This window comes from Chenopodium album, chromosome 14 (assembly GCF_948465745.1).
Source record: "Chenopodium album chromosome 14, dcCheAlbu1.1, whole genome shotgun sequence".
Classification (NCBI taxonomy): domain Eukaryota; kingdom Viridiplantae; phylum Streptophyta; class Magnoliopsida; order Caryophyllales; family Amaranthaceae; genus Chenopodium; species Chenopodium album.
In genome coordinates, this window is record NC_137847.1 from 53,006,708 (window position 1) to 53,077,985 (window position 71,278).

General features: G+C 34.4%; 7 protein-coding genes and 1 pseudogene across 8 annotated transcripts; 4 read left to right on the top strand and 4 right to left on the bottom strand.

The window, feature by feature from the left end:
* Positions 1-798: 798 nt before the first annotated feature.
* On the bottom strand, positions 799-2,267 carry LOC145579558 (phosphatidylinositol/phosphatidylcholine transfer protein SFH11-like). The gene is made up of 2 exons (XM_081636800.1): positions 1,514-2,267; positions 799-1,361 (listed from the first exon to the last, which is right to left on the bottom strand). Exons 1-2 carry the CDS (start codon positions 1,862-1,864, stop codon positions 909-911), a joined length of 804 nt encoding a protein of 267 aa, XP_081492926.1. The 5' UTR covers positions 1,865-2,267; the 3' UTR covers positions 799-908.
* A 2,020-nt stretch (positions 2,268-4,287) lies between these two features.
* Positions 4,288-7,261, bottom strand: LOC145579559 (peroxidase 42-like). The gene is made up of 4 exons (XM_081636801.1): positions 6,958-7,261; positions 6,087-6,275; positions 5,826-5,991; positions 4,288-4,987 (listed from the first exon to the last, which is right to left on the bottom strand). The coding sequence occupies exons 1-4, from the start codon at positions 7,189-7,191 to the stop codon at positions 4,578-4,580; spliced, it is 999 nt and encodes a 332-aa protein (XP_081492927.1). The 5' UTR covers positions 7,192-7,261; the 3' UTR covers positions 4,288-4,577.
* Positions 7,262-8,949: 1,688 nt separating this feature from the next.
* LOC145579560 (tRNA wybutosine-synthesizing protein 2/3/4-like) lies at positions 8,950-16,386 on the bottom strand. Of its 2 annotated transcripts, XM_081636802.1 has the most exons (9): positions 15,450-16,386; positions 13,820-14,219; positions 12,559-13,722; positions 12,248-12,377; positions 11,767-12,002; positions 10,749-10,884; positions 10,299-10,375; positions 9,368-9,474; positions 8,950-9,238 (listed from the first exon to the last, which is right to left on the bottom strand). In XM_081636802.1, the coding sequence occupies exons 1-9, from the start codon at positions 16,210-16,212 to the stop codon at positions 9,132-9,134; spliced, it is 3,120 nt and encodes a 1,039-aa protein (XP_081492928.1). In that variant the 5' UTR covers positions 16,213-16,386; the 3' UTR covers positions 8,950-9,131. The 2 variants fall into 2 exon arrangements, with proteins under 2 accessions (XP_081492928.1, XP_081492929.1); XM_081636803.1 differs by lacking the exons at positions 8,950-9,238; positions 9,368-9,474; positions 10,299-10,375 and having other exon boundaries at positions 10,752-10,884; positions 11,767-11,829; positions 11,918-12,002.
* Positions 16,387-18,858: 2,472 nt separating this feature from the next.
* On the top strand, positions 18,859-20,358 carry LOC145577548 (ATP synthase gamma chain, chloroplastic pseudogene; annotated as a pseudogene).
* A 2,636-nt stretch (positions 20,359-22,994) lies between these two features.
* LOC145579563 (uncharacterized) lies at positions 22,995-27,115 on the bottom strand. The gene is made up of 5 exons (XM_081636804.1): positions 26,361-27,115; positions 25,707-25,783; positions 24,648-25,507; positions 24,269-24,412; positions 22,995-23,796 (listed from the first exon to the last, which is right to left on the bottom strand). Exons 3-5 carry the CDS (start codon positions 25,191-25,193, stop codon positions 23,500-23,502), a joined length of 987 nt encoding a protein of 328 aa, XP_081492930.1. The 5' UTR covers positions 25,194-25,507; positions 25,707-25,783; positions 26,361-27,115; the 3' UTR covers positions 22,995-23,499.
* Positions 27,116-31,741: 4,626 nt separating this feature from the next.
* LOC145577549 (starch synthase 3, chloroplastic/amyloplastic-like) lies at positions 31,742-46,328 on the top strand. The gene is made up of 16 exons (XM_081635034.1): positions 31,742-32,129; positions 32,912-32,975; positions 33,080-34,801; positions 37,151-37,365; positions 38,322-38,592; positions 39,211-39,386; positions 41,455-41,562; positions 42,345-42,454; positions 43,253-43,358; positions 43,573-43,743; positions 43,928-44,056; positions 44,346-44,528; positions 44,617-44,748; positions 44,852-44,963; positions 45,316-45,439; positions 45,916-46,328. Exons 1-16 carry the CDS (start codon positions 31,992-31,994, stop codon positions 46,046-46,048), a joined length of 3,894 nt encoding a protein of 1,297 aa, XP_081491160.1. The 5' UTR covers positions 31,742-31,991; the 3' UTR covers positions 46,049-46,328.
* A 9,961-nt stretch (positions 46,329-56,289) lies between these two features.
* Positions 56,290-60,193, top strand: LOC145579564 (uncharacterized). Its single transcript, XM_081636805.1, has 3 exons — positions 56,290-56,465; positions 56,676-56,819; positions 58,661-60,193. Exon 3 carries the CDS (start codon positions 58,684-58,686, stop codon positions 59,293-59,295), a length of 612 nt encoding a protein of 203 aa, XP_081492931.1. The 5' UTR covers positions 56,290-56,465; positions 56,676-56,819; positions 58,661-58,683; the 3' UTR covers positions 59,296-60,193.
* A 2,515-nt stretch (positions 60,194-62,708) lies between these two features.
* LOC145577550 (putative beta-1,3-galactosyltransferase 2) lies at positions 62,709-70,873 on the top strand. Its single transcript, XM_081635036.1, has 11 exons — positions 62,709-63,096; positions 66,012-66,096; positions 66,690-66,751; positions 66,874-67,085; positions 67,192-67,255; positions 68,189-68,261; positions 68,352-68,472; positions 69,369-69,456; positions 69,539-69,664; positions 69,879-69,988; positions 70,283-70,873. Exons 1-11 carry the CDS (start codon positions 62,972-62,974, stop codon positions 70,429-70,431), a joined length of 1,215 nt encoding a protein of 404 aa, XP_081491162.1. The 5' UTR covers positions 62,709-62,971; the 3' UTR covers positions 70,432-70,873.
* Positions 70,874-71,278: the final 405 nt, after the last annotated feature.

The following is a 71,278-nucleotide window of genomic DNA, read 5'->3' on the forward strand; positions in this document are numbered from 1 at the left end:
CACAATACCTCCTGTCAAGCCTAATGCAACATTTCAGACTATGCCATCATCAAATCATACGATCTTCAACTCCCTGCAACCTAATATATTTTACAATCAACATCCTTTATGTCCGAATGGTCCGATGTTGTTCCCACCTCGGCCAGCTAATGGAATGGCACCTTTGATGTATTGGCCTATGGTTCAGAATGCATATCCTACTTGTCCTCACCCGGCTTCAACTTATGAATGTCGGTCTATAGATGGAGTATATAGAAGTCATTACATGCCAGTCCATCCATGGCCTTGTTATAGCCAAGGACTAAGAACACGCGTTGATGTTGATTCAAACGAAGCTGTCATTACAGAGTCTGCTAGCAGTACTGAGCATAAGTAAACTCTAGTCAGGGGTTGCATTGTGCAAAGACTTTTCTATGTTGCCGCCTTTACCCACCATTGTCCATTGATATAATGCATTTGCACCCTTTTTTTTTCCTTTTTTATTGGAGGAACAGATAAAGAAAAAGGAAATTTTACTTCTTGATATTAGAAAATGTGGCTCTTATTGGTTCATTTTCTTAAAATGAAAACTTCAGTAGTGAGATTGCTATACATAAACACCAATTGCAACATAATTTTAATAGTAACTTATTTTGGACTATATATAGTACACTTTGTTATGATCAACTGCAAGAAGAATAATAACAGCAACTAAGATATTAGTACTAATTCTAATCTACTATGTATTTTTCCTTGAACAATGTTGTGTATACACAACTATTGTCGTTTATGACATTTTGGTGTCCAGATAACCAATTACACCATATTCTAAACTCACCAGTACTAAGAAATTTTACTGATGATAGAATCAATAGTATTGGGATTAAGGCCTTAACTAGTTAGACAAGCAAGAGTCACCTAAAGGTATTTCAACTCGTCTTCGGCTCTGCAGTGTTTACCAGCTTCAACTGCAGTCCTTTTAATTGTTCTGAAAATCTTTGCAACACCTGTTTAGTCTCTCCAAGTTCTGCTTCCATAGCGCGAAATCTTTTCTCTGCTTCATCTGCTGTGATTTGCAGCTGTTTTATTGTTTCTGACAATGATGCATTGTCTTCTCCTTCCTTTGTGAATTGCTCGCTTTTGTAATCTGGTGTGCTTTGAGCACTCAACAAGGTTTGTTCCACTTTCATTGTATCATCGTAATACTCTTCAATCTTATTAGACTTAAGCAGCTGTAAAATCTCCGGATCATTCCATGGTCCTTTATCGCTTAACATACATCCACCATGATCAGAACACAAGCATTCTCCACCAAGGAAACTTGGCAAGTTACTTGGATCGATAGCCTCAACGAGTTTACTTCTGAAGTTAGTCCCTAAAACCTGCACATATTCTTTTATTAGTCCAGATGCATTGAAAACATGTTTTAGAACTTTTAGTTTTTTGAGCAATAATTTAATTTCCTGTAAAGTAAGCATCATTTTGCTTCTTTACCTATTTGAAAAGCACAATTTTTTTAAAGAGCAAATGACACCTGTATCTTTGCAGCAGTATGTGCATCAAGAAAAGTCTTCAGAGCCTTCCAAAGAGCGCGAAAACCAGACCCTGCATTGACAATGTAAAGGCTGTTCAGAGTATCCGGATAGTAATTGCTGTCAATCTTCTGAAACTCCAAGAACAGATATCTTGCTTGTTTGGAGAAGCTAGAGATTCCAATCCCCTTCACATCTAGAATAGCCGTGGTTGAACCAATTCGCTTCCCTGCAGAAACTGTACAAGCAGGGTACCTCAATCGCGCTGTTTTTTCCTGCTCATACACATGATGCTTCACCAGCCTATCAAGAGTTGTTCTCTGAAGAAGTCCCTCTAGGTCTAACATCCCCATCCTCTCAATATACACTGGCCTCCCACTTCTATCCACGCCGTGATAACCATGAGGATAAAACTTTTGAACATCTTTGTATTCCTCAAACTTAAACTCTTTAGCAATCGCGTCAACCCCAAACTCCTCCCTCCATTTTAGATGATTGAGAAATGATTCTTTGGCTTTCGTGATATCATAGTCTTTTGTGTGCAGAAACCTCAATAAAGTATGATAATCATATGGCTTCCTATCTGCTACAACCTGCCTGTCCTGCTCTTGAAGCAGTGCTTCGCGTTACTGTTGTACAGCTTGATCATCATTAGGATCATGAATATCCTCTATCTCATCACCTTTGTTCCTCCAAACTTTTTTGCCTAAAATTTGTAACACCTTAAAAGACGAAGACATTTTTCTAGGACTACAACTAAAACAACACGACTCATGGACCGCGCTCTTAGAATATCTTTACAATTTCTTAACCATAAGTAACATAATATTTTTTGCCTTACATGGTCCGCATAGAATATTTTGTGTTACCTAAATAGAGTATGTCTTCTTAGATTAACCTACCTACAGATTCCTGAAACCTTTTCCATACAGTCCATATTTGAACCCAAGTGCTCACGCTTTTTAAATATTTCAGGAAATCAGAGAATCTCTGTTGCTGCTAACTAAAGGAACGTATGTTACATGTTACAATAGTTACATGTATCATGCCATTCATGCTGTCATGTGGCCTGATAGTGGTAAACTAGAAGCTGCAAACCGGCACTGTTGTACTAGTGGCCTTAGCCGAATCGGCCCGACTAGCTTAGGCCATAGCTTCTTTCCTGCCCTCATAGGAAGTTTAAACCAATAAGCCAGGCCCGTTTGTCTCTTAAAAATGACTTAATCTTTGTTTCTTTCATAATACGAAGTAATCCCTAAACTTATTACTCGTAACCTTTATATAGCCTTAATTCGAAAGTACTAAATTCTTATATCTATGATAATTCGTGTTCAAACCTTAAATTTTTGGTGGGATATATAAATGTGGGTTATCATTATCAAGTCTCATTTTTAAAAAGTTTTCATCTTTTCATTTTTCACTAATATCAAGGGCAAATTGATCATTAAGGCGCCAAAATTACCTTGAAATTGACTATAAATCAAAGTTGATGTATCTTTGTTAAACAATTTTCAACTGCACAACAGTACTTTGCAAAAGGGAAAAGCTCTACAGTCTACACACAAGTGATACAACGAATAAAACAAAGAGCTTAGGTTCATACATCTACACTTCACATTAACTTGAACAAAAAACATCATCCATAAATTTAAAATTTGAAAATTTGGCTATTTCTAGCATAGAAAACCTTAAGTTTTAAGAACCCTAAAACAAATTTTGAAAAGAGCGGTAACTAGGAATTTTTCAGCTTTAGTTACGTATTTAGAATAAGGCTTTGTTGTTGTTGCTGTAGTAGTTATGTATCTAGCTATCGACCAATTACTCAATTAGGTGGTGTAACAAAGTGCAACCTTATGCTAAGCTATACAGTACTTTCATGAACAAGAAAAGATTCATAGATTAATATAAGTAACCTGCAATTCCATATAACAAATTAGTCCGTTGGAATTAAGGAGTGTTTAATGAATTTATTGTTTAAGCTAAACATCATTTAATCCATTGCCCTCAAAAACGTACAAGATGATTAGTATAATATGGAAACAATATATGAATAATTAGATCCTTACCTACTCTAGTATCATATAGGAATCTTATTCTTAAAATATGTCCCACTATACATATAATATAAGGTTATGCATGTGCTATGATTTTATGGTCCACTATTATAATTTGCTACATTCTACATGTTTCTGAAATTGACTTTTCTATGTAACACTCCCTTTAATTTTTGGGCCATTCCTAGTTGTAATTATACAAATATATGATATTCACATAACACAAGCCACCGACACTAATGATGGATAAGGATTTAAGGAATGTAAATTATTTCTTTTTACCCTACTTGCTGCTTCACTATCAAATACAAGTACACTAATTATTTTTTTTGGACAAGAAGTACAATAATTATTGGCTTAGGTTGTAATCAGTAAAAGAGTTTTTACTGTGCTATTAGACATCTAAATGAGCCGAGTCAAGTTTGAGTATTACTCGATCTATTCATGATTAAAATTATTTAATATACGGAATAGTTAGATTTGAGCTTCTGAAATGATCAAGATCAGTAAAACTTTTAGTTAAATAATCAACCAATTGAACTCTAAATTATTATCTTCAAAATGAAAATAAAAAATATATATATATATATATATTTACTCTTTATTTATCAACATAAGTAATGATGAATTACAATGATATAGAATGATAATGTAATTTGAACTAGTAGATATCACGAGAAATAATTATGTATGACTAGAGTAATACGGTCATATATATGGCATTTAAAAAAAGAAGGGAGATACATTAATTGACAATTCCCTCACATCTTACAAGGAAAACACCACCCTACTAACAGTCTAACATGCATATTGCACTCATTACATGAAACATGAAAGCAAAGAAGCTTACAATATGATGGTATATGCAATCATTGAGATAACTATACCATTATATATAGAGCTAAAATGATAAGAACACCATTTTATTCTATTACTTAATTGTCACATATTAGTAACATTAATTAATCCATGCATAACAAGGATTAATATATTAATTGTTGATGATGTTGATCTAATGAAGCTTGTTTACAACACTGCATTGCTTCCTAATCTCACCCTCAGAGCCAGTAAGTGGGTTATTCTCAGACAAAATGGTTAGGGCCCTTGAAAATTCCTTGAAGAAGTAGTCTTGGTTTTTAGCCATTTTAACCACATATGGTCTAGTCCTCTTGTCTGTGGCTAGTTGATGGTCCACAATGAGTAAACCCTTGCTGTCCAATATGTTCCGGTAGTAGTTGTTGTCGAAAATCATAGGGGTGCCTCGGTCATTTCTCACGTATTGGACCGCCTTTGGGTCTGGGATCGGGTCATAGCATTTCTTTAGCATGTGGGGTACGTGGTCCGGGTTCAAGTTTGGGTCGACTTCCGGGTACAGCCTGTGGACCAGCTTTGTACAATGGGTTCTGCCCACACTATGTGCTCCTGTTGAAGGTTAAATTAAATAATTATTAACTACCAACTTTAGTTGGCTTACTAATTTTTGGTTAAGGTTCACTATCTAAGCATTAATTATTTTTATTAGGGTTTTGGCCCTTGTGGGTCCATAATTACACCTTAATTATCCAAAAGAAAGTACTTAATCAATGGTTGTGATTAAGAAGTTAATTAATCAAAGTAATTAGTAATACTATATTCATTAGACAAATTTGGTAAATAGATTGAAATCTTGGAAGAGAAGGTCAAAAAAAAACTCTGTTGGATGTCACTTACAAGACTCAAAAGTAAAGTTTATTTGAGTGGAATATATATTCAAAAGTAAATTAAAACTTGAGTAAATCAAAGAAGAATATTAAATTGAATTGCTTGAACACTTTGTGATGGTATCTTTGGATAACTGAAAAATGAGATGATGAGATTCATGTGATAAACCCCACATATATAGTTACTTTGCTTTAATTTGTCTATATGCATACTGAAAACTACTTTTGTTTTCAAAATTGGTGAGATTATATTTGAAATACATGTTTCAAGTAATTTGTCATAAATAAAAGAATAGCTACTGATTTAAAATCTGCGTACAAGTAGATCATTTAAAAATTTAATGTTATAACAACCAACTAAACTACGTCTCACTTACATGTGTTCCATTATTATTATTATTATTATTATTATTATTATTATAATGATTCGTGTATGACATAATACATGATCATAAAATTATTTCATGTATGTGAGAACGGTTGTACGTATAAGCATATATTAAGATGTATGTATGTTAGCAAGGACAAGCATGTAAACAAGAAATGATGAATAAAGTTACCTAGCAAAGCAACAACTCCTTTAGAGTCAATTCCAATGGACTTAAACCTATCAAGTACCATACTCATGCTCTCATTGTGGTCTGGGAGATATTGCTCCAATATCTCTGCTCTGCTCCTTCTTCCATCCCTCCTTCCTGTTTTCAAAGGAATGTGGGGTCCTCCTAACTAGAAAAAAAAATATGACATCGATTAATCTTCCTGTTAGACTTGGACACGTACGCCTAATGCGAGTTTTTTTAAAAAAAATTAAGGGTAAGTACCTGAACAATGCCGTCTCTAGCGGATAAAACAAGAATATCAGCACAAGAAACAACGCCGGGACACTCTCTTTCAACAGCCTCCTTGATGGTGTCAAGGTACCTAAAGTTTCTTAACCCAAAGCTCCTGTCCATTTCCTTCTCTGACATCATCCTCCTTGTTGAATCCAGCAGCAATGATGCATCACATGACTACAAACATACATACATACATAGCCTAATTAATACATTTAATTATCTTAATCTCATAAAGTACTTATAATTGTTTAAAGATAAATTATCTTAGATTCTCTCAAGTGCACTTTAAAGCTCAAAAAATAATTAAATTAGTAAAATTCCAATGATTTCTTTTTTGAGTTGTCACATGTTAATACTACACTTCATCTTATGCTCTTTTTAACCTTTTATTATGACCAAATTCTAACATAAATATGGATGCTTTCATATTTTAACTGAAACCTCATAAATTCAACCTTCATGCTTTTTTTTTTACTAGAAAATGTATGGATAAAGTTTAGGTTTTGACTGTTTTCGGATCCATTTTAGATTATGCTCAAAGCCTCAAACTATCAAAAAAAATACGTAAAATGCTTGACAAAATATGATAAATGGAACATATTCAAGTTCTTCAAACTATAGCATTAGCTCTAGTTCGAGTTTCTATCACTAGCTTCAGTTCAAGTTCAGATCTGGTCATCCAGTACGACAATTAAGCTAACCGGCATCCACATTGTTCAAGTCCAAGTTATATACACATACATCACTAGTTAAGTCATCCATATAACAAACTTTTTTTACATATTACAGAATAATGTGAAAGTCAAAGTGTGTCATCTAAAAAAACCGAGGAAGTATAAGTAAGTTAGTTAGTTACCTCAACAGCACAGTCATGGAAGATGTTCCTAAGCCAAGAAAAAGCAGTATTTTTATGGCGTTTGTAAAGAAGCTTGACTTGTTCTTTGATGATATCTTCAGCTTGAGGACAAGTGTCCTTGTAGTAATTCATAACAAGCCCAACAACTTTTTCTTCCTCGTTATTTTCTGCAAATGCTGCTGAGAAAGATAACACAACAACTATGAACATAAACAACAAAGTTTTGAATCCCATTTTTTTTCTCTCTTTTTCTTTAGTTTTTAGTTTTTTTGCCCCACTTTTCTGAATTCTTGTACACCTTTGTTACTCCTTAAATAATGGAACTTGAGTAGTACTATACTACTATGTGAGTGACTATGTGAGCAAGTGATAAGGTATTGTACTAGTGGCCACTTGGCACTAATGTATGCGTTAATTAACACGACTACAAGATTACTTGGTACGTACTTCTTTTGTTTCATATTAGGTGTATTTTGGCTATTCGAAAAATAAACTTTTATCTATAATTGGTCTCAAAATATTTTGATAAATGTTACGAAGTACTTCTTACAATATTATAATACGGTCATGTTAAATTTATTCATTATGTTTATAAATACTAGTATAACTAGGTTTAAAATGTTCATAAGTTCAATTTAATTAACTTCAACTACGCTAACAACTCCTATAAAGACTCTAACAACCTAATATCAACATAAATCACCAAAGTAATCGGTACTTATTTTAAATTAATTACCTAAATAATAGCTGTTATCTAATTATAATTAATGAGCATTTTGCTTCAAAAAAAAAATAGCATTTGAGCGGGAAATCTTTTCATGAAATAGTGCCACGTGTACAACTTTGAAAAAAATGCCATCAACGGTTGCTACTTTAATATTAGTTATAAATTCGTATTTGAGAGAAATTTATGAACAAAGTTCATATTCGAAAATACCTGTATTAATAGATGATGGAACTATATATTAGTATAAAAATTAACTAAGTTATATGGTAATTTTTCCTTTAGAAAAATAGTTTGCTTTTAGCCTTTATTTCATCAATTTCCTGCTGTTGCCATCAGCTTTGGATCCCAGCTTACCAACTTTGAATTTTCTTGTAATTATGTTTTTAATTTATTGGATTATTATAATGTTGCTTGTTTTGGGAGTTATGGATTGATGGACAGATGGATGGATGCATTCATATGAAATTTATACAAATAATAAGTTAGACCCTAGTGAATTGTGAACAATTGTTATTAAAAACAAGTACCCAGAAATGCAGTATATAATTTGTTTAAAAGTTGCCTAAAATACATTTATTTAATCATGCTTGAAAAAACAATGCAATCAGACATATACACCATAAAATTTGGCATGTCACTAAATTTAGCCATTAGTAAATGAGGACAATAACAGAATGCAATCAAATATAATGAGGAATTCAATGCTATAGTCCTTATTCTACTCATAGTGAATAGTGAAATCATTATCCCTAGTGATTCTTTTACTTTAGTTGTATAGTATTCAATTGACTAGACTTAACAAAACTGATCCAACCCGAACAAACTTCTAATTGAATTATCTGATTAATAACTTGAGCCGATATCAACACAACACAACCTAATTTAACCTACATTTAATTGATTTATTATATGAAAAAGAAAAGAATAATCAACTCAATATATTGCCCACGCCTCAACCAAAACCAAACTGAATAATTCTCCTCTAATGACTTGAATCAAAATCACATCCAAACGACTTGTTTTCCACCTTCATGTTTGGACCATTCCATTATCTGCGTCACCTTCTTTTGTTTTTTTTTTTTTTTTAGGTCTATTTTCCTGGGTAGGCCAGCTATATGTCCAAGCAGCAGTATTCAGTCAATTCACAAATCAGAAAATGAAATCAAATTTCAAACATTTGCTATGCAGGTTTTCTTTCCAATCAAATCCAACAAAATATTACCTGAGCTTGAGCTCAACTATGATTTAAGCTACAAAAAAGCAACTAACATTGCAAATATGTCCTTTAAAATGCATAATAGCATGTATCCTTACATGCATTGTAACTCCGTTCTGATTCTATAAGAACCTGTGACTGCGATTAGCAAGTTGGTAGTACAGCAGACTCAGATATGTGTTTGACAATTCCAATGCAGAAAGCTCTAGGTACTAATGACACTGAATTTCTTCATTTTAGAATTTGTTCACATCTTACATCGGCAACAAGATGACGGATATGAGGAGCATACCACTTCACTCTCTCCAAATGCACCACCGACACATTCCAACAGTGACCTATAAGACATATACGTTTTCATTACAGTTTGGCAAGTTGGAGGCTTAAAAATATTTCGACCTCTTTTGGCAGCAATTAATTTGAGAGTTTAAGTAGCATAAAGAAGGGAAAAGAAGAGTACAAGATACCTTCAGATTTAGCAATTTCAGAGATAGAGTCCATGACATGTAGAGTCCACTGACTCTCCTCCGAGTCCTTCACATTCCCATGTATGTGCAGTGTGCCACCCTCACACCTACCATCCAAATCCAAGTCAATCACGTATTAGGATTATGTAAAGAACATCAAGGAAAATCAAAACTAGACATATATAGAATTATAGAGGTACTATCTCCTTCTGTGATTACTTAGTAGCTACTCCCTCGGTCCCTACATAAGAGAGTGCAAACCATATCTTTGTTTTAGACCATCCCAAATACTAGCAAAACTTGCTTATCTAGAAAGTTAATGTTTGAACTATCTCAAATTACCTCTGGGGCTTGTTTGGCGTATCTAAATTTGTAAGATAAGTTTCATCTCAATATTCATGGTAATGCAATCTTAAACCCCAAACATTTGTAATAGTGTTGAAATTTATGAAAGAAAAGAGATGCTTGGGACTTGCTAGTGAGCAGGCATTCACTAGCATAGGAATTTCCTTGCAAGATAAATTATACTCACTGCCATAACTGTCATCTTACCACCTAGGCACCTACTGATGAATAATATCCATTCCCTAAACCAAAAAAAAAAAAAAAAACCAAGTAATGGCATACATTGGAATGGGGAAGTTGTAAAACTTATAAATAGAGTTGGATTATAACTAGTTAATAATGGTGTTTCTAACTCTGTGCTTTTAAAATGAACCCCAGTAAGATGTTGCTTATTATTCAAGCCACTTAGGGTCGGAATCAGATTTTACTTCTACGAAAAAATTAGCATAGAAGTTAAGTGAGATGTCAAAATGCTTGAAATGAACAAGGTGAGACAAGATTGTCATATTCTCTTGTGATGCTGAATGATTACTGATGCGCATGCTGAGTCCAAAAATTAAAAGAATAAGTCATCCAGAGAAATTACCTTAATGCCCTTACAGCAGTAACCCAACTACCCTCGCTGGATGGTAGGAGACCAAGACAGACACGATTAGCAACTCCCTGTAAAATTGGAAGGATGAATAATGAATCAACATCAGCAACAGCTTCAACAAAAAGAAATTACTTTTGAAGTCTCAATTGCCGCAGATATTGGATCCCTACTGATTAGCAAATCACACAACCCCTATATCTCTATTTGTTATCAAAATTTAGCAGCTACCATGAAATGCTATCAGCATCAAAATGTACCATCAGGGACAAGCATAACCAGACTAGAATCATAAGATAGATTATGAAAGGGTTCATAAACACTCAAACAACTAATGAAAATCAATCATCAAAGGGCTCATTAACACTAACATATCACGTGAAAATCTAAACATAGTAGATGTATGAATTACAAAAATAATCAAACAAAGAAATTGGGCTATACTTTAGGAGCTGCAAGATGATTATCTCCTTCGAGTACAATGCAACGATCAGAAACCAAATTGGCTTGAAGATTATGATGAAGAGCCTCAACAGCATAGGGATTCCACTCGCAGGCATAAACCAATGTAGCATTACCTCTGATTAACCAATAGAAGAAAATTATTCAGTATCAATGTATTATAATTTAAAGGTAAAGCACAATTATCATTTTTATAACGTCAAGAGACAAAGCACAAAAATCACTCTTCGAAGAGTTAGAATTCAATGCTAAAACCATGACCAACTTGTATGAACCTTTCAAAAGATCTGGTTCTAAGCCGTATACGACAGAAAAAGATTGCCACTGATTTCAAAGTTCTGATAGTCGCATTTGAAATTTGCCACATTGCAAGCTGTCATGAATCAAAACCCCCATTCTCTTTCACTAAGCTAGGCCCAACAAGGAGGGTAAATTGGGAAGCTCCTAATAATTCTATTAAGGAGAAGTATGACATAGTGAGTTAAGTTAAAGGAAAGAAAATATCAAAGATTGTAATTAAAAGAGGTGAGGACTAGAGAGGCAGTTCATCCAGAAAGTGTGTTTGCATTTTTGCCTTTTGGGATTTGGGAGTGATGCCAGGTCTTCAGGGCAATTGAATTTCTAGGTGGATGTAATCAAAACCCACTAAAAATTTCTCAATCTTACTTCTTGGTCTTCACTGATTAGCAAATTTCCAGTTTATTACACATTAGTATCTTTTTTTTTCAGTAACACTCTTCTCATTACTAACACAATATTGTCAGTCTATTGATCAAGACCAACCCTACAATCTCATGACACAAAATATAGATTTGTCAAAGAAATTGTATACATACACTTACAGTCCACAGGGGACTGGGGAAGCACAGAACTGATTCAAGCATATTTTAGACAAGGCTTTATCCTGTTAGAATAAAAATCAATAGCTCCAATCTCAGAAGAATTCTCATAAAAGAAGACATGTTGTACACATGTGTCAAGTTAGGAAATCCAAGAATACCTTACAAGAAAAGGCAATGTAAAATATCCAATTCCCGCAAAAAGATCCACAATAACTTCGCCTCTGCAATCCATACGGGACATGCGAAGTTTCTCAGAAAGATTTCCCCAGGAGAACATGCATTTTGTGGTATCAAAACAATATGCTATACCATTTTCGCGATGTTCAACCCAACCATTATCCCCAATGAGGATCTCTAGACGACTGTCCCGTGTTCCGGTTGAAGCAACACGACCCTGTAACAAAATGTATGAGCATTGACTTACAGCACGAAACAAGTAACAGGGAGAGATGACATTACCACAGTGGTACAGCAGTACAGTACTGCAGTGGCATAATAAAACATTTTTGTCGGTAACTTCCACTGTATGTGACCTAAGGCAGATTCTAATTACAATTTGTCTAATCAAATTTTTGTATCAGGAAACTCTTGGCAACTTTAATGTAAACACAACTCATGGTTATAAATTACATAGTGTACCTGGCGAGCAAGACGACGAGCACCAAGAGTTTGAGCAACAGCAGACCAAAGCTCACTACCTATTGTGTCCCATGCAGGATCTCTGAAGGAAGTGATAGGAAGTACAACAATGTCACCAAGCCGCTCCCACCTACAGAAAAGGTACACCTAATTTCAGTTAAGATCATGCAAACAAAGACATGTCAACATATAAAGTTATGTTCATCCAAGCACTATCCTTGATGAACTATTTCCATTATAGCTGCCTAGATAAAGATTTCTCTGGAATATGGAAACTTAACACAACAACAACAAAAAAGTTGAAGAGAAACCTGGTTGGTAGCTGCTCCAACAGCTCTTCAGATAGGGCTTTCTGCTTCAGTAGCAAAGCCACAGCTTCCTTCATTGCTTCCAAGGGAGATATAGAGGCTTTCTTCATTGCAACTACCTCATCAACATGCTTAGTGGCACCACAAGCCAATAGACAATCCAAGGCAGTAGCACAGGAATCAAGAATATTCTTTGACGTATTAAGGTCACCTAATCCTTCAGCTATCCCTCTTTTTTGGGATAGCTCATCAGAGAATATAGCGCTAAACCTTACAGTAACAGGGAAATATATGCAAGATCCATCTTCATGGGAATACACCTTTCGACTAAGGTCTAGCCAACCAAATTTCTTAAGTACGTCCTTTCCCAATTTAGCATACCTTTTTTGCAGTTTCAGAACCCAATACGAAGTCTTAGTTGCATGTCCAACATCACTACAAGGTGCTTTGTCCACATTCAAGTTAGTACCCAAATCAGATGATTGTACACATCCATTATGATGAAGTGAACCAAAATTATTGTTTGTTCTCTCAACGGAATCTTCATACCGGGGTGTGCTCTGTTTCTCTTTAGACACAGTTGCATCGTTGAAATTTAACAATGATAGCAAGTTGATCATTGATGGCTCACTGAATTTCGTACCGAATGCATAACAGGATGCTCCACCACCTATCATAATCAGATCATCATTGACAACATTGGCAGTATTTCGAACAAACAATTGCTTGTTTATGGAATTCAAGATCACCTGCTTCCATGAGAAAGACTTTAGGTCAAGCAAGGACAACTCTTCGCAATGCTGTCTGACAGGACAACCCCCAACAATTCCCAAATAATCTTTATACACAAACATTGAGTGCGAAAACCTTGGATAAGGACTTTTTCCAACTGTTTTTACTTTTGCCCATTGACTATCCTGGATATCAAAACTATAAAAGTCCCCCAATGCTCTCCCACCATTGTATCCACCAAACAGAAACAATTTATTGCCATAAGCAACCAATGAATGTGAATGCCGAGCACAGGGAAATTCTCCACTTGCTCGTACCTCCTTCCATTTCAATGTATCCACATCCAACACAACTAAGGAAGAATACAATGTGTTGTTATTAAGTCCACCGAATATGTAAATATTTGAACCTACAACAGCAGCTGCATGACGATGCCTGCACAAAAAATTACATTATTAGCTAATCTGTCATATGAAAAATGTCCTTTAAAAGCAAAATCTACTACAGGACTATCAGTAGTTGGTATCATCACCTTGGAGCAAACACATCGCCAGTGTTGCCTACCAATTTCCATTCAGCTTTCATGATATCGAAGATCCATAACTCATCCAGGATATTGGTAGGATCAGCTCTGCCTCCAATAACAATCATTGAACCTCCAACTAATGAAGATGTATGACCCATACGTGGAGAGGGAGAGCCCTTAACATCTAGCACAGACAATCTGCCTGAAGACAAATCCAGCAATAAACAGTCACTTCTGCGTGCATGCCTACCTATGCCTCCAAAACCACCATATATCAGAATCTCTTTGCTATCAGCATTACAGATTGTACAAGAAGAATGACCCCATAGGAACAGCCTCTCTATGCTTTCTCCGACAATTTTAATGGGTAAAATGGCTAGACTGGAACCAGAACTTCCCAGTGGCCCTGCCAATGATTCAAAAATTTCAGACTAGCTCTCTTAGGGGAGAAATAGATATCCTGCAACCATCAATAGTTGATTGTCATAATAACACTCAGAAGTCAGACCAACAAAATTACAGATAAAAATGCAACAAGAGGGATATGATTTGGACCAACACTATTACAGTTTCTGTCTTACATTCGTTTACTTTCTGGTGATGAGAATGATATTAAGTAGGATCACTTTCCAGTATAGAGTGTCTTGAATATGGATAGGAGGTAGGACTGTTTTCTAATACATCTTAAAAAATGGACCAAAAAGCAACAATGTATATTCATTCCCTCAATTCAAAAAAGTCCAATTCCACCTGCCTTAACTGAAAAGATTTAGGTTCTATTGCCGTATTCTAGGGATATAATTTTCAAATTTGACTATTTGAGTACAACTGTTATTACCATTCACCCATGATTTATTCCTTGTACCATTCACCTATGAATTATTTCCTTGTATCACACAAATTGACAGAGTATTCAACTAGGAAACACTAGACATTTGCATAAATTTCACCTAATTCACAAATTCTTTTGATCTTAAGTATAGAAAGAAAAGTTCTACAGCAAATCTATTCTGTGCAATAGGAAAAAAGCATTCAAAATAAAGCCTTGTTTTTTATATCAGGGTAAAAATAATAGTTTGCCGTCATAGAGATACAATACAAATTCTTCCATTGAGCTCAAGATGTCCCTAAAAGAAATTTGATTGGCTTTTAGTTTTGTCAAAGGTGAAAGTTGGACAATCAACACCCTCCCACAAACCCAAGGTGCTTTACAAGAAGGAAATTCCTCATGCTCACTTCTTCTCCTCCTCCTCATTCACTTATAACAAGGAAGGTCACCCATACATAGTAGTCGAGGATCATCTGCAAACTCCGTTCTACACTTGCAACTTTGTAAGATATTAGATTATTAGAGTTCATAGCAGTATAGCCTAAAGTTTTCCATATCAAATTTCATAACTTTGCTACTACTACTGGCAAACACAACCAAATATAACAATATACGTGAATAACATGAACAAACCCCATGAACAAAACATTAGCATTGTGCCCACTTATGAAATCTAACCTACAAAATGAGCATTCTAATCAACATAATATCATTCAAACAAGTAAATCACATGAAACAAAACACAATTCACACACATTAAATCAGCCTCCAAACTAAAACTAAAAAGCACAATTAACACAAAATTACCAGAATATTTCTCCAAATTAGTCCCTTCTTGATTGACACCAACCCATTTCTCCTCTTCCCAAATTGCACCATCATCAGCACCACCACTCAACCCCACAAACCCGTCCCCGACCTCGGCTTCGGCTTCCTGCCCCACAAACCCATTCTTCCTTAAACCCTCCAAAAACCCTTGAGTCCTCTTCCAATTAGCACCCATCTTATCATTAGCAATCCCCACAAGATACCTCAAATACTCAGGAGACACCATAATCCTCCCTTTACACCCCAAAGGAACCTCTAACCTAATTGAACATCGAATTGCAACAATCACCCTCTTACTACTCACACTAGTAATCCCAGATTCCCTAAACCCACAAGATATAGCCAATGCCACCAAGAACTGACCCGCACCCACGTCCTTACACTCCACCGCAATGATCAGAGGCTCGAACCGGAACACCAACTCGGACTGAGTCGACTCGGGCGAGTAAACTGGCTCAGTGGCGGCGGTTGTGGTGGGAGGGAAGATGAGGTTGAGGATCGAAGTGGGGTCAACTGGGTCGTGGGAGATGAAGGCCCAGGTGCCGCCTTTGGGCTTGTTCGGGAGGTGAGAGAAAATGGAGATGCGGCCGGAGCAAGAGGAGGTGGTGTAGTATGAAGGGTGGTTGTTAATGGTGTTGAGAAGGGGGATGATTGGTGCGTCGATTGTTCCTTTTGGAGATTTGTCTAGCTCTGTTGATGATATTGCCGCCATTGTTGCAGCTTTCCTCTTCTCAAACTCCATTTTTTTTCACTCTCTTGCTCGCTCGCAGACCAAAACAATCGATAGATGAACTCACTAGTCACTACTGGCTAATTGGCTATAGTGTAAAAGGGGGCAAATGGCCAAATGGGTTGTTTAGATTGAGAACATATTTGGTAAATGGCTTTTGGCTATACTAATAATACCGATGGATTGTGTTTCGATTTGGGGTTGGGTTTCTGTTCGGCCATTTTGGTAAAGGTTTTATGTTGTCTATAATAGAATTGTTCCAATTAATTTGGTTTTAAGGTGTTTGGATCTTTTCAGGTTAGGGTCATCGATAGAAAATTTGATGTGGCTTAGGACTTCGATTAAGACGATCGTTTGTAATTAAGAGAAATTCTCAAACATAAATAGGATGGTGAACTATAAGTATAAAGGATAAGTATACTCAATTGCTCGATCATATCCAGATTATATTGAACAAGTATTCTCAAAAGTGATTTGTGGGATATGTTGAGCGCGTAAGTAGTTAATATTATTAGACTAACAATAGTCCGTTCTCAAACAATACTCTTTGTATATGTAATTGTAAATATCATTGCAACTATTAACCATCATGCACAAAGATAGGATAAGGAGAAAGATCAACATAGGATCAGTCCAAGCTTGTTTTCTAGCTTCTACACTCCTATGACTTGTAGCTATTTTTCAAAAGATTTGACATTAGTCGTTATCGTTTGAGTAAGAAAAAAAAAATTATACAAATAAAAAGGTAAGAGTTAAATATTTATTTCCTCTTTCCGTCTCTTATTTATTTTTTTTTACTTCATTTTCAAAATTCATACCAAACATCCCCTAAATACTTGCTTAAGCTTCTAATGCATTTCCGTTTGCTTATATTTGTAAAACAATTAATGAACGGGCCTACAATAATTGCTCCTTGAAAACTTAAAAGTACTCTTAGTTTTAGAATGGCCCATTGTTGATGTAAGCCCAATTTGTTAACAATTTATGATGAATAGCAAGATCATATTTTTCCCTATCAAAGAGGCAAAATCAATAAGTAGCAACATATCCCTCCAAATGAAAACGAATGAATGAAGCACTGGCTTATGGACGCATATTCCCTTCGTTAAATTCCTAGAGTGGGGACAATTGAGTACATAATACTCCAATACTCCATATATTCGTTATATGTTGTCCAAAATGCTCAATACCACACATACACATTTCACAAATTGTGACTTGTGAATTGTTAGTCTATATATGACCTTCTATATTATGATTAGCCAATTGTTGCACTTATGACGAGTTTATAATTTACTTCCTCAATTCTTTTTTACTTGACCAGTTTCTTTTATCATGTTTGTCAATACAAAACTTTAACAACCAATAGCTTTAATTTTCCATAAGTAATTTTTATAAAAATTACATATTATGATAGTATGTATTGAAAAGAATCTAACAAGATTCCACATGAATATGTTGTAACTTGTATATAATTCACAAAAGATGATTAAAGGAAGGATGATGAAGGAAGGATGATGAATAGTGTAAAAATCAAAACGGGTCAAGTAATAAAGAACGGAGGAAGTATATCATTAGATATTTGTATTACAATTTAACATAATCTCATTTACCGTATTTTTGATTTTTTTTTTTTTTTATCGATAAGGTACACAGGAAGATCTCCCACCCTATCACGAAAATGGGGGGATGAGGAGTCGAACCCCCAACCACTTGGGGGAGTGATGGAGGTACTAACCATCCCTCCATCCTTATTGATTATTCTTAATATTGTACATCTCTTTTAAGTATTTTGCAAATATACAAAATAATTATCAAGGCTTATGCCTTGTTTTGTTCGCCTTATTTATACTTATTCAATTTTTTTAAAAAAAAAAAAAATCGTATTAAATAAGTTCAAGAAAAATAAGTTTTAATTAGTTCAAATAAGTCCTATCATGTAACTTTAGATTGATTTAAACAAGTAAAAATAAGGTGAATAGAACTCACCCTTAAAAGCTACGTATAATTTTAATGGTATAGGACAAACAATTAAACATTACTCTGTTATTATTACTTGTAGTAGCTTTACAAGGAGATTCCATATGAGCTAACCTTTTTTTTTTTTTTTTTTTTAACTTGTATATGATAGACTTGACCTTTAACCCCTACACAATAAAATACATATATTTAGTCAGCTTCTCAACATGTTTAAGTTAGTAGGCTAGATAAATTGAGAGAATAAGGGAAAATAATAGCTAGAATCCTTCTCCAAATTGTATTTAGTGGTGATTAAGGGTCTGTTCTCATTGAGTGAACTAAACTGAACTGAAATGAACTGAATATTTTATAAGAGAAGAAAATTAGGAGCTGAACTGAACTGAACTGAACTTATTAGAATTGAACTGAACAGAAATGAACTGAAAATAATCGTATGAAAACAGACCCTAAATGTCCAATTTCATGGTTAGCAGGTGATCTCCGATCCTTTCAACTAAACCAACCTTAGTTTGGTATTGAACCTAGCTCTTATTCAATTATGAAGTAGTACCCCAAAAAAAAAAAAAAAAAAAAAAAAAAAAAAATCCAAGTTTACCTCCAAAATTCAACGGTTGAAATCTCCCTCCTTATCCACACCCCAACAAAAACCTCATCCAATCCTTCATTCCTTCCTCCCCTCCACCTCTCATTCCCTTCCTTTCTTCCACATCACACCCTCTCTCTCTTAGATAAGATTTCTCAACCTTTTCTTCTTCTCCTTACTCCATTGTTAGCTTAGATTTGATACATCAAACCTCAAAAAATCCAAAAAAATAAAATAAAAAATAATCACACCAAACAATGGCTTGTTCTCTTTCCTTTAGCTCCTCAGTGAGCAGCTTCCACCTCTCCACCACCACTCAATCCACCCAAGCACCACCCCCTTCCAACGCATCGATTCCCAACACCTGCCCTATCCAATGCAGCAACCTCCGCGAGCTTCGCGACCGCATTGGATCCGTCAAAAACACCCAAAAGATCACCGAAGCAATGAAGCTCGTCGCGGCCGCTAAGGTCCGTCGAGCTCAGGAAGCCGTCGTTAACGGACGTCCCTTCTCCGAGACCCTCGTCGAGGTCTTGTACAACATAAACGAGCAGCTTCAAACCGATGACATCGACGTGCCTCTCACGAGGGTCCGCCCTGTAAAGAAGGTAGCTCTAGTGGTAGTCACTGGAGACCGTGGCCTCTGCGGGGGGTTCAACAACATGTTGCTTAAAAAAGCCGAGGCTCGTATCGCCGAGCTTAAAGATTTAGGTGTTGATTATACCATCATCAGTGTTGGTAAAAAGGGAAATACGTACTTCGTTCGAAGACCGAACATACCAGTTGATAGGTACTTCGACGGGAGTAATCTGCCTACTGCTAAAGAAGCACAGGCAATAGCAGATGACGTGTTTTCGCTTTTTATAAGCGAGGAAGTTGATAAGGTTGAGATGTTATATACAAAGTTCGTATCGTTGGTGAAATCTGATCCTGTAATCCACACTCTATTGCCGCTATCTCCTAAGGGAGAGATCTGCGACATTAATGGAAAATGTGTTGATGCTGCGGAAGACGAGATGTTTCGTCTGACGACGAAAGAGGGGAAACTGACAGTAGAAATGGATATGGTGAAGACAGAAACTCTATCGTTTTCGCCGATTCTAGAGTTTGAGCAGGATCCTGCACAAATATTGGATGCTTTGCTGCCGTTGTATCTTAACAGTCAGATTCTGAGGGCGCTGCAGGAGTCGCTTGCTAGCGAGCTCGCCGCGAGGATGACTGCAATGAGTAATGCATCTGATAATGCTAGTGATTTGAAAAAATCGTTGTCTGTTGTTTATAATAGAGTGCGTCAGGCTAAGATTACTGGCGAGATCTTGGAGATTGTTGCTGGTGCTAATGCTTTGGCTTGAGTTGGTTGTTTTACAATATGGTCTGTTTTTTTTGTTCTTATTTTTGGAAACAATTATGGCTATTATTGTTGGTATAATTACTATAAATATGGATACTCGTATTAATATTATGTATTTATGTTTTGGTGATGATTCTAATGAACAGAGGGTATCAAGTGCAGAGGAGATTAATTAGATCATATTGATTTGTAATTACGTTTCATAATTTATATAGTAACAAATTTCACAAACTTTGTGATAACACATTATTGAGAGCTAGTTCTTTTTATAGTTGTAACCTTGTTTTTGAAACGTGTTTGCCATACGATTTGCTTGATTGATATATATTGATGCTCTTGATCGAGGAATGACCAATAGTTTCCGATTACACTACATAATCGGTTGGGATTTGGCCATTTCAGGAATGAAATTGGATTGTACTAGTGATTGAAAGGTACTCAAAGTAGATTGTGCATTTGTGCCTACTTATAAGAGTCATAACTACTCGAAGTAGATTGTGCCTAATTATAAGAGTCATAACTAAACAATTACTCTGTAAATAAATACTAGTTATATTGAATACTTGACACAAATTAGCATGTTTTATTACATATGTTGCATTAGAATGATTGTTAAGTTCAATTACAAGCTTAAAATGTTAAATCTTGATCACTATAAGAATAGCAAGTGCTTATTCCACCAAGAAGCTGAAATTGTACTATAAGGATTTTAAGGCAAGATCAATAAGGGGGTGTTTGGTAAATGGGAATTGAGGGTGGGAATGGGAATTTTAATCCCAAATAAAACAAAATCTCTTGTTTGTTAGATGGAATTGGGATTAAAAAAGGGAATGAGATTGGGAATAAATAAGGGTGAATTCCCACCATTTTATTACCTAGGGAAAGTAGGTAATAAATGAGTGGGAATGAGAATAAGTGCAAAATGACATTTTTGCCATTAATGAAAAAAATGGAGGAGAAAGACTAGTAAGGATAATTTTGTATTTTTGTTATTTATTCCTCATCTATTCCCATTCACTACCCAAACAAAGTATTGTCATATTTTTCTATATTCCCAACAATCAATTCCCAATCCCATTCCTACATTCCAAACGCCCCGTAAAGTTAACTCGCAAGCCTTTGTGCAACAAAATCATACTTATTTGATCCCCTCTCTTAAGTAACTAATTGTTAAATCGCAGCTAGAGGATGAACAAAAACAAATCCGGCTTCCTCAAGATCAAATAGAGTTAAGACAAGACTAAAGATTTAAGATTGAACAAATGTAATACAAGATCGGATTGATGAGATCGTGGAAGTGAGCTTTGAATTGATCTTTAGCTTGTTCAAGCTAGCAAAACTAGACATCAAACACACATTGAGGTCATTGACATGTACACCTTACAAGTTTTGCAACTTGTAAACCATAGCTAATGATCAACTGATCAGGCATCAAGCTCATACCAAGACGAATGAACAAATCATTGAAGCGGGAACATTAAACCCAATGAAACCAAGATCTAACCAAGTCAATTAACCATCACAACCCAAAGTGTAACTATTAAAAGCTTATTAAAGTCTATTGATAATTACATCTATTATAACCCTAACAATCGGATCACAAGTTACAAAACATTAGATGAACAATAATTTCCACAATCCAATTTCGCCGCCAAAATTGAAATCACCCAATTCTTTACCAATCAATCAGTCAAAAATCAATGCAAGCAAAACAATTAACACCACTTCATTATCATTAATTAATTCATTATTATTAATCAACTCAAAATCAAACAGTATAACAATTATGTATCAAGATTCTACAAAATTAATTGCAATTGTAACATTATTCAACTCAACAATTAACACTTTTTTTTTCTCTTTGTTACATAATTTAACACTTCCCGTTATACAATCAACTCAACAAAAAAAAGAAAAATGGAAAAATTGTTAGGATGGAGAAGGGGTGAAAATTGGGGCAACAGCGGCGAGCTTTTTACGGGCGAGGCAGCGAGAGCGGCGTGGAGAGAGAGGGAAGAAAGGAATCCCAATTTCCAATTCAATCGAACCATTTGGGTTCGGGTTCGGGTTGGAGGTAGAATTAGTGAGGAGGAGGAGAGAGAAGCAGATCTGAGAGCGTCTAATGGTGGTAAGTTTAGTATATCTCATCTGGGCTAGCGCTCCTGGTCTTAGATATCTGTTATACCACAATGACGATGACGACAACGATGATAAAGGGGATGATGGGGAGGAAGAGGATGGTCTCATTTTGATGGAGGGTAGTGAGGGGGGTTTAGAGAGAGAAAGAAGGGTGGAAATTGGAGGAGAGAGAAAGATGGGGCGGGTGAGATTTGGAGGAGAGAGTGAATGGAAGAAAGGAGGGTTTAAAGAAGAGGGATGGAGATTCGGTAGGCGGGAAAATGGTTTGAGGGGAAGATAAAGGCGGGATTAGGGTTTCAACTTTTTTGAACTAACGACCAATCCTTCTTATGGTTTTTACATTTTTTACGTAAGTAATGATCAAATTTTATACAAGTACTTCGTATAAGTAATTTAATACAGTAGTAAAGAACTATGGATACTTAGGGTCTGTTCACATACAATTATTTTCAGTTCACCTCTTAATTTCCTTCTTTTATAAAATATTCAGTTCAACTCAATTCAATCAATGAGAACAAGCCCTTAATGGCGACAAACTTTTTAAATGGTTGTGTTACGGTGTAAATTAGAGTGGTATTTAATGGTATCATACATAATGAAAAGTTGTGCAATGATAACAGGTAAAAAAAAAGGCATTATAATGATTACCGTACCAAGCAGAATATAATTTTTTTTTTAAAAAAAATAAATAAATAATAAAAAAAAAAAAATAGGGTGATACGATGCTAAAAAGCTCATATATCAATCCAAGTTAACAATGCATATACTACCTTATTAAATATCTCAAATTACACATAAAAATCAAACAAATAATACCCTACCTAAATATTAATGGTTCATAGATTATTAAATACATGGCCAATAGATATGAATACTTGTGAAATGCTAAATACCGACGTCCAAATTTATCGCCACCGCCATCATTTCGAGCAAACTGACAGACAGAGTTGTGATTGATGGACTAATGTTAGAGAATGAAAATGGGGAAAAAAGTTAGTAAGGGCAAGATTGTCAGTTTGCTTGAAATGACGGCGGTGGCGATAAATTTGGACGGCGGTATTTAACACCCCCTACAGTAATACACACATATATACTCCCTCCATATCTTATCTTCTATACTTCGTATTTTCTTATTCAGGAGGAAGTATTTAGTACATCATAAACGTGATGTTTAACCATGGAACCCCAAGTGAGGGTAAATGCCATGCCCGAACTGGAGAAGGGCTAAATTTTACTAGCAATATTCCTAGTAGTGGTTTAGCCTATTTAAAGTAAACTTTACCCCTTGGGGCACTATTTTTTTATATTGTGCAACTCGATCTTCCTCATTTGAATATGAACATCGTTCAGGGCTCAGCACAACGATCACATCTTTAAGCATGATAGAATTCTCAACCACATAAGTAGCAATCTCAAGGTCTATTGAACATCCAACTGATCCAAATTTATGATCAAGCTCGAGTGTCTTCAAGCTTTTGAGGGGCTGCACCCTACGCTTCTTTAACGGTCGAATATTGTTACATACACACATCAATCTTATAAACTGCAACATGCATATATAGGAAACAATGTCAATACCAGCTCCACCTATAATCTTAAGCTTCAACTCGCAGCAAAAGGGTAAACTAGAACATAATCTTCACCTCATTAATGATTCGTTTTAAACAGTTCAATAACTAATTGTACTTCATTAGTAAGTTTGTTCAAGCTCAAAAAAAGAAAAAAAAAATCCATAATATATAAAAAGAAAATAAAAATAACAACTTACAATGACAATCCTCTCTTAAGCGGCTAAGCTCAGAGAATAATTTAAAAGCTAGCTCATTCAAGTTTAATTCGTGATCATTCTTATCAAGCTCACAGTTGGCTTTAAAAATAAGAAAAATTAGCTAACTCTTACCAAGCCAAATACCATCAATCAGCTTCTAATGTTACTTTAAGATATTACTTCATTTGCCTAAGTTACTTCATATTTCAATTTGCAATAGATCATTAGAGAGAGAACAGAATGATACCTTTAAAGTCAATCTTTCTAGTAATGGAGATGCCTCCATCAAGTCTGCACACCCAAAGAGGCTTTGTATACAAACACCCGTGATATTGATTTCCAGATGCTTGAGGTTTGTCAAGGCAGGTGGTTTATTGATCCCTAAATTTAACTATAATTGGAAAACATCAGCAATTTTCCCAATCAAACACACATTCATTGAAAAAGTAAGGCCCTATTCTCAGTAAAAATAAGCTCAATTCAGTAGTAATAAGTTCAATCCTATTGAAATTTGTTAAGGTTTCAGCAAAAAATAAATTAAATTCAGTAAAAATAAGTTCAATATAGTAATAAGTTCAATTAATGCATCAATAATAATGATAATATATCACGGGAATTGTTAATACCTTTTTACGAGCATGCCACATTTGCACACTCCAGCTCAGATACTCCAACTGCGAGGAGTACTTTGAAAGGGAGTCCAAAGCATAAGACACAACGTCTTGGTCAGATGCACTCGTACCAACCGACAACCTTGAGAGTAAAGATGCATTTTCAATGTGTAGCTTGATAGGGTTGCCATGATGTGCAAATGACAGCAGTTTTGGGGCCGAAATATGAATGCTTCTCAAACGGGGACAGCAGGATACCTCAAATTGTTTTAGCCGTAAAGGTAAACCTAAAGCTCTTACACATCTCAAAGATGTTGAACGCTGTATGCACAAAGTCTCAAGGAGTATGCAAGAACTAAAAAGGAGATCCGTCTCTTTAGTAGTTATGTTGACATATGTGAGAGACAAAGAACGCAAGCAAGAGGTGGTGGTTGAATTATTAGAAGGCAAATGCCATCGAGGAAGCGAATTCATTACTGTTCCACGTAGGGGTGTTGAGAAGTCTAGTTCAAGCCTTTTCACTTGTTTTGCTAAGGCAAAAGCCAGCCACTTATTATTCATATCACATTTACACCCTTTGTTCAAATCAAAAGCCACCCTCAAATTATCTACGGATGGCCGAGATGACCTTCCAAAACACTATTCACCCGCCTCAAAAAACTTGATCTTTCATGGGGAATCGATTCATATTCTTCAAACATCATCTTCATCGCATCGAAATCTTTAAAGATCAAGACAGGGAGACGTCGCCACAAGTAATTCCATCTACGAGAAAGAACACAAGTTCTTGCGGCTCCTTCTATGGTCAAGAAGGACATGATAATAGACACAAGTTCATCTGGTAATCGACTAAATGGATCGTTTGATTCATAACGCTGCCAGTGAACAAATTAATTAAACACCATTCATATGTAGCAAATGATAAATGGAAGGAGCGGATTCATTAATTCAGTCCCAAATTTAGCAAGATTAGATTGATCAGATCAGATAATGTTCAAAGGAAACTTGAATTCTATTTCACTATGAAGAATCGGAGAACAAAAGCTAAAAAATTAAAAACCTTTGAAATTATACCTGATGCTTGCAAGATTGAAGGGTAGGCCAAGTCTTTTTCACTACCATGCTTACAAGAGTAAATCTCTTCAGTATCCCTGCCAAAGAGAATATTGTTACTTATCTTCATCAAATTAGCAGCAAAGCTTACTAAACAACAGTCAATTTAATAGCAGCACAAACAAATATTGGAAAAAATTTTACAATTACAGATAATAACCCATATTATCAAAAGCCAAAGATAGAGCACTAGCTAACCAAATACAAGCTAATATTATCAAAGGTAGGAACTTTAGCAGATAATTCGACAATATAAGATCAAACATGAACCCTAATCACACAAATACAAACTAATTGGGTATTTAAAGCCAGAAAGGTGGAACTTTGTCAAAGAATTAATAATGTTAGATCAAATATAAATCCTAATTACACAAATACAAACACTAATTAGCTCTGTAATTACCGAAACAGAGGATAATTGGCTATTAGGCCCGTCCCTGAGGCAGGGCAGGAGGGAAAAGAGCTCTGATTTCATAGTTAAATCCTAACATTAAAGTGTTGTGCAATACATCAGCAACCAAATTTGATTCATAATTATAGGGATACTTGATTCAATTATCGATCTCATAATTTTAGGGATATTTAATATGATGATAACAAATACAAACAACTTACCTCAGAAGCTGCTTCAATGGGGGATACAAGAACTAGATTCACGCCAACTGCGCTTCAATGGAGAACGTTGAGTGCGCTTCAATGGATATCTGACTAATCTGAGAGAGAGCAATTCTATATTTCTATGGATCCCTATGACCCGTCACAGTTATTAAAGGATAGATCCGTCTAATAAATAGATGGGTTGAGTCTTTATACGATCGTCCAATTATGAGACCGCGCAGACCTTTTAAGGGTTTAGAGTAAACCTGTTTTAAAAAGTACGAGCATTAGTTTAACTATGAATAATCTAGAAACAATCCCACCTATGAATAATCTAGAAACAATCTTACCTTATACCCCCATCTGCTCAAAACAAGCCTTTTATCGGTTTGTGTAATTGGTAACCTGTTAAAAGAGGTAACTCACATGTCACCTTTTGATTGGTCTACTTTTAAATAATTTTAAAAACAATAAAACAATAATCAGAAAATTAATATATATATAAAAATAAAAAATAAAAACATTTCCCTTTGCCTTCCCTATCACGATCCCCACCTGAATCTGCCCCACCCCCACCGACCACCGTCACCTTCACCCCCTTGCTGGAATCTCCCCCTTTCCTCTTATCCCCTGCATGAACTTGCATCCTTCCCCAGCCGCAACTGTCGATGCAACATTGCTCCCTCCTCCGTGCCCAAAATCTGCTCCAATCCCACCTTCATAGGCTCACTGCCACTGTCGCCTTCACCCCCCAGCCGAATATCTTCCATTTCCTCTTATTTACCAACTAAATTTGCTTCCCTCACCTAGCTTGGTGTATAATTGCAGCCCCCTAAAATGATAATTGTGGGATTCGGGAAATTTGTTTGGGGTTTTGATTGAATATTGCGCGAATTGAAGGATTTATGGAGGTGGTTTGGTGGAATTGAGAGGCGGTTAAGGTTTTTCGGTGAGGTGGCGGATGGTGGAGGTGAGAGGTCAGTGTGGTTAGTGGGGTGGGGTGGGTTAGTGGGTTTCGAATTTAGGAGGTTACAAGGTGGTCTGTTTCAGGGGATTTCGTGGGGGCCAGGTGGGTAGGTAGGGAGTTTGGGGTCATATCTGGTGGTGGTTATGGAAGATTGGTGGTGACGATTATGGTGGGTTCCATTAAAGGAGTTGAAGGATTTGAGAGGGAAAAAGACTGACATTAAAAAAAATGAAACAAAATTAAAAATTAACCTGTTAAACAGGTTATAGGTAAAAAGGTTTGTTTTGAGCAGGTCAGGGTATAAGGTGCGATTGTTTCTGGATTATTCATAGGTGGGATTGTTTTGAGCAGAAGTGACAAAGGTTGGATTATTAGTTTCTATTTTTCCTAAAATAAAAAACAATGTGTTAAGTTTAAATAACTATTATATTAATAAGTAGATAGAAAAATAAGTTTGGATTTGTCAAATGTATCTGATAAAGCCTGACTATAGATAAGGTTGCGACTCTATGAACTAGAGGTGAGCAAAGTGGCCCGCATTTGGCGATCCAACTCGGCTCGACAATGGCCTGAAGCCCTATGACCCGAAAATTTCGGGCCATTTTTCAACATGGGGCCTAACCCGACCCAACTTTTGGCCCGAAAATCCCAAATATACCCGACCCAAAGCCCGGTCCGTCCCTAAGGATTTGGCTAGAAAAGCCCGAATTTCGGGCCATAGGTCGGCCGACCCTCTCTTTTGCTCGGCTCTACTATGAACCCTCCTAAAAAGTGCCTATGGCAGGTCTTGGTGAGTAATTATATGTAAATTTTAACAATTTTTTTTTATTTCTTCTTAATGCAAGAAATCTAATATTCTTGATATTTTTCAATTTGATATAGACAGCAATAGAATGGCTGTTCAGTCACCCACAAGTGGAGAAGATGGCTAACTATGTGAAGCAAAGATAAAGTAATACACCAATACATATAGTAAGTATATTACGTAATCCTAGAGTGCTTTCTGTCCATTTGAACTCCTAACACAAAAGTTTAAATGGCAGGGTACCCTGCTCAAGAAAGCCATCAGAATGCCAGTATCAATTACTTAATGATTCCAAGAGACTGGAATACATGGTGAGTTACTTAGATTCACTTCTACGGTCTATCAAGCAAATTCTCTTGCCAAACTGAAAGTAAGAGTCATCACTCTTGAGACCTGATTGGGTAGGTTGGGCCAGGGCACTGCGGGTCAATTGTGGGCCGGGTTATTAAAAGTCACCTCATGCAAAGTCTAGTGGGTTGGGTCAAAAGGGTTTTGGTCGATAGTTGATCGATTAGGTGGGTCAATAATAGATCGAAAAGAAAAATAATAAATAGATATATTTCCTCCGTTCTTTATTACTTGACCTGTATTCCTTTTTGGGAAGTTTCTTTTTACTTGACCTGTTTTCTTTTATGGGCAAATACAATACTACACTTTTACTCATTTACCCTCATAACCATTTCAACATAATAGGAAACTTACCTTCAACATTTATCCTTTCCTCTCTTACCTCAGTCAACATTTCCCCTTCATTCTTCCACACCACCACATCCTTCCTCTTTCCTCTACTTTATCCATGGCAGCCACCACAACCACCACCTCAATTTTATTTTTTTTATTTTTTTGAAACACCACCGCAACATCTATCACCGCCCTTATATATCCTCTTCACCAGCGATGTCTGTGTCGTTGCCACCACCGTAACATCTATCAACACTTACCCTTTTCCTATCACACACTCTCTCTCTTCACTGCAGCGCCGTTACCATCACCGTCAAAGTACTCAAAGTTTACCAAGAGTCCAAAATCGAGGCTACGATGGTCGAATTTGGCCGTCAAATCCAGATCTAAAACAAACACAACCAAATTCAACCTTCATAGCCTCGATTTTGGATCTCAATTTCTTGTTGCTCGGGTGACGGTGTTGGAGTATGGGTATTTTCTTTCTCTTTATCTTTTCTTGTCTTAATTATGGTATGTAGTGCTATGTACGATCTATAACCTAGGAGTGTCTATTCGGTTTTCGGTTTGGATTTAGGCCAAATCCAATTCGATCCGAAATAAAATTCGGTTTTTGATTTTTAAATCCAATCTGATCCGAATTTCTCATGTTTCCAATCCGAAATAAAATTCGGTTATTTGGATCCGATCCGAAAATCCGAATTAAAATACATTGCAAATTTTTTAGGGACTTAAGTGATTATAAAAATAAAAATGCAATTATAAAAAGCCTAGTTTTAAATACATAGTTCCTCATGATTAATACAAATATTAAAAACATAATTTTTCATAGTTTATATTAATGTAATTATCAAAAAAAATTTACATGATTAATATATGTATCCTTATTTGTAAAAGTGTGGTTTTATATTTCGGTTTTTTGGATCCAAACAAGGTCAATTCAATCCGATCCGAAAATTCGAATTTTTAAAAAATTTCAATCCGATCCGATTTAAAATTTGGATTGGATTGAATTTCGGATTTTATCCGAATAATGAACACCCCTACTTTTGTGTGCAACAAACCACGTAAAATTTCTCACCTGCATACTACTTTGTACATGAATTGATCGATAACTTTATTTATGACGAAGAAAGTAGTCATTATATACTATACATTACTACAGTAAGAAAATCCTCAAATCTGTCTCTTATCATCATGAACGATACATAAAATTAAAAAACTAATGGTGTTTCAATATTTTAGTTAATTAGGCCCATAGTTAAGTAATTTGACAATTAGCTTTAACAAAGTTGATAAAGGAAAAGATTAGCTAGGAAGTTAGCTAACTAATTAGAAGATTCATAAATAATGATAACCCCCACAAAAATGACATTTGCTAGGTACAATGTGGCTCACTTAAATGAGATATTATCACTGAACCCTCTCATTTCACCCTCCACATGGCACTTTTTAATTTGACACGTCAAACTCAAATGTACACTTGTTGTCTTGTTGATGCTACCCTTGAACTTGTTATCACTTCCTTCTCGACATACCACAACCAAATACGAGGTAGTCTGGTCTAGGGGCAATGATTTTGTCACATTATAAGTTGATTTTGGCACACTCTATATGAAAGCACATTTTTTTTTATGTTCTTCTCACATGAAGGTGTGCCAATATTAAATAAGGGTATGTTAAAATCAATTTCCGTCTAGGGGGTGTTAAGAAATACGAAGTAAAAATTTTGTATAAACAAATTCAAATCCAAAAATGGAAAAACTTGAACCCAAAATTTGGGTAAGTGGGTTTCAATTTTCAAATGTGATCGGAAAATATGCAACTTAAGTTTTGTGTGTTCACATTTATTTATCAGAGTAACTCTCAACTATTTATAAGGATAGTCTTATTTTATCTACCTAAAGTAACCTCAATTTATCATACAAGTAATATTAATTGTCTCGATAAGAAAAGAATCAATAAAAAAAGATAGTAATAAAAAAAAGAAGTAATTTTACTTGTTCATTTGAGTAATGCCTTTTCTTTTGTTTTTACTATTCAAGAAACAATGATCTCTTTGTCAAAAAATTACTTTATTTTGACAAAAAAGAAAAGGCATTACTTGTGATCAAATAGAGTACCTTTTTTTTATGTACTTGTATAATTGTATACATTATTAATATTAGTGAAAGTGAATTATGTGAATGTTACAAAAAGTAAAATGAGGCATTTATTTTGAAACGAATAATGGAGTATAGTAAAAGTACAATGACTAGAGTTATAACATCCTGAAACCTAAATCCCTAATTGCAGTATGTTAATTGAAATCGGAGAGTATCTTATAACGATAGGAGATGACTCTTTTTCAGCTCAATAGTGTTCATCTAAGCTCAATAAGTCAATATGGTTCAATTTAAAACCTATTGATGATAGGACTATAGGAGTACTAAGCTAGCTCACAATCTTTATACTTCAATGTTGAACAACTAGTCACAACTCGTGTGTATGTGTTGATTTTCTAGCATTAATAAGTTATGTACTTTTTTTTTTTAACTACAAAGTGCGAGTTGGTATTGAGGAATAAGGGGTTATGGCGATAATCAAATGAGGAAGTAATGAAATATCACACAAACGGATACACACATTACGAGATTCTTGACAAAGATACGTTCCTTATACAATACGGAGTACTTTGTACATAAATATATACGAATATTCATTACCATCATTTATTACCGCAATAGTCATTTCTTGTTATTCAATCAAGTGGTCACGAGCTAGTTAATCAACGGTCGATATCGATGACACCCCAGCAATACTAAACCCAGGATAAACCTCTCCAAAGTCTCCAACCTACGGCTCAAATTCTAAGGCCATGACTGATAATTCCACTTGAGCAAGAGAATACAATGTGTGTACTACTATCCAAATTTAGCCTGTCCTTTTTTGTTGATATTTTCCCATTTGGTTTTATTTGTTCATTTAAATTGACACCCAAAAATTCCAAAACTAATAAAATTAAATAAAAATCAAATCTTTATTAAAAATAAATTATTAATTAATTTTTTTGATGTTGCTGATTCCGAATATCAATGACTGATCACTGAAAGAGGGGGGGATGTTGGAGTGTTGAATAGAATGCAGAAGGAGAAACTTCGGAAAGTGTGATTTCAGAAGGAGGAGAGAGAAAGTAGAGAGAGAAAGCTTCACAGCCATGGAAGTTTCTGGGTTGCAATCTCAAAGGCCTGTTTGGTGCAGTCAAAGTTTTATTATTACTAGGCAAAATTCCCACTTAAATTTCAGACCTTTTACTGGTTTAGTCCCTTGCAAATCATCTTACAGATCTTTTCATGTAAGTTTCTTCCCTTATTTTTTGATAAAATTTAATCTTTTTTTATGGGTAGGTGATGAAATTTTATTTCTAATTTGATGTTGGTAATTGGTACGGACTAATTTATTTTTTTTGTTTTTGCAATGATTTTGTGATTTGGTAATGAATTTTTCATTTGATTGTCTTTGTTTCTTTATGTCCGATTTTAATAATGTGTAATATGTGATGTAGATGGTTTACATTTCAATGGTGAATTTCAGACATTGTTGTTGTGTGTCGGTTTGCCGAGTGTATAGAGGGCCATAAAGGGCAATGATGTAGACGAGATTAGATTTTAGGTTCTGGGTACGACCCTAGGACTCTGTGAGCCTAGTTAGCTGACATCTCACACGAAATTCCCATTTGATTCACTATTTTACCCTTTTGATAATTGAATAATGTTATTGATTTCTTTATTAATTTGTTTGTTTCATTTGTGAATGCTGTGTGTTTTTGTGGGTTCTTATTAGTTTAATGGCTTTTGAGTTGTTATGAAACAGTGAAAGTGTTTATTTTGATGATTGTGGCTAAATGTGTTCATATTATTGCACTTTCCAACCCCTTTTCATTAGTTAATGTGGGTGATTGGATGCCTTCTCTTGCATTAGCATTTGTAGCAGTGATCCTGCAAATATCGGTTTTGGATAATTGAAACTAATTGGTGCTGTCTGGTTCAATTTTGAGCAGTACTTCTTTGAGGTGATGTTGTATCTGCATTGATTCATTGACTAAGAATTGTTTCTTGTTACCCATTTTTATCCCAGTCTTACTCTAGGCATCTACAGTACCCAAGGAATGGAAATTTCCGTCCGTGTTATGCCACTGGAGGTTAGTGTGTCTTCATTACTGTTTCCCATTTGAGATTAATTTCGGGAATACTTTCCTTTTGTATCCTCTGACTGTGCCTTAGCAATGCTTATTCTCCTTTATAGAATTTTCAAAGAAGAAACAGAAAAAATGGTCAAGGCCCAAAGGTTCTGCTCCCAAAGGATTTGTCCCAAAGGCTCCTGTTGGCACTAGCACACCAAAGAGGGATCAAACGGATGAAGAAGATAACAGTCCTTCTGTTGATTCGTCTCCTGAGCTTGGTAAAAGAGCATCTGATGTAGGATCTAGTGCTGAGAAAACCGCGAGATCAGAAGTTTCTCAAGTAAATAGAATTGGAGAACAAAGGGAGGATTTAACTAATGGGAAAGCTGGAAAGTCATCCCTTACCAAGAAAGCAGTAACTAATGGTAGTAAAAATCTGCTTAAGGAAATTGACACTGTTACAGGGTTTATCGGGGAAGGTAGGAGCAGTAATAGTGATTTGATTGATGCAACTGGATTAGAACCTGAGGATTTAGAGAGCAAACAAGGAATTTCTACTGAAAGCAATGTGTTGGAATCTGAAAAAATAGTTTCTGGTACTGGAATAATTGATGAGAATGAGAAGGATAAAATGACCGAAAATGAAGCTTTAGATTTAGATAGAGGGGGTTCTGAGATTTTCGAGGACATGGCTTCAGAAAACAAGGAAAGCAATGAAGACAGCTCTGAGGCTGAAACTAGAATGTTGGTATCAGAAAATAAGGTTTCTGATTTAACCCCTTACGAGAAAAAAGTAGAGGATATAGTTAGCGTTCAGGAGAATATATCTTTGATTAGCTATCCAAGTGTTGAATCTGACAAAAATGTTACTGACTCTGAAGTGCTGCCAGGATCTGAAACTCTCCTTAGCAATGAGAGGGAAACCAAAGAGTTAGATAGTAAGGAATTTGATGATGAGAGTGTTACAGAAACTGAGGTGGTGGGTTCAAGCTCAAGGGCTGCTATAACCACTGATGAGAAAGAACTGGAAGAGGCTTTGCGAAAATTGCAGTTGGAGATGGAAGCTCTTGAACGGCAGAAAGTACTTGAGGAAAGGGCGGAGCATAATTTTTCCAAAGGAAACAAAGTTTTTATTTGTCCGGAGACAGCAAAACCTGATCAGGATATAGAGCTTTTCCTCAATCGAAGTCTTTCCCCTCTGAAAGATGAACCAGATGTGATGGTCATGGGAGCATTTAATGATTGGCGTTGGAAATCATTTACCACAAAACTTCAAAAGAGCCATCTCAGGGGTGATTGGTGGTCCTGTCAGATTCATGTTCCCAAGGAAGCATACAAGATGGAGTTTATTTTTTTTAACGGGCAAGATGTTTATGACAATAATGACAAGAAAGATTTCCACATTATTGTGGAAGGGGGCATGGACTTGGATACTTTTGAAGATTTCTTGCTCGAGGAGAAACGTAGAGAGCAAGAGAACCTGGCAAAGGTAGAAGCTGAGAGGAAGAGACAAGCTGAGGAGCAGCGGCAAAGGGAGGAAGAGAGGGCTGCTAGCGAAGCTGATCGAGCACAAGCAAAGGCAGAAGTAGAGAAACGAAAAGAGAAACTGAGAGAACTGGTGAAGAAAGCCGTGTCATCCATGGATAATGTTTGGTTTTTTGAACCTCGTGAGTTTAAAGATGGTGATTTGGTTCGTTTATATTATAACAAGAGCTCCGGCCCTCTTGTTCATGCCAATGATGTTTGGATTCATGGGGGTCATGATAATTGGAGTTTTGGGCTCTCAGTTGTTGCCAGACTAGTGAAATCTGTGGAGAAAGAGGGCGACTGGTGGTATGCTGAAGGTATGATAGTGCTATAGTTTAATATTTCCTTGACTAAATTCACATATTGATGAAATTTTCCACCTCTTTATTCTTTTCATTTTTTTGGGAAAGGGCGGGTAGCATATGCTAACAGATTATGGATTTTGCAATGAAGTTTGTCCAGTGGCTGCTAATAGTCCTACACCAGAACAGACTCCGAACATACCACTCTTATTGTACCTGCTGTGGCCTGTAAATTTAGGATAATAGAATTCATATCTTATAAAATATCAATCTGATAACTGAAAAGGTGTTCTTTACCATTGACAAATGTCTGAAGGATAGACTAGTGGTTTTTGTTGCTTCTTGTCTAAATTCTCAAGGCACCTCTCATTAACTAGATGCACTCTTTGTTAATTGATGATATATTCTTGTCCGTTGGAGTTTTCTATCTGTTTGCAGTTTTAAGCATTATTCTTAACACAGTAAATGATTGCTTATGCTTTTCCTACCAAAGTAAATCTCACTTGAGTAACATTTAAATGCATTAGGAAGATAAAGTCCACCCATGCCTAAGTAGTGCACATTTTTACTCCCTCTGTGTTTTAGTAAGTGTTACCCTTACCAAACGTGGCCGTGTTTTAATTAGTGGTACACTTTCCTTTTAGCAAAAAGCTACATTTTAATATTATATCTTTCTCCTTTTATGTCCCCACCTAAACTCACTACTACGGAGTACTTTTTAATTATTTCTTTCCTCTCACATTCATACTTTTTAATAAACTATTAAATCCACTATATTTCTTTAACAATTTTTTAATATTCCAACTACCCCACTTACCTTTTATTATAAATATGTGCCGGTCAAAATGTAACACTTATTAAAACATGGAGGGAGTATTGTGATTTGACTTTTTGAAAATCTTAATTGTACTGTGCTAGCTTGGGATCACTGTTTAAATGAATCAAAGCAGGTGACAAAAGCCTATCATCAAAACCAAGTGAGTTTCCAACTGTAAATCTATTGGCAATAAGAGTAGCTCATCCCCTCCTGCTTACAATGTGTGACAAACTAACACTCACACTTGTATCCAACAGTGCAAATAACTAAAATTAAGAAAAAACACGTTGAAGATCGTCAACAACAAAAGGGATGCACAAGCCCAAATCAAAATAGCATCTGAAAAGTGTACATGTCCAGCCAAACCATTTGATACCAAATGTTGAGAAAATCCCTTCAACAATACCCAATTGAGGTTCCATCCTAAAAGCAATTGAAAATAGGAGTAACTCACATGGCTTATTAGAAAGCTCACCATTTCTACTTCCAATGAGGGACATCTCAAGTCACACTCGCAGATCCACTTGAACCCAACAATTAGGGCTACCTGAAACTAACGAAGTGACTGCTGCATGTCTGTAATCTTAATGTGAAAAAGTCTGCTGCTAATATTGCCAGTAGCTCTAGGATAGATGAACAATGTGGAGCTCTGGTCAGTTGCAAATCCCCATTGCATTATATTTAAGGATGTGTTATTGCATAAACTCATATAGCACTAGATAGAAGTGCTAGGAAGAGGATCTTTGTGGACGACCACAGGAGATAAAATCTTGGGTCATGCTGCTACTTTCATCCTTTAAATCAAGGCTTAGGCATTGTTGTTAATATCTGGAAATTGGAATTTGTTCTGCTTTTGCCAGATTATACCTCTATTAGTCTTTATCTGGTTTTCAATCTGATTACAGGAAGTTTGGTACTCTTGATTTAGAATCTTTCTAGATGCCTGGAAGTTGTAAGATTGAAGGAGTATGAAACAGAGATTTTGTTTTCTATTATAGGTCTGACCTATAGAATTTTGTTTTCTATTATAGTACCTTCTTATTCAAGTAGCAACATATATACTTTTATTAACTATGAGACACAAACTATAGTCCATTTGTATTTCTCTGCTTATTTCCCTGAGTGAGCACGAGGGAAATTATTTTTGGTCAATTGAAGAAGTGCTATGGTAGTTCTTATTGTCCTACAAGTTACAATCATTATTCTATATGGTGGTGACGTCACTTTCAGACTAGCAAGGCTTATACTCCTTGTTTGTAGTTGGAAACTGGGAAAAGTAAACTAAGGTGGTGAGCTGGTGACCATTAACATCTGAGAAATCACTTTGTTTTGTCTGTCAGTTCCTGTGCCCATATTTTATATGCATAACAAACTGACTAGAAGGAAATAGTGACTAAAAGGAAAGAGTTGTTTCCCCTTGCATTGATACTGCATATGGACTAGAAGGAATGAACCAAAAAGATCAATAAAAATGTGCTATAAAAGTAAATGCTTTCAAAATGTTTATAATTTACTATACTGATGCATTTGTGTGCATCTTTGTATAGTTACGGTTCCTGATCAAGCAGTTGTCTTGGACTGGGTTTTTGCTGATGGGCCACCACAGAAGGCTTCCATATATGATAACAATAAGCGCCAGGATTTCCATGCTGTTGTTCCCAAGTCCGTGCCTAACGAACTATACTGGGTTGAGGAAGAACTGCGGATATACCAGAGACTTCAGGAGGACAGGAGAGCAAAAGAGGAGGCCTTACGTGCCAAGGTGATTACTTTGTCATTAAGTTTCATCATAATTCTAGCCTTTTACTTTAGAGTTGTTATATTGGTACTGCAAATAATGCTGTAATTGACAACATATATTTCCTGGCCTTTTAAAGAAACCATCTACTAGCTATCATCATGCTGCAGTAAAAACAATAAATGCTAGAATTTTTTTATTCTTTGAATGGACAGTTTTCTCGGGAAAGGCCATAAATCTACCACCCCGTGTCCCCGTCTATGGTCCCTCAAGTAGTCTTCACAGTAGTAGGAGCTTATCAGTGTTATTTGTAATTCATCTTGATATCTGGAGAAATAGGCAATACACCTCTATCTGCTCAAAATCTAAACATTTGCTGGAGACTGGAGAGTGCTCACCTAAGTCTTTTATGATCACAGCATGTAGTATAGAAGTAATGGACTTAGCAGCTATTGCCGATTTTAAAAATATGTGAGGGTACAATGAAGAGTTGAACAAATGATGTTTGGAGTCCTCTGGTCAGATGATGCCGGGTTTCCCTGGTTGGTGTTATTGAAGTTTTTGATTTGGATGTGTATAGATACACCATACATGTATCGGTTACTTTTTTACATGTGTCTAGAGTTCTAGGCTTTAGATACCTGTCTTGATTACCTGTGCCTTTTTCTCTTCATCTCCCCCCCCCCCCCCCCCCACACCCTTTTTTTTGGAGGGTGGTTGACTGGTTGTATTGCTAGTAAGAAAAGAAATTACAGGTATTACCATATTAGTAGACTGATGTTGCCTGAAACAGTCATTTTACAACTAACAGTGGACTTGTTTTATGGCACCTTCCTAGAAGCTCTCTCTCTCTCTCTCTCTCTCTCTCTCTCTCTCTCATCCCCTTACCTGTAATTGCTTTGTACTGCATGTTACCTGGCCTTGTTGACTGACATCAGTAACATGTATATTCTATAAAAACAATGTTGTTCTATGCACAGGCTGAAAAAACAGCTCACATGAAGGCTGAAACCAAAGAAAAAACTTTGAAGACATTCTTGCTGTCTCAGAGGCATATTGTTTACACTGATCCTGTGGATGTAAAAGCAGGACAAGATGTTACTGTGTATTACAATCCCTCTAATACTGTTCTGAATGGGAAGCCAGAAGTTTGGTTTAGAGGTTCCTTTAATCAATGGACCCATCGTAGAGGTCCATTGCCCCCTCAGAAAATGTACCCTGCCGAGAATGGTACTCATGTCAAGACAACTGGTAAGCTTAATCAACTGCTATTGTACGATTAATTTTTATTCATGGATACATTTTCATGATGTTGGCTGTGTACTTTGACCTCTTTGTTTCTTCACGTGTCTAGTGAATCCTTGAAGGATTTCGCCATTGAGAAACTTTCTAGCCACATTATATGCGTCTTTTTCTATTATTTTTCTGAGACAAGAAAACGCCACTCATTTCAGAAAACTTCTTGTTTTTTGTTTTGCTGATGCACATTGTGTCATATATAATTGAAATTACATGCTGTTTATTTTGTATTGGATGGGTGACTGACATTTCTTGTACATGTGAACACTGATGCTGTCCTGATCTTTGTATTTTAGTTGTACTCTTTGTTCTCATGATTGAACTCTGTCTACTTAAAATGGTTTTTTTTTATTTATTGTGCTATGAATTAGTTTGCTTGTTTGCAATTTTCCTTGGGAAAGGTTGTTGACTAGTACATCCATTGTTGATGTTACTAGAGGAGTAAAGCGCTCATTCATTCATTTACCTATATTTATTATTTAAAGGCCGAGTTCAAGCATGAAACAGGAGTTGCTTTTGCCATTGATATTATAGCACTCGATATCTCCTAATGCAAAGTTCTCTTTGTAGTCAAGGTGCCATTGGATGCGTACATGATGGATTTTGTTTTCTCTGAGTGGGAAGATGGTGGAATTTTTGACAACAAATTTGGTATGGATTACCATGTACCTGTCTTTGGTGGGATAGCCAAAGAGCCTCCAATGCATATTGTTCATATAGCTGTCGAAATGGCTCCTATTGCTAAGGTAAAATCTTCACTAAGTTGATTCTTTTTTGATGCAATTTCAACCTGTGCATGCCAGTGTATGTAAGAAGTTAGTGGGTTTTTGGTCCCCCCCCCCCCCCCCCCCCCCGCCGATAATCTGTCTTCGGGCTACAATAATAGTGATACATAAGATTATATTCCCGTAGAGAATTAGAGATTGTGGTTTCACTAGCATTTTGCTATAATCTGAGATAAAATCAGGTCTATATGAGCAATTACTCAAACAAACAAACCAAACTTCTTGAAGGAAAGTATTTTTTTATTATATTGAAGTATCCATTGTGCTATAGACTCTTAAATTACATCTGCATTATACTATTATCTGAAATAAGATCTGGGTCAATATGAGCAAGTACTCAAACACATGAACCAGATTTGGTGAAGGAAAATATTTATAATTCATGCTGTAGACTCTTAAAATACACCTGCATTACCCTTTCACCATGGATTATGGTTAGAAGATACATTTAGATTCATGATGATGAAAATGAGGTGACCTCAACTTATTTTCATGTTAAGTTAGTTCAAATGCTGGGGTTTTCACACAATCACATTCCATTCTCATCAAGCTTCTTCGTGGTTCATTTTAAGCTGTTCTGCACTTACATTCAGAAGGTGCTATAACATTGTTATCCTATGCAAAACTCCAGCTGCTAGCGAATTATAGGGAGGAATGGGGGATTGCTACTAACTAGTCTAGAGCATCCAAAAAGGCTTTTCTCAAATAACCATTGTGATATTCATATTTGAGGAAGAAATCTTGTATTACAATGAGGAATACTATGTCCAATGTCCAGTACACTCTCTTTTCCTTTTTGCTCTTCCTGCTTTCATTTTTGGGGTGTTTCTTTTGTTCTTCCTATTTGGAATCTTCCTTTTTATGGCCTGTAATTTTCCCCATTTTACCCCTAATATGTCTCCCTTAACCCCGCTAATTCTTTATTGTCGTTATTTACCTCCAAATATCCGACTTAATGGGTCTCTCTCTCACTTATTCTATTAACTTCACTCACCCACTATCTGTTATTTACCCCCTTTTTTTCTTTTAAAAAAATAACGATTTTATGTTGGAGTATAGGTGAGATGGTGAACTATACTGTAGTAGTCATATACTTTTGTTTGTCTATGAAGCCATCTTGTTAATGGTTAGCGGCTCTGTGTATGCTAAGGAAAACTCAGTTCAGAGGACACCAGGACGCTGCTAATTTTCCTCAGTTTTTCTTTTTGCTTGCATAACCAATCTAGATGATTCTCAGGAATCCAATTGATCCCCGTCTTATCTTAATGATTTAATTTCCCATAGGCCGAGTCATCATTTGATAACGAAAATCAATCAGGACCATGATCTGCTATAAAGACCAAAAATATTACCGAGGTGGATCAATATCTTTCTATAAGTTAAATTGTCTCTTGATTTGATAGGAGGGGTAGATCACAAACAAGTTTCAGTTGCTAACTTGCTCACATATTGTATGTGATTAATCATTCTATTTTGGTGCCTTTTCCATCTCCAAATTAGTCTTTGAGTTGGAATAAAAATCCTAAAAAACGAAAAGATTCTCTTTTTGGATAACTGACTTCGTTATGCAATTTAAGCTAAAGGTACAAACTTTAATAGACTAACCTAAGGAGGGTAGTATGGGTATTCTAGTAATATTAGTTTACTAGGTTAATAGTCCTTAGTATAAATAGAGAGGGAGGGGAATGAAAGAGGTAGGCAGAAATTTATCAGGGAAACCTAGAGGGTAGAGAGAGTTATGGCCTCAAGCCATTGTTAGAGAGTTGTGAGCTAAACTCACTATTTGAGAGTAATAGCTTCAAGCTATTAACTCTATCATTTGTAACCATTCCACAATTATCAATCAATAGTAAAGCTTTAATCTTTATTAATTCTTCACATTTACTCAACTTACAAAAAATCAGATTATATAGCTCACTCAAGAAGCAATCTTTTCATCTCTATTTTCCTGTTATTTGTGTGACTTAAGTTAGCAGTAAGCTCAGTCCATTACACAAACATACAAACTTATAATCTGAAATTGATGCAGGTGGGTGGCCTTGGAGATGTTGTGACTAGCTTGTCTCGTGCTGTTCAAGATTTAAACCATCATGTTGATGTAATTCTTCCAAAGTATCAGTGCTTGAACCTTAATCATGTAAGCCACTTTCCCATGTTTCTTTATGTTTATTCTTACTGTCTTAATTAGAATGGCTTTATAAGCTCACTAAAACTTCAAACATCTCCTTCACAAATTGTAGAAATTTTGGTTTTAACTACCTTTTGTATGCTGAGCTTGGTCACTAACTGTCTTATAAGTTATATTACTACAAAATGTCCTAAAGCTTATGGTTTTTCTCTCTGGTAATGATTAGTCATAAATCATAACTATGCAAGGGGCGTCACAAAATACAACTCTATCTCCACCCCTGCCGTCGTCACAGCCCCCAGTACTAACTCCAGCAGTCCAGCCACCGCTACCGTTGGGCCCCGCCATCGTCTTGCTAGCCTTTCTTCTTCCCTCTCTCCCATTCAATTTTCATGACTTCCCAGTTCCTATCACCATATCCTTACTCCTTACAACCCTCCTTCAATTTTCATGGTTTGCCCTACATTCCCCTTACAATAGCCAACCAATTGCAGGGGCTACAGTACTTGCTGGAAGAGGGGGAAGGGATGGGCAGTGGAAGGGGAACTACTGGAGAAGGGCAAGTGAGGGAGAAAGGGAGAGGGAGGGCATTAGGTCTTAAACAGGTCTTTTGTTGGAGGGAGAGGGCAAGTGGAACTGTGGAAGGGAATAATAACTAATTTTCAAAAGCAAAATATGTTAAAAGCCAGATATACCAACTTTTATTTTACATTCTCAGTATTATTTATTTATTTAATTAATTAATTTTTTTTAAATAAAGTATATGCATTTTCATCATTATATTGCAACAGGTGAAGGACTTCCATCACGCAAAGAGCTATTCATGGGGTGGTACTGAGATAAAAGTTTGGTTTGGGAAGGTTGAAGGCTTGTCTGTCCACTTTTTGGAGCCTCTCAATGGGTAATTGGCAAACCTTTTGTGCTCTTGTGTTTATGCCACTACTAAAATTTCAGCAATTGCTAGCTAGTGATAGGAAACAAAAATAAACAGCAACTGTTGTATGTGAGGCCTGTGGTCACTGGTCAGGATATGATCAGTTTGAACCTAATTTGCTAGAGTCAATACGGAGAATTTTTGAAAATACTTTTAGAAAAACGTTCTGTAATCTGTACAGATAAAGTTTGGAAATTGAAAAGCAGTAAGCATGTAAAAGCTACTAGATACTGCCTGAGCTTCTGATAATCTGATGAACTAAGACCAGTATTTATGCCACATCTTTAATACTGAGACTTCACTTTATCTCCTTTTTGCTACATATTTGTATCCACGCTATAGAGCCTTGGCTCTTGGGATTTGTTTTTTTTTTTTTTTCTTCTTCTTCTCCATGTGTGACTCTCCTTTTAAAGTCTCTTCACTGCTCAGCCTTTTAAAGGTGAAGTGTAGACTCAGGACTTCAAGATCTTCTCTTCATCTACGGTACATATATTTAAGTGATCGAGTGTTACAAATCGTCTCATAGATCATGATGTAAAACAGCCATCTTCTTTTTTATGGTCCGTATCCAGCTTAGCAAATAATCACATTATTGAATGAATCTAGGGCAGTACTCTCTCTATGCTAAAAATCTGGCTCTTTTCTAAGAATGTCATTTATACCATGTCCTTAGTCTTTAGTGTTTGGCAGCCTGTTGTAGTCTCTGTAAATACTATTGTATATGATTTGATCATTTGCCATGGCTCTTTTCCTTGCTTTGGACAGATTGCTCCAGACTAATTCTGTCTATATTGGTAAAAATGATGGCGAAAGATTTGGTTTCTTTTGCCATGCTGCACTCGAATATCTCCTCCAAAGTGGATTTCATCCTGTAAGTTCAGAGCTTTGACTTTATTGAATTGCTATTGCTGATTCTTTGATCTCTGTCAGTTTTACTGCCATGAGTTTTTTTTTGTCCTTTTATCTGTAGCCTTCCTCAGTAATGTATTTTGTCACAAGTTAAGTTCTCTTTTAGTGCACTATGAGATCTAAACATATTCCGTTTCTTCATAGATGCAATTTTGTAATTTGTTCACCTGGTGCAGGATATAATTCATTGCCATGATTGGTCAAGTGCTCCAGTGGCATGGCTGTATAAAGAGCATTATGGGCAGTATGGTCTTACTAATGCTCGTGTTGTTTTCACTATCCATAATCTCGAGTTTGGGGCATACTTCATTGGAAGAGCAATGGAATATGCAGACAAGGCTACAACTGTGAGTCTATACTTGCCTGTTTAACATCTTGTTGTGTGGCTGTGGCAGCTACGATCTCTGAGGTCAAAGAATTTGGGGGGGAGGGGGGGGGGGTCATACTGTGGATATTTGCATTACTCTTTTGGTTTAGCTATGCCTATGCAAGTGATGGTGGTTTTAATTTATATATGTTATCATTTATCAGGTTTCAAATACCTATGCAAAGGAGGTTGCTGGAAATCCTGCAATTGCTCCTCACTTGTACAAATTTCACGGCATATTAAATGGGATTGATCCAGATATATGGGATCCTTTCAATGATAAGTTCATTCCAGTAAGTAATTCCTCTTCATTTAATCTGGATTTTTTTCCCCAAAAAGCTTAAGTGTGCTTTTGTTAGTCGTCTTATCAATTATTTTCTCGAACTTACTGAGAAATGAAGGTGAATAATTGGGCACTGATAGAATTTCTTATTTATGAAGCATCTTTGATTAGGATTTTGTTCTACTGATTCTAAAGCTTGAGACAGCAATTTATATGACTCAGATCTTACTATATTTCCCCTTGTCCATCAAAACTCAGCTTCTTAATCTGACATATATGCATGATGTATATAACATCAGGTAAATTACACATCAGAAAATGTTGCAGAAGGTAAAAAAGCAGCCAAGGAAGCTTTACAACAAAGGTTTAGCATAAAAAAAGGTGATTTCCCATTAGTGGGAATAATTACTCGTTTAACTCATCAGAAAGGAATCCATCTCATCAAGCATGCCATTTGGCGCACTATAGAACGTGGCGGACAGGTCTTCCTCCTATTTATCTTGGTTCTTTTCTTAATAATTGTTGCTTGGTTTGTCGCAGTCAGTCAATTTCAGTGTTCTATGGTTTTAGGTTGTGTTGCTGGGCTCTGCTCCCGACCCACGCATACAGCAAGAATTTGTTGATGTTGCAAATCAATTGCATAATATGCATCATGACCGTGCTGGCCTTTGTTTGAATTACGACGAACCTCTTTCACACTTGGTATTTGATCATATAACTCAATTGCTTGCTCTTTTGAATTGTCTTCTAGTAACTGAATATAATGTGCATGTAGACTTACTAGTCACATTAAACTTCTCCGTAGATATATGCAGGTGCAGATTTGATTCTTGTCCCCTCAATATTTGAGCCATGTGGCCTAACCCAGCTTGTTGCTATGCGATATGGTTCAATACCAGTTGTTCGCAAAACTGGAGGTACAAATCTTCTCATATTTCATACTCATCATCAACATAAATAGTTTATTAACTATGTTATTAAGTTATGTAATCTTCTTGTGTTTTCTACATTGGTTCTATGGTGAGATAATTCTTCAAGTTATTTGCCTCCCTTATGTTTCTGGTTTTTGATTCCCTGTTCAATTTGATATCAGTGGAAAGCTGAAGTCATGTCTTGGTTTTATGTTGGTTTCAAAATTTTCATTCATAAATCATTTTGTTACTGTGTGAGATATCCAGCCTTTGTATCATGCTATGTATTTGCAAGCTTACAACTATACCTCAACAGTCAATATGTTAAAACTGTCAATGTCTACTCATGTTTTTACAGGACTTCACGATACTGTATTTGACGTTGATCATGACGTAGAGAGAGCAAGAGCACAAGGTTTGGAACCTAATGGATTCAATTTTGAAGGAGCTGATCCTGCCGGGGTAGATTATGCTCTTGATAGGTGAGTAATTTTCCATACTTTCTCAAGTAGCAACAATTAGAACAAACTAATAAAGTCTAAAATTGGTGAGGTTATTCTTGCATTTTGTATTTTAGTCTAATAAAGTCATGTAGTGTCCAAACATCATCTGAAACCACAAGTTCATAATTACATATTTACATGTTCTAGTGACATAAGGAGGTCCTAGTGACATAACTTACAGACCCTGAATTCGTTGCCTTCCTTGCCTCGGAATTTTCTGTGTCAACATATCTTGTGCCTTGGCACCTGCACCATGTTGTTCTTTCTTTATGATATTATTTTGGTAATATACAATACAACATTGCTAGCCTCCTGCCCATTTCCCCCTCTCAAGTCCCCAACCAAATTAAAATTTGATCCCATAACATGAGATTTGTAAGGCCAATGGACTACCAAGGTCTTCTGTCTGTACGATATATAGTTAAAGGATGCTTACATTTTGATGAAATTTTCAGGGCTATATCAGCTTGGTATGATGCAAAGGAATGGTTCAACACATTGCGCAAGCGTGTGATGGAACAAGACTGGTCTTGGAATCGGCCTGCTCTAGAGTATATGGAACTTTATCACGCAGCACGGAAAAATTGAGGATCTCACTCTGGCTTAGACAAAAGGGGTTTAGGACATTCTACAGATTGTATAGGTTCAGCCATATTTTGCTGATAAGTTTTTGTTCACTCAAAAGCTTCTAGTTCTCCATATTATTTCATATAAGGTGCCAATATAGTCATAATAATGTTGAGTAGCAGAATTCTAGGCATACACTTTAGCATACCATAAAGGAACAGTATATGATTAAAGCTATTTACACTGCTTCAAAATATCAATAAAATGATTCATTCTTTTGCTAGAAAAAAAAAAAAAAACATTTTATCATTTCATCTTTCATCTTTTCTTCTTTTGGACTTTGTTTTGGAATCAAGTGACCTTATGAAAGTTTATTTTATTGTATACTACTCCATATGTATGACTTTTATTATGGTTACAATGGCCCCAAAAGTTTGGGATCCCCACCTTCCCCAAAACCATAAAACCATTGAGCTCGCACTTTTTTTTAGGAAATACTAGATAGATACTTTATTATAAATCAAAATTTGCTAAAATTTACAAGACTGTGTGGAACGGACTCATACAAACAAATTTCATGCAATCACGAGTATCCCATCTTGCCACAAGGTAGGCTACAATGTTACCTGCCCTCCAAACACGAGAAGAAACAAAAGCATAAAAAGACATCTTATGGTTTTTATCATTTCATCTTCCATCTTTTCTTCTTTTGGACTTTGTTTTGAAATCAAGTGACCAGTTTTATGAAAGTTTATTTTATTGTATACTACTCTGTATGTATTAGTAAATTATGGTTACAATGGCCCGAAAGTTTGAGATCCCCACACAAGTACACAACCATTGAGCTCGTACTTGATCCTCTTGTTTGTTTACTCTTTAAAATATTAAACTTTACTTGTTAAATTGAAAGAAACTTTAATACTTGTGCAAACTCATACAAACAGATTTGAGCCTCCGAACTTATTTTTGTTTTTGATCAAAATTTGTTTTAATGAGCAAACTTTTTTTTAAGTTATTATTAACCAATTAACATTTATTTTGCTCAATAGAGTTATAAGTGAAAACTAACTTTTACTAATCTAAACTAATTTTGATAAAAGCTTGGGTTAATTCTTTAAACTCAAAAAGGTTTCATTAAATCTGTAAAACTATACCATATATACTACTCCGTACGTATATATATATCATTTACATGATGCACAAGAATTGAAAAGACAAATTATAGTTTTAATAGGTGAGGAATTATAACATGAGAATAGGTTATAATTTGTTTGGTCTAGGTTATGCTGTTTTCATCATCAAATATTATAATTTGTACAAATCAATCATTTCAACCGTGAATTTGATACATTATGACTATTAAACAAGTCACCACCACGCACCAACTGTCTTGTGTTGACTATTGTTGGCATCATTATATGTCTAAGCTGATATTGACTGATTTTCATTGAAATAATGTAAGTTGTTTATCAATAATTTATCATATAAATATAAGTATATGAAGTTACTGATTTGTTATTATAACAAGTTATGTAGGGTTTACATTTAAGATGCGCGGTAGGAGAAAAGACAATCCACATACAAGTTAACCATATATAGTTTCATTATGAAGATAGAAGACAATATACTATTCATGTCACATTGAAAACATCCTTGACAATCTCTCATTTTACATGTGTGTTCTATCACAATTACTCCCCCTTAATTGTATGATATGTATCATTCAATTAAGCTACTATGTTTTTTTCTATGTAGGTAATTAATATATATTACGCATGTACGAACTTGTAATTGTTACCTCCTTTAATTATAATCAATTTACACTAAATTCAATCCATAGGTAGAATTCAATAAAGTAGTTCTTTCGCAATCAAGTTCATTTGACCAATTCCACTAGTTATAAATTCAAGCTGATTATAATTAATTAGAGAGGACCCCTTTACATTAGATTAATGAACGGTTTCAATTAGTAGCTTTAAGGTTAAAATGATGGCCGGGAATAATCCAAACGTAAACCATTATACTTATAAATATGTTATTCTCTAACTTGTATGTACAACCAATTGTATCTTATGCACGGTATAGTTAAGATTATTTCTTTACTCATACGCTTGTACCTTGTGAGCACATATACAGCCAGTTTATGCCTTTCAGTATATCAAATTGTACAATGAATAACCTCTACGAACTGTTTTCATATTTGCATAGTACGGAGTATATGATATGATAAGTGGGGGTTCTTATGTTGTGTATGTGCAAGCTGATATCGGTCTATAAGAGCCATAGAATATGCTTTGGTCCTTTTAGTAGATTAGTGACCACCAGGCAACAAACTTTAGGATAATGGCATAATTTTTATTAATGACTAGTTCAGGTGGGTTTTTGACAAGGATAAGAGAGATACATTACACAATTTGTAGTGGAGAATATTTCCAATTGGTCCTTAATAATGTCCCACAATTAATACAATGATAGGCTCGGGTCACTCAATACAGTACCTAAAATAAGTGCAACATTTTTAAAATATCGATATATACTAGAAATAAAGGGTTTTTCTAACTAGGTATTTTGAAGAGAGATAAATTTGTGTGAAATCTTAATTCCATGTAATATAATGTACATATTATGTCGAGTTTAGACTTGTTCTAGCCCCCACCTATATGTTAAAGATTAAATAAAATAAAGAAGCACAAAAATTATTGAAAGTAAAGTCAAGACTTTGTGCTCTTTTGTCTACTAATTTCTCCTAAAGGACTTACATAGATGTTAATTGGTACTAATATTGTTCCCGTTGATGATTGCTCTACGTTGAAATTAATAGATTACAATTGAACCTGGCTAAATGTATTTTATAATAAGATGTAACTATGTCAGTGAATGATTAAATGAATTCATTATTCACATAAGCAAATAATACATGTTACACCAAAAGTTACGGTGTACTAGTGAAATTGTTGATAATGTTGCTCCTGAAATGCATGGAATCTGATCTTAATGCTTTCGGAATCAACAAACCATAGTTATATAGTGTGCATGTCCTAATTAAGTCACTAGCTAGATCAAAATGCTTGTGAACCCGTGTAAATATTTTAATCTTGTTTCATTTGCTTTGTGCCTTTGTGTTATTTATGGGTTGAATCTCGAGAATGAAAAAGATTGGACAAGCTTTAAATGAACATATTTTTTATTTGAAAGTGAAAATGTGTCTCAATAGCTTTTCAATGATTGGTAATAAACTCAGTCTTAATTAGATACGGAAAAATTATATATGAGTAATATATATGACCGATTTGGGTGTGACTTGACCCATGAACAACTGATTAATTTAGGTATAAGAATCTTACGGCAATTATGTCACTTTCTCTAGGTTTATATCTATCTTGAGCAATATTAGCACCTTCTAAAAAATCAACAAAATTTCACTTCTTATCGAAGATCTTTGTATCTAATTGAAACTCTAGTGCTTTAATTCTTCTATATAAAAGTAAGAAAGAAGTGAACAATAGAATACTCTTATCGTGAAGGGAAACCCTATTGTATATACTTAGTACGTACTAATTAATATAGTGCTTGAACTCTTATGGTTTTTTATTTTTCCTAGTGGTCTTTATTACTTCTTTAGTACAATACTCGATTCATCATCTACAACTTAACATACTATTTGTGTTCTCCTAAAAGGCAATTTATTTTTGCAAGAAAAAAGATGTTACGAGTATTAAATTTAGAGGAATATACCCTCTCAACTTTGATATGTATTGACGTACACACAAGCACAAATGCACAATAATGCAAGCAGGACAAGACAATTCTATCGAGATAAGCAAGTATGGTGTGAGATAAACCCTAATGTGAATGTTATTAAATGTCATGATAGCATACTTAAAGCACAAGTTTCTAGCCATTTATATGCTCTAAGGGTCTGTTCTGTTCAGCTTAATTTCAGTTCATCAGTTCAATTCCTAATTTTTTTTTTCTCAAAACAATTCATTTCAACTCTATTCAGTTCAGTTCAATTCAGCCCCAATCAGTTTATTTAGTTCAGTTGTTTTCACTAAATCGAAATAGACCCTTAAACTACCACTTTGTATTATTTTAAAGTTATGGTACTCCCTCCGTTTTGTTTTTATTTGCATTACCTTCCTTTTATGGGTGTTTTTTTTAAATGCATCACTTCTATATTTGGTAACTTTATATTACTTCCTCCGTTTTTATTTAATTGCAACACACCCCTTTGGCACGCATTTTAAGAAAGATATTAAACTACGTAAACGGATAAATTAATTTACAAAATTTTACCACCTATAAGAACAAAGAAATAAGTTGCTACGATTTAAATTTCATAGCTTAATTCATTCGTTTACCTAATTTAATCACCTCCTCGAAAAACGTAATAAAAGGTGTGTTGCAAGTATAAAATAAAATAGAGGAAGTATATTTTATCATTTCTCTCTCTTACTTTAAACCCTACTCAAATTATTTTATCATTTATTTCTCTTCCATGGTCCCCACTTAAATAATAAAAAGTCTCACATACTTTCTCTTTGATAGTCCCCATATCCCTTTTACTATGATAATTTATTCACCCACTCACAATATTATATTACTCTCCTTAAACTATGTGTACTCTCAAGTGATGCAAATAAAAAAAAAAAAAAAACGGAGAGAATAGTAAATAATCACAAACTATATATAAATAGTCAATTTTGATGCCGGCGTACTAGCTCTTTTGTTGGTCATGATTATCATGAATACATATTCTGTGCAAGACTGCAAGTTGGGGACAAAGCATGGAAACACATTGCCCACTAAATACTTGTTCGTTTTTCATTTTCGGCCCCAACTTCTCCATTTACTATAATACTACGTGTTGTACTCTCTCCGTCCCTACACCCGTCTCTATGATCCAAGAACTTGATTAGAGATTCATGCATCAAGATGTGACCTAAAATCACTCATTGGTGGAGTACAATGGATAATGGTTTGGTATGAAGACTTTGGAGAATAACGTTAATTTAGACTAAATAAAAATCATGTATGTGTAGTCGTGTAGATAGGATTGAATACGATATATAGTCCCATATCATGTTACAATAGTTGGTCTCATATCATGTTACAATAGTTAGAAATGAAAGGATACATAGTAAGTCTAACCAACAATATATCTAACTTAACAAGCTTTAATCCCAAATAAAAAGTCTAGATAAAACATGCATGATGCATGGCAAATACAATAAGGCAATAAGCTAGTACAATTTTCTCAACAATAAAAGCTAGTTGCAATTATTTGATCAAACCTCTTACTTGTTTAACTCTTTCCAAATGGACAAAAGTATATATGATTAATACTAGTATGAATAATACTTGTAGTACATTAATTTATTTAATTTTAGAGTACACAAACAAAATACTAACAATAATTGTAAAACTAAGGAAAACACAAAAAAAAAAAAAAAAAAAAAAAAAAAAAAAAAAAATTACAAAAAACAAAAGAAGTTGACCCACAAATAATTTGATATTTCCAAATGACCCAAAATCCAAATGGTGCGTGAGTGTGACTATGACCCTTCAGCCCTTATCCCTACTACTTCTACTGCTAGTACTACTATACATTTATACTTCTGTGTCAACACCTAATTGGAATTGGACCCCACCAAAATCAGATAAATAAAAATGCCAAATTTCTAACTATTAATATTAATATTGGGAAGTGCCAAGTAAGTAAATAAATAAATACTCTTGTTTGTCTTAAAAAAAAAAAAAAAAAACAAAAACAAATACTCTTGTATTTATTTTATTTCTTGTATGTTTGTATTGTGTTGGCATAAAGCCATAATTTCCCAAAAGCAGGGAAGTGGAATTGCATTGATGAATGAATTTGAACTGAGATGCCAATTCATATTCTCTACTTCTTTTTACTTTTCTTGGGTGCATCTCAACTAGATTTTTTGTTGTAATATTTAGTTTGGTGACCTATTCAATAAATAAAAAAAATATAACACACATAAACAGATAATTCGATTGATTAATTCTAGTTATGGCTACTTTACCTTCGTAGGTTATATTTGTAAGTGGTGTTTTTATTAGTTATTGTCTTAGGAGTAATGGAGTACCCATATAAAAGGGCTAAATATTAGTTGATAGTGCTCTTGATTTTTCTAAGTAGCCTTTTTAATTTAGACGTTAAAAGCTTATTTTATCACTTGTTAGTTGTATAACTAGTTAGTTCACCGTGTTAGATCTTTTTAACAAATTGTATACTTAAAACTTCATGAATGATACAATTGCGCATTTTTTAGTGTTTTTAACTTCTCATTCATATATATCCCTTAAATTAAGTACATCTATCATATTCATAAAATTAAATAGCCTTAATATAACCCATCTTGCAACAGAATTTAATACAGACAATTATTCAAATGCAGAAATATTTCTTTAGCCTTTCAAAATGCTTTGAATTTTACTAGGCTAGTTTATTTATTGCAACTATGGTGTATGCTTGCAGTTGTTTTAAGCTCACCATCTTCAAGACTTTAATTTTTATTAGGAAATTTGCACTTTCGGTTGCGTGAGTTTTTATTTTCAAAGTGAAAGGATAATGTAAAATAAGATCAAACTAAAAAAAAAAAAGCATATTTGCCATGAATTATTGAATTAATATGTGATAATGTAATGGAAATTTTATAATGGGTATAACAGCCTTAGCTTGTACTAATACATTGTACGAAGTACGACATTCCTAAAGGTTTTAGAGTACCTTTAATACTTGTATTATACTTCATCCGTTTCTTTTTAATTGACACGTTTCTTTAATTGCGTTTGTCAATGCACTTATTCAATCATTAATATATTTAATTATCGATAAGCAAAAATTATGAAAAATTGATATTTTGATAGTATATAACGTGACGAATCCAACAAGATCCCACATGACAATATTTTTCATTACGTATAAAGCACAAAATACAGTCAAAGGGAAATATATGAATAGGGCTAAAGTCAAAGCGTGTCAACTAAAAAAAATGGAGGTAGTAATTTATAAGTAAAAGTTGATCTGCAAAAGAAATTTAAAATGCATGGTCGATTTAATTCACCTTATTTCTATTTATCTAACAAAAATAAGTTTAAATATACATTAATAAGTTCAAAATAATTAAAGTTGTGTTAAATTGAAAAGAAGTGTCAATTCAAATTATCGGATTAGGTTCATCAAGTTGGGTTAGTTCAATTTTTAAAGTTGAGTTATACTAAATTATTGTGTCCACTCAAGTCGAATCTGAATAGTTTTCAGGTTGATTTCGGATCGAATCAGGTCGAGTATGATTTTGACACCTCTAAACACCAATTCAATCAAATAAGTCGAAGAGAATAACTCCTTAATCAGTGTGATTAAAAGGGTGGTGTCGACGCCCACAGTCTGTTGAAATCGGATGGCAATATACTTGGTATATATTTATAGTAAAAGCATGGAAAATCTGGAAGAAGAAACAATAAAAAAAGTGGGAGATAGAAAATTAGAAATAGGCATTAACTGCTGACGCCGCATCAGCTGTGAGTCTGTGACTACTGCGCAGGAGAGGAGAGAGAAATGGATAAGGTTTATTTAGTACTCCACTGAATCCAGTGAACGCCTCATCACGCCAATCCCTCTTTTCCTTTCCAGTTTCCACCCAATCATAACGCCTTTGGCCCTTTGCCTACTCTTCATCTACTTACTTCTCTTTTTTCTTTAAAAAAAAAAAAAAAAAAACACAATTTTATGTTTGTTTCATACTTCCTCCATTTTTCAGCTGACACTGTTTGACTTTTACACTATTTATACAATACGCTTTGACTCGCTTTTATATTTTATTGATAAGATAAAACATATTTATGTGAAATCTTGTTTGAAGAGTTTCAATATACGAACTATATTTTATTAATATCCATTTTTTATAATTTTTTAATGTTGATAATTAGATATATTAATCTTTAAAAACATATGTTGGCAACCGTGATAATAAAAAGATGTCAACTAAAAAAACAGAGGAAATATTAATTACAACGATTTAGCATAAAGTGTAAGTTGAAAATATCTAATAGTTACAAATAATATAAAATAGAGGTAATATTTTGTGCTAAATGATCAATTAAAACTAAAATTTTAACCTCATGATTGAAACTCATCAATTATGTGGATGTAACATGAATCTTCCTTTACCCAAACAGTTTCCTATCACGCTAAATCTTGATACTATGTTAAAAGGACATTAAGTTGATGCTTGTAACTCATAACTTGTTTTTGTTCTATTTTTTAAAAAACAAAGTAGTTTTTGTACTTTGTCATTTAGGAATTATTTATTATGATTAAATCCCTTTATTATATTAAATAACCTGTTTTAATTAGTTTAGTTCCTACATGATACCGTAGTCCGTAGCTAATAATATTTTATTACAGTATCAATAAGTATACTTATAAAAGTCGACATTTAAAACACCTTGAAACGATTTTCATAATTATATGATTATACTCCCTTCGGCCCCTATTGATAGTCCCTTATGACATTTTTCACGGGAATTAATAAACACAAATAAGAATAGTAAAGTATATTGAAAAAGTAAATTGACATTGGGTATACAAAAAAGTAAAGAGAGAAAATAATAAAAATATATGGGAAAACAAAATTTATATGAGAAATTTAAATTTGCAAACAAATATTATTGCAAATTAAAAGAAATTTTGATAAAAAATTAATATTAATGATTATTGAAAAAAGCAAATGAGGTGAATATTTTGAGATTAAAATTTGCTCATAAAAAACTATAATTTGGGGACAAAGTGAGTATTTACTTTTATGTGTAAGCCACAGATATCAGTCATATATAATTGTCAGATACTTAAAAAACGGAAGGAATACTTTGTAAAAATAAACAAGATGTGTCAACAATATTTGAGCCTCCATGTGTCTATATGTTCCTTCTCCATCCTCCATTTGTCTTGACCTCCTTGGAACTTGAAAGGTACATGATAACATGAGTACGTGCATCTTTATTGATTCTTTCGATCACTTTAAAAATGAGATCAAAATATGTCCTGATTATTGAGATCAGTATCTATTTTCTCAGTCCTTTTTTTGTTTACTCCATTAAAAATTACGTAGTATTACTTTTTAAATTGTTAGTTGAGATGATATAATGGGAGTAAAAAAATAGTGGTCGTAAAAGTAAAAATGTGATTCCTACTACCAAAAGTAAAAGACTAGTATTAGATAAATTGAGCAATTATGTTTGATGTACGTGTACAACTACAAAAATAAAGTATAAGAGATTCATTTTGAGTCTGTTTTCGATTAATTCAATTCAAGACATTTGAATACAAGTCAACTAGCTTAAATTTAATGAAGTTGAAACTAACCCAATCAGTACATTCGTATTCAAACTCATTACTTATATAGTGATATATACTCTATTTGTCTCACTTTACTTGGATTAGTTAGGCCCTGTTGAGCTGTTCTTTTGAACTATTAAGCAGAGCAAAGCAGATTTCACCAGAGCTTAACAATACATGTGTCAGCAGAACAAATCAGCTTATTTATACTCTGTAAAGCAGATTTTAACAAACCAAACCATAACAGCTTAAAAGACTAGAGCCTTATTCAATCATCTCAATTATACACATCTAAGGGAGTGATTTCCCAAAATCCCAAAATAATGTAATAATATAAACTAATTCCTTATATACATTGGTTTAAAAACTATTTCCCATAATACAGTTCATGAGGTATTTGCAAGTATAAATGTTAGCTAATATAGAACCTCTAATGGTATTAGAGGTTCTATGCATATAAAACCTTTATTTATATTAGCGGTTCTATACGTAAAACCTCTTATATATACCATTAGTGGTTCTATTTAATTTGGATTATCATTTGTGGTATTATATAATCTAGCAGAAGTGAAAGGTAAAGTGAATGAGGTAGCTTCAACGTAGAACCTCTAATAATTTTAGTAGTTCTATGCGTATACCCTCTAATGGTATTAACAGTTCTATATTGCCAAATTCCAAACCTAGGAACTGATTCTACGTAAACAGTGTTGTGAAAATAGTTTTAAACCGACTTATATAGGAAATTAATTTGTATTTTTAGCATTATTCAGGAAAATCACTCCATCTAAGGAAGGTTTTATTCTCAATAAATAAATAAAATAAAGATTACAACAATACTAATTAAATAATGGTGATGGATAGGGACACCCTAAAATAAGCAAAAAGCATTCAATAATAATCTCACTTAAAGCTCAAAATTTAGAATTTGCAGAGCTAGCTAAGAAGTTGAGCTGAGATGAGACCACTCTCACTTCTCTTTAATTTTCTTTTGCACATTTTCTCTCTCCTCTGCTACTGCTCTCTTACTCTTTTGAGCTGGCCATAATTTAAATTACACTACAGTATTTTTATCTGGTAAAAAATGTACTAGAAACTGAGATTCTCTTCTTAAATCCCATCAGTTTTTTTGCTTTTTTTGGGTTTCATTGGATCTAATTTAACCTCCTTTCTTTAAATTTAATTATTTTAGTGTTAAAATTTTAAAATTAAATCAAATAATTTAGTTAAAGTTTTTGTCTTTTTGCTCTGACTTTTGCTCTGAAAACTCTATCTTCTTCTTTGCAGGAATCAGGATTGATCAGGCAGCTTCTACTTCTCTTGCAATCCGTGATATTTTTTGGAGCTATTCATTTACTTGAATGCCACGTATATCATCCTCGGAATTTCACATTTTTACTCAAAATTAATTGGAAATTAAAGTGGTGACCGGTGAGTTTGAGATCTTTTAAGAGGTTTTTCATCTTCTTTTTCTTCTTTAAGCCTTAGATAAACTCCTGATTTTGGAGCTGTGTTCGACTATAAATTAGTTGTATATTTTTTTTAAAAAAAAAAATTAATGTGTGCATTTGATACTCATACTAATTAAACACTATATAAACAAATACTCGACAACGTGTGTATTCGATATTCATGTTAACAAATATTCATGAATTTTCTTTGATTATATTGTATCTTATTTGTTATACTCGTAGATATTATATGACCCTCGAATTACATATTTTCTTTGATTCTCATTTTTTTTTTTTTTTTTTTGACAATTCTTTGATTCTTATTTAAGCTTTAGATAAACTCCATACTAATTAAACACCATATAAACAAGTACTCGTGAATTTTCTTCAATAAAGTGTACATTCGATATTCATATTAACAAGAATTCGTGATTTTTCTTTGATTAAATGGTATTTAATTTGTTATAGATATCATATATTCATATGACCCACGAAGGATCTGTTCTCTTCAGTCCAGTTTAGCTCCAATCAGTTCAGTTACTAATTTTCCTCTCTTATAAAAAATTCATTTTAGTTCAGCTCAACTCCAATTAGTTCAATTCAGTTCAGTTTTGTTAAGTTCAGTAAATCAGAACAAGCCCGAATTACATATTTTTCTTTTGATCAAATTCAAAACATGTTAATTTGAACTATGAAAAATTTGTACTCCATATTACATAATGAACTTCAAAAATATAAATACAGGTAAATAAATTACTGAACAACTAATTTTCAGATATATTATGACTTAACATTATTAATACTTTTGTTTTAATAGGGGGAAAATATTGTTTTAACAGTTACCTAAATACCTAGGTAGCCCAATTTCATTGTTCCTTTATTTGGAAGTTCACTTTGCATTAACTTCCCTAGGTTTTTGTTTGGAAGCATTTGCCAGCTAAAAGCCAACGGAAGATTCCTGGTTTTATTCCTTTTCACCAAAACAACCAATTATGACCACCTAGATTTCAATCAATTTAGCTCATATAGTTAATGTGATTTATGGAGTTACTTAATTTTGTACGATAAACCCAATTCATTTTTTCTTGCATCAACCAAAAATGACCACACAAAAAAAAAATATTAAAAATAAAAATAAAATAAATGTGTAAATATATTATATACATGATTTTTTTAATTTAAATAAATCAAGTATGATGAATATTATGTTTTATGTGATCATACTCATGATCGTTCGTTTAAAATATGTAACATTGTTAAAAAGAAAGATATAATTTACACCATCACACGCTATTTTGCAATGGTGTACTCCGTAATACTGTACATACTTATGGATAATGTGATCATCTAACAAATCTAAAGTACTCCCCTTATAGATATATGTGACCATGATAGTTCACTAAAATCTGCAAATTAAGTTGTTATTTTAAAATTAAATTAAATCTCTATATATACTGTAGTGTTTATTTTATGCAATAAAGTGAGCAATTTGTTTATTATATGCAATAAAGTGAGTGAGTTCCCACCTATTTTATTATCTTTAATAAACCCACTTTATAAATCACCACAAGAAAAATACTTGCAACATAGAAGTTGTACTTGTAAGTTGTAACCCTTTAGGCCTTAACCCCAAAAAAAAAGAAAAGAAAAAAGAAAATTAAAAGAAAAAAAGAAGTCATTTTCTTTCCTGTGAACTCTCATTTCCCATTAAACTTTACTCTCTGTTGCTCCTTTTTCAGTTTTTCCTCACACCCATTTCACCTTTATATGATTTCCTTCAAATTTGTTTAATTTAATTAATTTCTATTTATATTTTCACAGATTAAAATTCCAGAAAAAAAAAAATGGCAGGGAGAATAGGCAGAAAATTTGCTAAAGATGAAGACTTTGAAGAAGGAGAAGTATGGAATGTTCTAGAAAGCAGAGAAAATTCAAGTCCAAAACTCAGAAAATCATTGAAAAATTCATCTTCTGCTACAAAAAAATTTACTGCTACTGCAAGAATGATACCCAAATCATCATCATCATCATCAAAATCATCATGTGAGAAGATGTCATCAGCACCATTGGAGATTCCTGATTGGTCAAAAATTTATGGTGTGACATCAAAAAAGAAGAATGGTGGTTCTGCATCATCATGGGTTGATTATAATGCTGTTAATCATCAAGGGTATTATGGTAATTGCCATGGTAATGGTCATGGTTATGGTTATGATGATGGTCATGTGAATGATGATGGTGATGGGTATGTGTATGGTAATGATGGTGATGATGATGTGGATGATGATGATGATGATGATGACATGGTTCCACCACATGAGTATTTAGCAAAGAAGTTAGCAAGAAGTCAGATTTCATCTTTCTCTGTTTATGAAGGAATTGGAAGGACTCTTAAAGGAAGAGACCTTAGTAAAGTAAGAAATGCTATTTTAACTAAAACTGGTTTTTTAGAGTGAAAATTTTCATGGGTTAGTATGTTTTTACTTTAATTTTTATGGGTTAGTAATATTAATTTTATTATTATTAGTTATTATTATTATTATGTGGTGTGTGCATGGATTATATATCATGCAACGGCATCAAGGAATCGTAGGTTAAAAAAAGAAGGTTAAATTAGGATATAATTAAGAATTAATTAGTGCATTATCCAAGTAAGACATCATCAATTTTGTATAATTGGGGATAATGAAATCAACATCAACATGGGTTCATCATGAACAATATGGATGTCATCTATTTTGTTACATAAGGGGTCCCATGTAAGTTGTTTTCAATTTTTTTAGTCCTTAAGTATGGTTGATTAGCTTGATTAAGTATGGTTGATTAGTTACTTTTCTTAGTTGGTGAGTTTTATCAGAGGAACTGCCTAATTTTGTTAAATTGTGTTTGGCAGTCCTCTGAAATTTTGTTAGGGAGGAAGTTCAATGTTTAATTATATAATATGAGAGAGATTGTAATGTGACTAGTTTGTTGCTCTTTCTTTATTTTATGTTATTTATTTTATTTTTTTTTGTATCTTTTGTTCTACGAGTAGCCTATATCGTTGATGTCCCACTACACAGTTGGTTAAAGGCCTTTCGAACTTCTCGTGAATGAAACACTTGGCAATGGACAAATGACCAGATGATGTACTACTGCACTGTAATTACTTATAATATTCAAAAGTTGCACATAATAGATAACAAAAGTAGTATATAACATAAAAGTTTGATATCGAATAATTACATTTAAAAAAGTTTAATTAAATATTCATCGCATAATCATCTATTATTAATTTTCGAGTCAGATTGGTTCATGTCAATATCGATTCTAGTCTAGATTATGGTATCTACATGTCAATATGTCTTATTTTTGTTTGCTTTAGCTAAAAATATTTTCTAACGACCCTTGGCTACGATAAACTATTTAAGGTATCTTGAATTAATGATGCTAGCCCAATTTGGATAACCTACCAATTATTTCAATTAATTATGAATTTAGGAGTATAGAATTCAGGATATCGAGTTTAATGGGTGGCAGATGTTTTCAATCCACTCAAAAAGAGAATTTCGATTCAAATTCAAAATTAGATGAAAAAGCTATTGGATGTTGGTTCTCAAAGCAGGAAACAATTGTAGGGTTTTGGTTAATGTGATAAAGCCTTGAAGTTTTCTTTTGATTTTGTTGGACTGTAGTACAAAAATAGTAACATAGGACCTCTTTTCATTGATTGAAAAGAGCTGAACTGAACTGAACTTATTAGAGCTGAACTGAACTGAATATTTTATGAGAGAAGGAAATTAGGAGCTGACCTGAAGTGAAAATAATCTGATGAGAACATGACCATAGTCCATACCATGCATGATGCACGTTCTAAAGTTCAAGAAGAACCAATGCTGGGATTATCTAAGAATGACTAGTTGGTGTAGACAATAACAATGACAGAAGATTAGGGTTCAATTCTATATCCAAGAAAATATACTTCATACATGTGAAAATTTTACAATATGTAGTAAAGGAACCTTTGAACAAATAAAGTATACTTCATACATAAAGAAAATATCGCCTAAACTATTCTCCCTCATTCTTATCTTGTCCAAATGGAACATGTGCAAAATGTGTATAGGCACCGACAAACATCTCTATTAACAAATTGAGAATTTGATATACTACGTATTTTTTTCACTAGTTGAATTCAAACTTTATTAATCGTATATTTTCACAATTTTCGATCTCATAAACTACTACAGGATAATTATATAAGTTTTAAGCTATGAAAGTTCCTAATAAGAGCATTAATTACCTTTCTCATTTCAAAATAATTTAAATATACTCATGCTAATGCATGGGATATATCAAATATGTATTAAACATAGAACATATGACAATAATCTTATACTCCGTACTTCGTATGTAATATCATATGTTAGACGTATAGTCTATCTCATCAATATGGTGTAGTATGCTACTTGCATGGAAGATTATTTGAAACGCATCTAAAGGTGTATTCTATAATCTAAACCAAATCAAAATTGCAAAATTTGCAAGCATATTATGGATTTATGGGTTAAAAACCCAAAATAGGAAACGAGTATTGGATCATTTAGCATAGCTTATCTATAAACGGGGCCTTTTTATCACTTTTGAAACCCAAAGCGTGGAAGTGTCTATACAATGGACCAGAATCTTATCAAGAGCAAATAGTTCTTAGTTTTTTTTTTTTTTTTTTTTTTTTTTTTTTTTCTTTCTTTCTTCTTCCTAGCTTTATGCTTCCTTTTTGGGGCTTGCCCCTCGACTTTCACCAAAAAAAAAAAAAAAAAAAAAAACTCTATACACATACTCATAAGTATCGAGAATAAATATAATATAGCCATGTGCGTCATAATTTTATATTTGTAAAATTTACAACCGTTTTAATAATTTAAAACTTTAGGAAATGATTTTATGTAATGATAAATATTAAATTCGAAACGTTGCAATTATAAAAAATAAAAAATAAATAAAGTGTATAAAAGAGATGAGGCAAGACTTGAATTACTACCTCCGTTTCATATTATTTGCAACGATTAGACATTTTTTCTCTACTTTATATCAAATTATTACAAATAATATAAAACGGAGATAGTAGATAATTTTGGGCACAAAATAAGCCTCACGAGGCGATGAGGCCCTTTGAGACCTCGTGAATGGTTTCAATCACCCAAATGGTTTCACAAGATTTCATGGGATACATAAGAAACACATTATCATCTTTCCTTTTCACGCTTGGAAAAATAAAAATTGTCCAAAATCAAATGTTCTATGTTTTTGAATTGTTAAAAACACTCATAAATTTAGTCACAATAAATTTAATCTGGATAAGTTGAAGAGGACAAATCATAAGACTTTTAAAACTAATTTAAAATATTGGAAGCTCATGTAAAGGTTTTGGAAAAAAACAACTTTCAAACCTACAAACTAGCTTAGGGGAGCATTTTGTATACGTAAAGATATGAGTTTGTAATTTGGTTATATGGTATGAGGTTGGAATTTGATTATTATTAATACCTTGTGTTTGGTTATATTTGCGAGTAAGACCCACTTACACTTAATTACGCTTAATTAAAGAATCCCAGTTAGCCAAACCCGAGCCAAACTTGACAAACTAAAATTTAGTACCGTACTTAGGTATACATCTCGAAACCTTGTGATATGAACTTGGTTGTACAAAATACTCCAAACTCAGGAAATTAGTTCAATACACCAAACCCAACCCAACCCAAGTGACCAACCCATTTGGTATTTGAAGGATATAATACTGTTAAGACGTCATGTGGTTGGTGTTGTTGGTAGGGCATCCATTAATTCTTGATTTTGGATCTTAATCTCCCAATAATTGTCTTGTTGGGAAAAACAAGAAAATCCACAAGTAGAAAATACAAGTGTTAATTAAATACTCAATATAACTCGTTTTCTTATAATGTAATATTATCTCGTATGAATTGCAGAGAGAAATTTTAAAAAACACCACCAGACCAGATCATCAATTTGGTTTTTGACTTGAGAAATAAGTACCAAATTACTTGCAGTGTCATAGTTTCACTAAAATAAAGTTGCAATCTTTTTTCTTTGTTCTTTGTAAATGAGCTTTGTGAGAGAAAACCCAGAACAAAAATGTCGGTGAAAAATAGAGCTGGATTTGGTGGAAATGAATCATCTTCAAGGAATTTTTTACCGCGGAATTTTGTAATCTTGCTATGTATTGGTAGCTTTTGTGCTGGAATGTTCTTCACAGAAAGGTAACTTTTTTCCTTTTTTCTAATTTTTGTTCCTATATTTGTGATTATTTTTTCTGTGTTTAATTTACTGTGCATTTAAATAATGCTGTAAATTTTATGATAAGCTTAATTTGGGAAAGGGTATTGAGATTTGATTTAAATGGGGTTTTAAGTGATCAAGAATTAATTTTTATAATTTGATGAGTTGGAAATTTGGAATATTATGTGGAAATGTGTTGTGGATTGAGCAGAGATCATTGCAGTAGAAATGGTAATAATGTTGTTTATTGTGTTTGTTAGTTTGGAGCAGAAGAGTTTCTGATCTAGTAGTAGGTAGGTAGATTAACACTTACTTAGTTAAAAAGTAGGATTTTGGGGAAATTTGCAATTTGCGGGAAACCAAAAACCTAGGATCAATTAATGCTCCCTCTATCTACAATCATGATTATTGAGCAATGATTAGAGAGAGTGTCAACGCCGCATTCCATGGAGGGAGATCATTGGCGAACCAGTCAAGGAGGTGCGAGAGTGAAATTTATCACCCTTTGCAAAGTGAAGGAGTAGTTGAGTGATGACTACTGCTGCAGCACCCTGGAGGATTGCCAATTGGGATAGGTTTGCTATGGCTATTGACTTATTGGTGGATACCACGGGTTCTCCGAGGTTGTGTAAGGAGGCACTATGATTTTTTTTTGCTTGAGAGTGGTTTGCTGGTTGGGTGGCTGAACTTGTAGGCGATGGAGATTGTATGATTAATGTGAATTAAGGTTGAGATGGCTTTTCTTTATGATCTCATTCTCAATTGCTGTGTGCAGAGGTTTAACAGTACTATCCTAATGTGATATCACTGGTACTATAATAGGGAAAGTTGAATCAACTAGAAGTGCACGAGGAAAACCTGGTTAAGAAAATCCTGTTCTAATGCTGCAGTTGCAAGTTTATTGTTGACTTATTATTATGGTAACTATTGGATTGGTCTGCTGTGATGTCAGTCACTCAGTCCTTAAGCCAGTATAGGTGCCAACTTGCATCGCATATGCGTTACTTTAAGTTTTTCTTGGGATGCTTCATGCTTGGAGTACCATTAGCAGTCTTCATACTTCATGTTGAATCTGTGTTCAAACTTTGAATATCTGGTCATTATTGTAAGTCAAGTTTCTGTTGTGAAGCGGTTGTAATGGCCTGAATATGTTTGCCAGTTCTGAAAGCTATAATATTCAAATTAAGACCATTTCCGAAGATTTTGGGATATGGTGTCGAGAAAAATCAAGTGATGGTAAGGATGTTTCCTCGGGTCATATTATGTTGTTTGGAACCATATACATTAACATAAAAGGTCCTTGGTGTCCGTGAGTTAATGTAGAGAGATGTGCATGTAACCGGCAAATTGATAGTTAACAGGCAAAGTGGATGATTTCAACCACCCAAATGGCCTCTTGGGGTCTCGTGGGATATATGGGAAGCACCTCATTCTCTTGTATTTTCCAGATCTGGGAAAGCTGAAAATTGTCCAAAATCAAAGGCTATAATCTACACTTTCAGAGTTTCAGACCAATTTTGGAAAAAAGAAGTGGATGTGGGGTTGTCCGCGATAGTCATAAAATGTTTGGAACCACAGAAAGCCCATCAATAGGGCTATATAGCCCTGAGAATGATAAATATCTCATTCTATGTTTTGATTATCTCCATAATAATAAATGATAAATTCTTATGTGTTTGGCTGAGTATATAGGGTAACCACTAAACAGGGAAAAAAGGCTATGCTTTCTAATGACACTGTATTTATGCTTATTCTACAATATCACATTAATGATTGATTTTGGTTATTTTTTCTGCTAAGTATGCTTTTGTAAGATCATCTAAGGTCAATTGGTTTTATTATAGCACAAGATAACATATAGAACAACATACGAGTACTGAAAATTCATGTAATTACATGAAATTTTAATCCATATGGCCCTATATCAATGTTCTTTAAACGATTTTGTGTTTTCATTTGTGCAATATTGTGCCTGAATGTGTAATTAACCCTTAATGGAGTATTCAATAGAAAAATTAACCAAAAATTTATCATCATTGTCATGGTGTAGAATATACATTAATACAGGGTCATTGAAAAAAGATATACTATTATATATTTTTTTTCCTTTGTGACTATATATAATCAACCAAAATACAGGGCTACAATGACAATTTAACTAAAATTTTGTTGCTTTGTATCTGAGTTTAACATTGAGCATCACATTCTCATGTTTCGAGTGGCCACAACCACAAGCATCCTTCTCTCGAGTAAAAACATGGGCCAAAGTTTGAATAGATTCCAAATCGTTTCTATCTTTCTTGATGCATGTCAATTACTATGATTCCAACTGTCCTTTCACTGTTAAAGCTCTCACCATTTTGATACTGTCACTAAGCTACTCACTTATGGGCTGCTTGGATTTGTAAAAGCAAAAGGGCGAACCTTTTCGGTTAGCACTTCATTTTTGTTGGTCAATAGTCCAAGCAAGTTCCTTCATTGTTAGTACTTGTAGTTATACTAGTTCTAATAGTGATTACACAAGTACAATGCTTTGGTGAATGATACCAAGAGATTCATGTAAAATTTGGTTTGTTAAATGCACACTGCCTTAACCTACAATTGTGAAAGAGGTTTGTGATAAACCTACATGTGAATTTAGTTGAATGGTTATGCGTGATTTAAGGGCTAAGGAAGATTTAGTTTCATGTGGTTAAATTATATGCATCTGTTACGATATAATTATGATTTATGAATTTATGAGTAAAAATAAGATTCAACAATAAGCTCAATAGTTGCCTTTACAGTTTCTGGCATTGAACTTTTAGTAGTTTCTTGTGCATTTTTGTAGAACTGTTGTGATAATTATAACTCTTCTCGTGATGTATGTTCCCTAACAACGTCGGTCATGTCCCAGGATATGGATGATGCCTGAAGAAAATGATACTGTGAACACAAGGAGCAGAGGTGAAGGCATACGGACAAAACAAGAGCAGAAACAGGTGTCTATCCTCTTAGGATATTATCTTCCAGCCCCAATTCAAATATATGAATGAAATTTGGTTTTGAAATCTTCATGCTGATAGAACTCACCCATTCTTCTAGCTCTGCCACTAGAAAACTAGACCTTTTCCCTGTTCCACTGACTAATTCGCTGAGCTTTGGCTCTCCTGTTTTGTAGAAAAGTTCAGTCATACCTTGGCTCTTGTAAATTATTGAGCTCTTTCAGTGTGGCTTAGACTTGAACTGATTTATTTAGTAATAGTTTAGCTTATTTCAATTATCAGTGCAATGATGACTTGCCTTTGATGTTATATAAAGCACATATCTCTAAAGCATTATCCAGATATGCTGTGAAGGTGGTTAAATTCGTATGCAATCATCTTAGCTGCACAATATCTAAACAAACACCTAATATATTAGTATGGCATCATAAACTATTCTCCTCATTAAGCTACTGAATGACTCATGCTCATATTTACAATTTTCACTTGTCAAGTTTTAAGTAATACTTGCCTCTTTATTCCAAGCTTATCCTTCTTAATATGTAAATTACCATTACATCTAACCCAACATTTCCCATCACAATATGAAGATTTTTCGGCATGAATCTAATCACGTCCCAAGGGAATCCTTGGTGAAAGGCAACAGCATACAGTAAGCTCTCTAATGCTTGAATAATGTTTTCACTTATGCGTCTTTATTTTTGCTCATAACATGCACCTTTAATTTTGCTCATAACTCCCGTGTAATGAGCTGGATGACTTATTCTGATACAGTTCATTGGATAAAACAATTTCAAAACTTGAGGATGAATTAGCTGCTGCAAGAGCAGCACAGGAGTCAATAATGAATGGATCTCCTGTAACAGAGAGCTTGAGAATTGCTGACTTCACTTCTAAACGAAAATATTTGATGGTCATAGGAATTAACACTGCTTTTAATAGCCGGAAACGAAGAGATTCAGTTCGTGCAACTTGGATGCCACAAGGTGCTTACAATAAACTTGTGGTTGGGCATTCATTTTGTAATATTTCTCCTTTTCTTCAATAAATGTGCTTACCAATGTTGATATGGATCTATTTTGTGATATCAAGGTGACAAAAGAAAGAAGTTGGAAGAAGAAAAGGGCATTGTTATACGATTTGTTATTGGCCACAGGTAATCTTGTAGGTTATGCAGTTTAAAGAATAAATGTTATGCTGTACCTTCATATATTTTCTTTACTTCCCCCACCGTGAACTTTTATTCCCATGAAGGTTGATCAATGTATATGAAGTGGTTCTTTAGCCGTTGGCTTTGTTTGTAAATGGGCACAGATTTTAGCACTTGCAGGAACACCAGCTGGTGGTGAAGTGGCTTTTTTTATTTTTTTTTATGGGGTGGTGCCCAAAATAGATCTTTGAAATGGCCACATAATTGAATCAAACTCATTTTGAGACTTTAGCTATGTTACTCGGACACGGATTAAGTGTCTACTTGGATACGAGTGTCCAAGTATCGGACTCGTCCATTTTGTAGAAAAATATCTAGTTTTTAGTTAAAAATGAAGTATCCAAGTAGAGTGTTGCGTCGGACAGTCGGACATGACACGCTACGACATTCGATTTTTGAGGTAAATGAGGGTGTCGAAGTAACACTGCTTTTTAGACCTTTTGGTAGGCTTAGTATGGTTCTAAACCAACTTTTATGACGCCATTAGACACCCCCCAATCCACTTCAATTTTAAATTTTTTTCTTCCTAAATGCATGGATTATAGTCTTCAGTTTTGGAGAATTTTCACCTTTTCCGGGCCCAAAAAGGAAAGAAGACGAGGTGCTTCCCATGGACCCCACAAGACCCTGGGAGGCCACTTGGGTGGTTGGAACCATTCGCTTTGCCTCTTACTGTCAATTTAACGGGTTATAAACACGCTATCCTTCATTGACTCAAGGTCACCTCAAGCCTTTATAATGTTATGTTTTCGTAATCTGATGCTGACCTTGGCTGGTTTTTCCTTCTGTTTTTCTCAAATGATTAATCTATGAGAGATTCTTTTGTATAAGAACAATTGTACAAAAAATGTAACTGTGTGAAACATCTTTTGTCATCAGTTCAACATCTGGTGGCATTCTTGATAAGGCAATCGAAGCAGAGGATAACAAACATGGAGACTTTTTGAGATTGGTGAGCTCTGTTTCCTTTTTGATCTTAACTATGATACATGAAAACCACTATTTTTTTCTCTTTTAAACTGTAAATTTGTACTATAAGCAGGAACATGTAGAGGGCTATTTGGAACTCTCAGCCAAGACAAGGACATACTTTTCCACTGCTGTTGGCCTGTGGGATGCTGACTTTTATGTAAAAGTAGATGACGATGTTCATGTTAATCCAGGTAAAGAGTTTCTCAAGTACTTTCATTCTTTAAATCCCTTCCATAGGCTTTTTCAAGTGCCCACATTTTCAAGCCAATTTTTTTTTTTTTTTTTTTTTTTTTTTTTTTTTTTTTTTTTTTTTTTTAACTAGTATCTAAAATCAATGCATGATGTAGCATCTAGCATGATGTGCTACTGCTAGAAGAGGGAGGGTTTCGCAACCATTTATAAATTTTAACTCTTTTGTCTGGCTCTCATAGTAGTTTGTGCAGTTGAAGATGTTCATGAATAGAATAGATTTTATACAGGAACATAATAGAAGTTTCAGCCATTCTTGTCCAAGCATTCCCCATAATTTTTTTTACACAAAGAATTAATGTACTTTGTGTTGTACTGACTGAAAGACCCAATGGCCTCTTCTTTAATGTATTCTGAAAAGTAAATAAAGTGGAGTTCAAGGTAACCTTTTTATCTCTAGCTAAACATTTTGTGGCCATAATGATTAATTGTTTAGAGTTACAATGTTCAAACACAAAGATAATGTCGGCTGAAGGCAGCTACTGTAGTCTAAACAAATTTTGATGATGGATGTCGTCTGTATATGGATTATTCTTACTGGGAAAATGTGAAAAATTGTGCTTTGAATCTTAGTTTTTTATCGCTTCGTGGTCACCATATTTTATACGGAGTACTTCGTAATGTATAGCTATATTCGATTGTTTTAGCTAGGTAGTGGAATTCATCTCATCCTCTTGAGTCTTGACCTCTCAAAGGAAAGTCTTTTTTGATACAACCATATTCTTATTTTCAATAAAGCAAGACAGTTTGTTCTTTATGATAATTAAGTTCTCATAGCAACAGGTTTATGCGTCTATACTTTGAGGTTGTGTTTTTTACCTAGATTTTGTTGATGCAGGCACATTAGGGAAGATTTTATCCAGCCATCGCTTGAAGCCTAGAGTATATGTAGGTTGCATGAAGTCTGGTCCAATCCTTGCTAAAAAGTAATTTGAGTTTTCCGTCATTTTTGATATATTATAAGGGACCATTAATTTATAGCTCCTAATGGCTGCTTATCATGAACAGGGGAGTGAGATATCAAGAACCAGAGCATTGGAAATTTGGTGGAGAGGGAAATAAGTATTTCCGACATGCTACAGGACAGCTATATGCTATTTCAAATGACTTGGCAACCTATATAGCCATTAACAAGTAAATCCACAACTTTAAGCACCTTTGTGAGTTGTCATTTTATATTTTGAATGATTTGGCTACCCGCTAAGTCCACAACTGCTAGCTATATGATATGCTAACTCTAAATGTGTTTGGACCATAATTACTTGAAAAAATGGACAACTCAACAGAACAATGTTTCTTTTCCTAATTAGTAATGTGATTTGTTATGGTGATGTTTATGATTTGCCAGACATCTGCTGCACAAATACGCGAATGAAGATGTTTCTTTAGGAGCATGGCTTATTGGTCTGGATGTAACACATGTTGATGACAAGAACCTATGTTGTGGTACTCCCCCAGGTAGGATTTTTTCCATAATTTTAATTTTTACAATTATTTTTTATTTTTTTTTTTTTTTTTTTTTTTTGGAGAATAGGATAACAAATGTTTGTCTATGGAGATGCACTTTTAAGACAATTATATTAATGAACCATTCCGTGAGTAGTCATATTCTCATATACAATCTTCATTACTATCCCTTACAAATTTTATTTCTAGACCAGTAGAATTGTACTTGTAATCTTGGTCTCCTTCTGATAGATAAAGAAGATACCAACCTCAACTTTATTTTTTGTGCTTATTGTATCACTACAGATTGTGAATGGAAAGCTCAGGCAGGAAATGTTTGTGGTGCTTCATTCGACTGGATCTGCAGTGGCATTTGCCGTTCTGATGAAAGGATTCACGAGGTTCACCAGCGTTGTGGGGAAAGTGAGGATGAACTATGGAAAGCCACTTTTTGAAAAACTCAGGCACAAGCTCAATAGAATACAGCAGTGGTATCATTCTTTTCTACTTTGCCTATGTATATGAAACACATATAGAGCAATTTTTTGTGTAAACACGTCCTGCATGTGAGATAAAAATACTGGTGGATGGGTTAAAGGAAAACTTATATTGGTGGTGCTCCATTTTGAATGAGTGAGGAAGCGACAAGCAGCATTTTGGGGAGGCAATAAGGACTTTCTAAGCTATTGTTCAACTGGTTAGAGAACCAATATTGAGAGTTTCTCTACCATGAATTGCCCTTTTGTTTTCGTTCAACTCGGATCAGTTAGCATGTTAGAATTTTTTCTTTGTACATGTATTATATCAACGAGAGTTTTGGATGGTTGTCTTGTGTAAGTAGGAGTGTTGTATGAGATGTTATCTCAGGTCGATTTATTCTTTCTCCACCTTGTTGTATGACCTCCTCTGTTCCGGTGATTTTGGTAAAGTATGTTGGAGATCAAACTGTACTATAGAAAGATTTGTAAACTGTTCGTATCTTTTGTACTTTTTTTTCACACATCAAAGGAAAAAGGCAATTCTCTATTCCATGCAATTAAGATCAGCTCAACAGTAAACACCAACTTTGTATGTTTTACTTCCTGTTCCAGTTGAGTTGGTGATACCTCTATTGGAACCTACCTGTTCAAACATGCATCCTCCAGGAGTGAATTTAGCACTCGCTGTTTGATAGACGAGAATAAATTCTGTTTATGGCAACATGTTAGTGATTAGCATTGCAAGGGAAAACTCAAACAGCTATCTTTGATAATACAATTTCATGATTTTTATTTCCAATATGTATGTGTTCTTTTCATAAAT

Coding starts and splice junctions, on each gene's coding strand:
- LOC145579558 (XM_081636800.1), bottom strand. CDS start 1,864: ATGGGGATGTTAGACCTAGAGGGACTTCTTCAGAGAACAACTCTTGAT. Junction 1,362..1,513: donor ATACTGCTGCAAAGATACAG/GTGTCATTTGCT, acceptor GAATATGTGCAG/GTTTTAGGGACTAACTTCAG.
- LOC145579559 (XM_081636801.1), bottom strand. CDS start 7,191: ATGGGATTCAAAACTTTGTTGTTTATGTTCATAGTTGTTGTGTTATCT. Junction 6,276..6,957: donor TCCATGACTGTGCTGTTGAG/GTAACTAACTAA, acceptor GTATGTTTGTAG/TCATGTGATGCATCATTGCT. Junction 5,992..6,086: donor CTAGAGACGGCATTGTTCAG/GTACTTACCCTT, acceptor TTTTTTTTCTAG/TTAGGAGGACCCCACATTCC.
- LOC145579560 (XM_081636802.1), bottom strand. CDS start 16,212: ATGGAGTTTGAGAAGAGGAAAGCTGCAACAATGGCGGCAATATCATCA. Junction 14,220..15,449: donor TAATTTGGAGAAATATTCTG/GTAATTTTGTGT, acceptor AATCATTGGCAG/GGCCACTGGGAAGTTCTGGT. Junction 12,003..12,247: donor CTCGTCGTCTTGCTCGCCAG/GTACACTATGTA, acceptor ATTTTGTTACAG/GGTCGTGTTGCTTCAACCGG.
- LOC145579563 (XM_081636804.1), bottom strand. CDS start 25,193: ATGAATAATAAGTGGCTGGCTTTTGCCTTAGCAAAACAAGTGAAAAGG. Junction 24,413..24,647: donor TGTGGCATGCTCGTAAAAAG/GTATTAACAATT, acceptor TTCCAATTATAG/TTAAATTTAGGGATCAATAA. Junction 23,797..24,268: donor TAGAAAGATTGACTTTAAAG/GTATCATTCTGT, acceptor TGCATGTTGCAG/TTTATAAGATTGATGTGTGT.
- LOC145577549 (XM_081635034.1), top strand. CDS start 31,992: ATGGAAGTTTCTGGGTTGCAATCTCAAAGGCCTGTTTGGTGCAGTCAA. Junction 44,964..45,315: donor AGTTGTTCGCAAAACTGGAG/GTACAAATCTTC, acceptor ATGTTTTTACAG/GACTTCACGATACTGTATTT. Junction 45,440..45,915: donor GTAGATTATGCTCTTGATAG/GTGAGTAATTTT, acceptor TGAAATTTTCAG/GGCTATATCAGCTTGGTATG.
- LOC145579564 (XM_081636805.1), top strand. CDS start 58,684: ATGGCAGGGAGAATAGGCAGAAAATTTGCTAAAGATGAAGACTTTGAA.
- LOC145577550 (XM_081635036.1), top strand. CDS start 62,972: ATGTCGGTGAAAAATAGAGCTGGATTTGGTGGAAATGAATCATCTTCA. Junction 66,097..66,689: donor CAAAACAAGAGCAGAAACAG/GTGTCTATCCTC, acceptor CACAATATGAAG/ATTTTTCGGCATGAATCTAA. Junction 66,752..66,873: donor GTGAAAGGCAACAGCATACA/GTAAGCTCTCTA, acceptor ATTCTGATACAG/TTCATTGGATAAAACAATTT.